The 72089-nt window shown below is 44.9% G+C and overlaps 2 long non-coding RNA genes across 2 annotated transcripts; both read right to left on the reverse strand.

Moving 5' to 3' along the window:
- Nucleotides 1-4373: 4373 nt before the first annotated feature.
- On the reverse strand, nucleotides 4374-13498 carry LOC149328290 (uncharacterized). Its single transcript, XR_016285408.1, has 3 exons — nucleotides 13340-13498; nucleotides 6521-6598; nucleotides 4374-4384 (listed from the first exon to the last, which is right to left on the reverse strand). It is a non-coding gene; the product is annotated as an uncharacterized LOC149328290 (long non-coding RNA).
- A 5022-nt stretch (nucleotides 13499-18520) lies between these two features.
- On the reverse strand, nucleotides 18521-23098 carry LOC149328291 (uncharacterized). The gene is made up of 3 exons (XR_016285582.1): nucleotides 22969-23098; nucleotides 19500-19694; nucleotides 18521-18645 (listed from the first exon to the last, which is right to left on the reverse strand). It is a non-coding gene; the product is annotated as an uncharacterized LOC149328291 (long non-coding RNA).
- Nucleotides 23099-72089: the final 48991 nt, after the last annotated feature.

Consider the following 72089-nt stretch of genomic DNA (forward strand, 5'->3'; position numbering starts at 1 on the left):
GGCAGAAAGCGGCCGCTGTGGCAAGCGACAATGCTACTGAGAAATCAGATGATACTAAGGTGTTTTCTACTAATATTTATAGCTCTTCCAAGAGTGATCTTCGGAATACCTTGTAGAAAATACGCAGAATAAAACAGAGCATTAAGTGATGATGTTTATCAGTCGCTACGGCTGAAGAGCAGCCTTGTCAAAGCGGCGCCATGGCACAAGATATCTTTCTCTACACGAGGTAGGGTAAAGGTACATTTCTCGAGCATTTTACCCAGGTGAAATGGAGCACGAGGGAAAGGATAGCTCACACCCCATGTGCGACCAGTCGGTACCCAGCGGCACTGAGGATCCCAGCCCGCACTTCTAGGGTGCGAGACGGGTGCTCGAACCACTCGGTCGTCGTTGTGATAGAGGAGAAAATGTGTCAACTTGTATGAAACCTCCTCATGCTGCCGCTTTTGTAGTTTCCCTTTATGTTGGCTATTGATACTTTGGCGTCCATGTTGAAATTTTCTACCATTGTCAAACCTATCTTATGCGCCCTGTTTACATAATACCAGCCAGACTGCTGATGTTTCGACTGCATAAAATGCTTTCTCCTAATATGGGCAAAATATTAATAAGAAGCTGTTTTTCTCAGGGAAAGGAGCTCTGGTTGCTCTTTTCTCTTGTTCCCCAACAGCACCCCCCCCCCCCCCCCCGCACCGTCCGCGTTAAGGAATTATCCTGTCAGAGGGTGCCGGCTGCTGGCGAAGCACTTCGGTGCTGTCGAGGGAGGCAGTGGCAGAAACGGTAAATTATAGAGAACAGTAGATTGTCTTTATTTATATGTTGAGTTTTGGGAGCACATGAACAAAAAAGCTAACTTCTCTAATCCGTGACCTAGAAATCTATAAATTCGTGAATAATCTGGCTTCGATAAGAGTGGCACGCTGATTGAGGTCCTCGAAAGCGAGCTGCGAGCCCCTTTTTTGAAGTGCGAGCGCAGGACTCTGAATAATGCTTTGCGTGCGGGCCCTCGCTGTTGTTCTTCGCTCATTGTAATGCAGATGCTCTCTTTTCACAGGAGCGTTGCCAGACACATGGACCAAACATATGGAGGTAAACAGAACTTTAGAATTAGCGAGGCCTCGTTGGCTGAAACTCTACCCAGGGTGCGACCACCTGCCCGCATGAAATGAATCAAACATTTCTCATTTAAGTCACTGCTGCGCGCGCTCGCAGTGGTCGGGCCCGACAATTCTTTGGCACCTACAAGCGGCAAAGCGGAAAGTTGGGCAAGTTGGATAACGTTCATGATGTAAAAAATAGCGCACAGGGAACACAAGGGACTTTCCGTCCCTTGTGTTCCCTGTGCGCTATTTTTTACATCATGCACCTACAAGCGTTTGAATTCCCTATTCTAAAATACTCACATATATCCACCGTTCCTACCAGAGCTGCTTTTCCCGCTTTAATATTTTGTTTTTATTTTTGCATACTGCTGAATATTACATATCCTAGCATGGGCGGACACAAGAAGGCTGAGTAGGAATGCAAGAAAGAAGCAACAAAGTTGCACGATGTAGAACATTGCAGTGCCACCGTTAAGTATGTGTTGGCACTGGACAACCTCTCAGCGCGTCTCTCCGAGGCGTCTCTCCGGGCGTCTCTCCGAGGCTGCACAACTGCAGAGTCTGAGGAAGTAGCCGTTGCTCTAGCGGTGGCGGAGGGCTATAGAACAGGGCGGTCGCTAACAATACTCACGGACTCTCAACAGCCTGCCGAAATTACACGAATGGCAGGATAGGTCGTCACGCGCTCCGTATACTCCTCGCAGCGAGCGACAGAATTAAAAACCAGGAAGAACAAAACGATTTTCTGTGGGTACCGGAGCACACGCGGGTGGTAGGGAACCAAGAGGCCGACAAGATTACTCGAGGATACATTACTTTCCGAGCATCCAACGAGACCGCAGAACTCGCGCCAGCACCCAGGGAATACTCGGCCATCCTACAAACCTATAGAGGCAGAAGAATGCGATATCCCCCGCCGCACAAATCTCTCAGCAGAGAGGAAGCTGTCACTTGGAGACAATTACAAACAGGCTCTTTCCCAAACCTACACATACTAAACAAAATGCACCCTACGATATACGCGGACAAATTTCCCTGGTGCGACGAAAAACCTACTCCATGTCAATAAAACATAGACGTGGTCCCCAAAATACAAAGCCCGAGTGCGGAGCAGTGGGAGACTCTGCTGTCTAGCGACCGCTCTGAAGACCAACAAGGTCTGGTACAGCGAGCCCAACGGGCGGCAGTGGCCTGCGGAGCCCTGGACTGACGGCAACCGACCATTGATTAGAGATGGACGACTTCGACAGAGAAGGCTCCTGGGGATAGAACCAAGACGTCTCTGAAGATGCCCCTAAACCGCAGAAAAATCATTAGTGAAAAAAAAGATTTCCCTTCCTTCCTTCCTTCCTTCCTTCCTTCCTTCCTTCCTTCCTTCCTTCCTTCCTTCCTTCCTTCCTTCCTTCCTTCCTTCCTTCCTTCCTTCCTTCCTTCCTTCCTTCCTTCCTTCCTTCCTTCCTTCCTTCCTTCCTTCCTTCCTTCCTTCCTTCCTTCCTTCCTTCCTTCCTTCCTTCCTTCCTTCCTTCCTTCCTTCCTTCCTTCCGCACCTACACTCTAGCCAGCAGTGAAACAATTATTCATGTTACTGCTTATGTAAAGTTCTTCAGATAATCTGCAATTATATCTATAAAGCTATTAATCCGCGCTTGTTCCTCGAGTTACCTCCCCTTTTCTGTCTTAAACGTGGACCGTCTCATCTACTTTGCTTATCTGGCTTTATTGTCCTCATATTCTTTAAAGGGACCGTGAGGAGAGCTCTATTAATATTTTTTTTTATAGCAGAATACGATAGTTCGGCACTTCATGGCTTTGTTGGAACTTGGCCGGCTGCGAAAGATGCATTTATTTGTAAGAAATTTGGATTCGAAGTTGAAAAAGCTTTTCCCATCGCTGATTCAAACTTGGGACTGTCTTATGACGACACAGGACTAAGTCACGTGAAACATGACGTGAAACATGACGTAACGCCGACTCCATGATTTCTGGCGGCTAGCGATGCGGTCTACCAGCAGCCGAAATGAAAGCTACCGCCGGCCACACGTTGAAGGCATCTATCAGTTAATGCGGCCGTCGCTACCGTCGCTTCGTTCACGTTAGCAGCGTCGTTTTGCCCGCGTTACGATGGAGCCCGTTCTTGAAGTCGTCAGTGAAGTTCTCGCAAATAGACATGTTTAGCATACCGTGTACCTTGTTACCGTTAGCGGAGTACCGGGAGCCCGCCTACCGCCAGTGAGCAGGCGCTGATTGGTCCCGATGCTGCCGGCGCGCGCGTAGCTGCCGGGTACGTGGCGCCATCTGGCGACGTCAAAGATATTTGCGCATGCATTGGCTGCGCGCGGGCTCCCGGAACTCAGGTACCGGTAACGGGAACACGGTACACGGTATGCTAAAAGTGTCTAATAACTTCGGCTTGCACTTCAGCGACCTCAGCCCCACAGAGCGACAAGTAGTTGGAAGTTGACCGGCACAACCGGGAACGTTTCGCCGTGCGAGCGTACGAAGACTCAAGGTGATCTCTTTAAACTGCAAACTGTCTTGTACGATCACCGAAAACCGTGCCATCATAGTTTTTCGTCGACCGTGGCGATCATCTGACCAACCTGAACAGGCTCCTTCAAAAGATAAGTAGCATTTGGAGCGGCACGTGGAGTTCCTCTGCTGTTCCGCGCTTGTAAACCGAGGCGCGTCAAAAACGAAACCACGAGGGCATGCAGAGCGCATACACGCGAAGCGCCATGATATACCGAAACTCATCTGGCCGCCTGTGGCGCCGCTAAGTATTGATTTTCTTCGCTTACAACATTCAGGTTGTCTTTTGTCGGTCCTCCTTGTGTGATAAAAGTGCACTATTGGTTTCAAAACAAAACTCACTTCAGTATTCAACCGCGCAACCTTCCTTTGTCAGCCTCAGTGATTCGTGGTTCTCGTGTCCCAGTGTTGCCAGAACCATTGGTTCTAGCAACGCCGTCTTGCTCTATGACGTCCTCACTCTTGTACTTGCGAATTTGGCCTTTGAGTATGTGTGGTGTTTTTGTAATCAGGAGCGGGTAATTTATCGATACAAGCCAACTTCAATTTCTCCTTAGTGTCCCTTTAAAGTTTTTTTCATTGGGCTTCAAGTTTCTGTCCAGAAGGTCAGTACAGGAAGGTTACTACTATATACTAGCGCTCTCAGAAATACTTGTAAGCTTACATTTATGACCTGAGAGTAACTGCAAAATGCGCTCCACTCAATTCTTACTCTTCTAGAATTATCAAAATCATGGTTCAGGTTGATTCTGAAGAGGGCACAAGAGGCACAAGTACATGAAAGACACAAGTAAACAACGGGACAGACGCCTGTCCTGTTGTTTTCTTGTGCCTTCCATGTCCTTGTGCTTCTTGCGCCGTCTTCAGAATCAACCTTAGCGCTGAAACAATTATCCCATACCAAAGTACATATTGAGCACATATTGAGCTTTCAGGTGTGCAGTCTCTAAATCTTATTAGTGTAAAAATCAATACGAATGAAATCACCTGCGCATCGGCGGAACATGTCAAATATTTTTTTGACCAGACACAATCACCTTTTATCCAATAAAAGTGATGATAAATAAACGTATAAGGAACGGACCTTGGCACATTTCATTCTTTTTGTAAAAAAAGAAATAAGCTACGGTCACGCTATTCATCCGATTAGGTAAGTGCTGCTTCATATTAATTCGGACGATGCTTTTATAACAGGCACTACATCGGTGTTTATTATAAATTGCTCCTTCTTTAACTCATTGGAGAAAATATCTTGAGTTTGCATGACAGTACACTCAATTTTATCCTGTGTTTTGCGCGAATACGTCAACAATGATGACCTGGAATTTCGTCCCTGCGGATAATCAGGATTAAGGGTAAGTACGCAGCTTTTCCGATAACATGCAACCGTGATGTACCACTCCTATATATGGACAATAAATTGGAGGGACACTCCTTAAGGGTCTGAGCGGGTTAATTCCCGCACACTCAAAAGGACATTCTCTATTTGACATTCATAAAACTATGGAGTCCTCATACCCCTCCTGGCGCAGTTCTGCAGCGGTTCCGGAATGCTCCATTGCCCTGCTATGGCAGGTGCTCCCATCGGTGGGCCTTCTGAAGATCAGGTTGCTTTTCCCGAGTGACCTATCACTAATTTAATTGTCACCTGCCAAGATGGGCAATTTGCTCGCTATCCGGTGGGCAGGTTGTGACGACGCCGTAAGGTCACGTGATCAAGGTGGACTACCTGCATCCTAGGTTGCTCTCTGGGCACCTCCTGCTAGATTCATGCTTGTGATTTTTCGCTCACAACACCGACAACGGATTTTCGTCTTAATGGTGAGTTTAACGCTATTACTTTGAAAGAATGCCACTCGACGTGAAGCGACAACCTCAGTGGAAATGCCTGAAATCGTCATAGTTGTTCCGAAACTCACAAAACGCCACTTATTTTCACTATGGGACCAAAGTTGTTTGGTGTAACATTGCTAAGGCATGTGTGACGATGCAGCAACGACTGATCCCGAAAGCGTCCGCCCAATGGCACCTTGGTGCACAGGGAAGAAGTCGTTAAGGGAAAATCAATAAAAGGCTCCCCCCACGCTTAGATGACTGAGCAGCAGTCTGTCTTCCACCAATAGTGAGCACGTTCAGTTTCATAGCCGTCCTTCCCGTGCCCTGATTGAGCCATGCCGGTGACCCTCTTTGGGACCCGTGCAAATAAATGCTCAACCTTACCATAAACATTCTGCCGATGGAATGAAGTTTTTCTAGCCCTTCATTCAGTTTTCTACAACGACGAAGAAGTAGCCTACTGAAACGTTCCATAAGAGTCACTCGTATGGAATTGTGTGATTATGGAGTCCATACGATATGGGAATATATATAAACGCCTATACGTACTCTGTGTGGCGTCGCTAGATTTTTATACGATTTCGGTAAATCTTACATAAAGTGTGCGTAACGTCATATGGAGTGCGTAAGTGCTTATACGCGCTTTGCGTAAAGTCCGCACCGACTCCATACTGACTGTATATAATTCATATGGAAATGTACAGAACTATGGGATTCGCATTATGGAAACTTTCAGTAGGGTAGGGCATATTGCACCCTTTCCACGAAGATGGAGCAGCCCGGACGGAAGTTTCGAACAAGGACATACTCGCCGCTGTGTGGCAAAGAGCTTCAGTACACGCACTGTCACTGCGCATGCTTCGGTTCAAGTCCTCGAAGTCCCCAAGCTCAATTATGCCTTGTGCAATCGCTAAATGCGCGCTTCTAGAGGGGAAGCTTCTACTATACGTCAAGAGTGTTTCTGTGATCTCCTGTTTAAACAAATTACCTTGTTAGTAAAAGTGTGTTAATTTATGCGCAGACAGCCTTCTGGCTGCTGTGTCGCTTACCCTCCTCCGGATCTCCTCCTCGCTGTTTGGGTTTGGCCAGCACATCACCTTTTTTGAAGTGGTAGCTCTCGTCGAAACCTGAAAGAAATTACAGAGCACTGTTGGCTTCTAGTTCCACTCAGAGGTGCTTCAGATTTGTGATGATAAAAACAAAACAACTCGAGTGCGAAGCAGCAGGGATTACGCCCGCTTCACATTCCCGGATGAAAAATGGCTGCGCTCTGCGTCACAAAGTGAAAAATCTGAGTGCCGATGGCTGTGAAAAAGAACGAACAAACATTACCCCTTCGGCACGCCATTTGCTTAAATGAGAATGAAATGTTTTGCACGTAAATGGCATTTTCTGGCCTTAGGAAGGCAAGTTGTAAATATTGCAGCGCAAGTTATCACTGGTTCATTTTTTTTTTACAGAGATGTGTAAACTTTCATGCAAAATTATCACTGCCGATGAAGCAGCGACATCGATATGGTGCGAACGACTTATCTAGTAAACATCCGAAATTGGTTTGGTTTGGTATATCGGGTTTAATGTTCCAAAGCGACTCAGGCTATGAAGGACGGCGTAGTGGAGGCGCCGGAAATTTTGAACCCCTGGAGTTCTTTAACGTGCAATGACATCGCACAGTACATGGGCCTCTAGAATTTCGCCTCCATTGAAATTCTACCGCCGCTGCCGGGATCAAACCGGCATCTTTCGGGTCAGCAACCGAGTGCAATAACCACTGAGCCACAGCGGCGGCTGTATCCCTAATTGAAAAACAAAACTATGCTAATACTGGCGGCAAGATATCATTTACTATGTTCGCTACATTGCAGAAAAACTAGCTTATTTTCGAGATGATGGTGGCAATTGTTCTTGTGATATCAAAAAAAAAAATACTGCTAGGTGCAGCCCACTTTAGAAAAAGCTGTGAGTTGGTTTTTTTGCATAACCGTGTACACCCTCCCAATGTTTAATAAAAACACGTATTATATCACATAAATGCAGCGGGTAAAATGCTTGTCTCGGCTACATCGCTTGCATTTTTGTGCTGTAACTTAAGTGAAGCTCAAATGATTTTTTTAGAATTTTAGGTTATTCAGGAAGTCGAATCTGTGAAGCTTCTCGGTTAAACATGCAAAGTGTTTTAGCATTTAAAATGGTGACGTAATCGTCGAATAGAACAGCGACGATGCTCATGCTTCTCTTCACTGCATTGAAGAATGCGAGGAAACTAGTAGTGCCGTAATTTTCGACGAAATTTCTGATGTCCGTTCTCTTCGCCTCCATGCTGCTGCGCGTCGTCCGATGTTGCCAAAGAATGCTTAGTGAGCTTTACCTTCGATGGCGTTTTTTTTTTCATGAAACAACTGTTTCTTCGCTGCAAACGTAGCGTCGTCATACGTGAGGTCAATATGGAGGCCTCTGCCCGTCGCTGGGCACTGCAGAGAAGCCTGAACGCTGACGCCGTTTTGTTCGGAGATTACGCCATCATTTCAAATGGTAGCTCAAAACGATTTCGCAGGCTTTACCACCATATTTTACACGTCAGGCCCGTTTAAACTCATTCAATTATAAAACCTCTTCCATTGCCTTATAGCGCGTGACGGTGCATTTTATTCTCCCTTTGCTGTAATAACTTGTGAGTTAACTGATTCACTGAGGAATAATTGAGAATTCCGCTAAATCCGAATCTTCTGCTGCGACGAAAATCCAAACAAGCATCATATACTGCAATGATTCTGCAGCGCATCTAGACTAAACGAGGGTCACCGCTGCTTCCACTCCATAGTGGTCGCTTGCTCACAGCTAACGAGGTGGACCACAACCACTGCTGTGAAAGTTGCTTGATATGGCTCTCTGTCAGTGCACAGGACGCATATCATTAATTCTTACTGAATCAAGGAAGTACTGCATCCTCACTTGCTATTAGAGAAAAAAGATCATTAAGGAACTGCTGCGATCTGCGCCGTCAGGGATACGTGTGCCTCCTATCACTCAGCTATCGCTTGTGCCGAACACCACGCCCGCCAGTCGACAAACCCCTTTCTTTCCTCCTTCTTTTCCTTGGCTGTAAAAACGCAAGCCGTTGAATAAACGCCGACCATTTGCACCGACTGCTTGCCTGGTTTTGTTCGGCCAGGCATTGTCGTCTGTCGGTTGCTACAGGACCTTACTGGTTCAATAGAATCACTATCAATATCAAACTAATTGAGCAGATCAAATTACAAACATCCCGGCCGACAGTTCACGTACACTCTAGTTTATGAGAAGGTCAGTTCATTCCTCACCTTCTAAATCCGAAAATTGGCGCATGAAACAATTGCAAGCAGCAAGCTGATATATGCATCTGCTATTTGGAGTCCTCATCAGTCTCAATTAATTATCATGCTTGAAACCGTTCACAACTCTGCAGCAAAGTTTAAAACATAAACGTACGATGTTCACTGCAGCGTACGCCCAGCGTAAGCTCACCACCTTAGCATCAGAACCAAAATTGCGCACCTTTCTTTATTACAATTTCCCCTACTTGTGCCGCTCTCTTAAAACTCCTCGAATTCGTACATCACGCTGCCTGTTCAATTCCGATAGTCTCCAAGAACTTCAAGGCTGCACTAACGCTCTTATTACCGCCGCGGTGGGTCAGTGGTTATGGTGCTCGGCTGCCGACCCGAAAGACGCGGGTTCGATCCAGGCCGCGGCGGTTGAATTTCTTTGGGGGAGAAATTCTAGAGGCCCGTGTTCTGTGCGGTGTCAGTGCACGTTAAAGAACCCCAGGTGGTCGAAATTTCCGGAGCCCTCCACTACGGCGTCTCTCATAGCCTTAGTCGCTTTGGGACGTTAAACCCCATAAACCAAACCAAACCAAACCACTAACGCTCTTATTAAATCGTTTTTTTCACATGTACGATTGAGAAGTGGAACCTGCTGCCTGTGTCACTCGCTAAGAAGTGTGACGCTTTTAGATTTAGGGCGATGCTGATGAGCCCTCTTTTTGAATGATATGTTCTTTGCTTCATGTTTGTGTTGGTTTATTCTTTTTATACTGTCCTTTTACTTTCTACCCCTTTGCATTCGCCATGACAGAATATTTGCTTCGTTTTATGTTGATATAAATTTATTCTTTTATAGTCACCTGATGTTCTGTATTTATGTTGTATTCGTCCCCCTTACGTAATACGACGACAGTGGCCGTTAAGGGCCGCCGCTTTGGCTGAGTGGTTATGGCGCTCGGCTGCTGACCTGAAAACGCGGGTTCGATCCCGGTTGCAGCGGACGAATTTTGTTTGAGGCGATATTCTAGAGGCCCATGTACTGTGAGATGTCAGTGCACGTCAAGGAACCACAGCAGGTCGAGATTTTAAGGAGCCCTTCACTACGGCGTACCTCATAGCCTGAGTCACTTTGGGACGTTAAACCACCAGCCAGTGGCCATTAAATCAAGCCTTAATCAAGCCAAGCATAAATCAAGCCAGTGGCTATTAGGAATTCATAAATAAATAAATAAATGATCATGAGATCATTAATTCGCATGTCATGCGTTCAACTGCTGTATGAACAAGCAAGCTGCGTAGCCGAGCGAAGCATTTTACACGTTGCATTTAGAGATGCACGGCGTGCATAGCGTACACTGCGTAGAGAACCTTGTGTGTGCATAGCGTACACAGGGTTAATTGGAGAGATATCGGAGAGGCCTCTGTCCTGCAGGGGACGTAGTCAGGCTGATGATGATGATGAAAGCGTGTGAAAGCATGTGAAAGCGTTGTTTTGCTTCGCGTCAATATCCTGATTTCATCTTTAACTCGGTACGCATGACATTGGCCGATAGGGTTAAATGCGTCCTAAGGACTAGCGGGCGAGCTTCTCTGGCGCGTAAAACAAAGAAAAGCAGAGGGGAACACTGAGCACGCAGTGCATCACGAAAAGCAGAAGCGGATGAACTTGGCAGCGCGTAAACCGAGAAACAGTGAACAGGCTGAAAACGTACTCCTCCAAAGAAACCAGGCTTATGGCGGAGTCTCCTTACGCTGTGAAAGCAGCCAGGGAGACAATGCGAGCTGCCTAACTCGAAGAAAAGAAGCTGACGAAGAAGGGGCAGAGTGATTATAACCAATGACCTTGGGCTATGAGTGTGCGGCCGCCACTTTCTGTGAGGGATACAAGCATATGCTATGCCTGCGCTGCAGTGCATTGCATGTTACTCTAGGCGACGAGGTTCACGAGTAGCATTTTTATGAAGTGCGTGTTTTCTCCTTTTCGAAGGCACGCCCTCTTTCGGACCTTCATGTATTCTTCCGGAAACGAGGAGGAGAGGGGTGAAGTTCTGCTCTGACAGAAAATAAGTACTTCTGGAGCGAGTTGTGTGGACAGTCATGACAGTACTCTAACGAAAAATTGTACATTTTTTAAAGGGTCAGTAAATAGGGTTACGGCAGATTTGCGTTGACGTTAACGTCCTAAACCGACTCAGGCCATGAGAAACGCCGTAGTGAAGGGCTCTAGACAATTTCGACCGCCTGCAGTTCCTTAATGTTCGGTGACATCGCAAACTACGCGAAAGTCGTGGGTTCGATTCCGCCCACGGCGATCGTATTTCGGTGGAAGCAAAATACTGGATGGTCCTGTATTGTGCGGCTTCAGAGCACGTAAGGAGCCCCAGGTGCATGGAATAGTCCGAAGCCCTCCACTACCGGATTCCTCAAAACTTCAACCGCTTTGCGACGTTAATCCTAAAAGGCTAAATAAAATGTGCCCTAATCCTGTTTGCGAACCCATTCAAACCTGTATACATATTTCAGTTGATTAAGGATACGAAAATACTAAGGGAACGAAAGATTCAATTCCAGCGGCGAAATTAGAAGCAATGGCTTCGAAGATAGACGGTCGCGTGAAATGTGGCTTTTTTTTTTGGCGGAGGGGGGGGGGAGACTAGCAAGAGTCACGCCTCATATACCAGACGATACTGACGCGCACATAAGTTTTATTTGGACGATGTGGGTGGTATAAAAGGAAAAAATTGCCGCCGATTACGTTATTTCCTAATGCGAATGTTGAGCGCAGCTCATCAGCTCTTTCAGCTTTTCGATAGATTCAGGCAAATAATGCGAGCAAGACATGTATGTACAACTACAGACAGCTTTTTATTTTTCAGGCATATTCTTTCTTCAAGAAGCGCTCAACTAACAGCAAAATTACACTTGAGAGAGATTACAATACAAAAGAATTATTGCACTTCAAGTGCACTACCACAAGAGAGAGAGACAAACAAACGAAAACACAATTTGTTCACTGAAGCTTAAACGGTGGCTCGGGCAGTCCTTCCTATATAGGCTCGCTCCACGTCTGTCTGTTCTTCGCGTCAAGGCAGGCGCACACATACACACAGTGTCAGCTGTGCAGTCTCCTTCTCGTTCTCGCTCTGGGCGTGCATCCTTATTGATCAAAAGCCGGGAGTGGCTTCGAGGAGCATCTGGAACTTTCCATCGTGGCGCCGCCACCGTCGCGCGAGTGAAGAGGTGGAGGGCATCTCTTAGCGCACGCAAGGCTACACCATCTTTGTCAACATCGCGTAGAAATGACTCGGACTGTCTAGACAATCGACGGCAATCCCCCCGCGCGACGCATTGACGAGCGGCGTGAGACGGGGCAGCCATACACAGAAAGCTAGTCGCTCTTCCCAGGTTCCTTCTCCCCCATTTTACTACTCGCGCCGACGAGAGCCGCCCGCGCGGCGATGTTTTTTTTTGTTTCTTGCTAAGAAGGGGAGGAGGTTTCGCTTTTACCCTCTCCTGCTACAACGGACAACGCCGACGACGATGGCTACGGCGACGGCGCGAAACGCAGAAATGGGCGCCTAAGAGCTGCGCCCTAAAAAGTTTGCCGCAAAATAACAGCATGGAAAGCACTAGCTGAACAAAAAATTCTCTAAAGTGTTGCAAGGCAGAAGCTTTCCTGGCGCACTGTTTGGCATTGACTGCGATACTGTTGGTGCTGTACTAGTGCTTTATTTGACTACACACTTTGACTAGACATTACAACTGCACACTTTGACTGCCGACTTTGACTGTTTCTTTAGCACGACTCTCCTGCTTCGATGAACTCGGTTGTATCCATGGTTCTGTTCGAAGTAATGAGGTTCGTAATGTGATCACCCACGGATGCCTACGCCCCCTGTCGGAGCGGACGACCACTATTTTATTAGTTGTCGTGTGCTCCAAAAGGGGGCGTCAGGCATCCGCGGATGACCTCATTACTTGGAATCCGAGCACTCTGACGTCATAACCATGTCGCCCAACCGAAACGCGTGACACCTCTGCTGGCAACCTTCTGTTGACAACGATGAGGCATTAAAGGCTTTCGCCTTAAACAACGGTTTTCAGATGTGAGGACTCGTGTGAAGGCATGCCAGTGTACATATCCACGTGTGGCTGTCACTTAGCGCTGCTCTCTGGGCATCAATATGGAAGGGTAGCTAATTTTGCTCTTTCCTGTAATACCACTACATTCGCAATGTCTGTCCGGACGACTGTTTGTTCCGTGTAATGCGTGAATAAGTCAAGTGGGAGTTCACAAAATAAAATGAACATGTTACTTCGATTGCCAGTTTTTCTGCTCCAATGTGGTCTCTATATACTAAAAAAATGCAGCCCAATAATTCAGACGGTATCAGCCAATCGGGGCCACTCATAATAAGCGGGAGAAGAATTGTTGTTGGAGGGTGGCTTGAAGAAACAAGGAAGTGCGGTGTAAAAACATACTTTGAAAAATCTTCCGCTTCATTTGAAAAGACGGAAATCTGTAGAAAAGCGGAACGAAGCCGATCACGCATTTGCACTCACATTCATCGTCGATCCGAGCCCTTGGGTGCGCTGCAGTGAAGTAGTCCATCATGGTGCGCATGGCGTTCACGGTTTCGAACTCTCCATTGCCGCAAGTGTTGTTGAAATCTTCGTACTCCATATCGTATATAGCCACTCCTATTTTTATTTTCTCTCCAATGTAGCAGTGTTCTGACCGGCACAGCTATAAAACAGCAAAGTGCACACTTTTCTCTACACTGCTTGCCGCTAGCTGCTACAAAATTATGGTAAGGAACTGAAGGAAGTTCAGGGTTAAGCACTTGATGCACGTGTTCAGAGTGCAGTTCGAAACAGTGAAAGTTAAAATCGTTTATAAGCCGTCCGGCAATGCACAGCTACTGGCTAATATCGATAAATTGGAGTTTTTTAAGCCCGCTCTACAGGAATTGTTTTTGTTTTATTTTGCCTCTACATTAATTCACCACAAACGAACGCTTCAGTTTCGGTAAAAAAGTTACTTGCATCAAATATCTGACCTGTTTTAATCCTTATCCCCTATATCATCAATTAAAATGATTTCATTGCGAATATAGCCTCGTACTTGATTGTTGGTACCTTTTCTCGGGCGCGCGAATGCATAAATTAGTGTTCATTGCTATCGCTACATTTATTCCCTCATTTTTCTTCTCGCATACACTCCGAAACGGAACACTGGCAATTGCGTATAGGGTACCGTCATTATTTGAACTGCAATGTAATTTTTAGGCAGGCTGAGAGGAAAAGACGGCTTCCTTCAGTTATGAAAATGCAAAAAAAAAAACCGCTTTAAAAGTGCCTGTAGGTTGGTCACGACGCACTTGGTAGCTTGTTCCCACCAGTTTTATAGACTTCTTTTTGCGAAAAAAAATCTTTGTAACGGGCAACTGTAGTACTTTTTGAGAATTCTGCGCTATTCAAGGATTCAAGTCTATCCAGGCTGCAGGTAAAACATGTCAAGTGTTTTTGCGCTAGCATTTAAAATAGAGACCTAATCGACTATTAAATTTTAAGCGCCTCCTCCCAGCAACAGAGGAGTGCGGAATAGTTCGGTGTGACGTCACGGAAGGTAACATGTCTGTAAGGTATCGGTAGCGTTCGCGGGGTCATCAGAACGCGGCTGGGGGTGCTCAAAGCGAAGCGTCTCCTTTCTTGGAACGCGGCCGCTCGCGAACGCGCCGGCAAGTACGGGTGTCCCCCCACCCGCGGTACCGATTCGCACACGTGCTGGCACGGAAGTGTATTTGTGTTTGTTTTTATTTTGTGGTGGAGAGGGTTCTTCACCTTACGGGAGCTGGAGGGCTGGTCACGCTCTCCCTAAACCAATCATGTGAACATTGTAACGTGATTGGAAGCCACGAAATGTGGGCCGGGCCTTTAGGGCTTTAAAACCGGGCCCCGGAGCTGGAAGCGGGGTTCTGGGCTAAGGTGAGATGCAACGCATCTTCGGCAACGCCGAGTAGGGGCCTCCCCTAGTATTAGCCAGATCCACCTTTTTGTTGTTTGGTTTGTCCTTTTGCTGCTTAATGTCTCGAGTGCCTAAACTTGTATATGCAATGCAAATAGCTGTATATAAATCTTCAAGTATTCCTTTTTGTTATCCCTGTGTCTTCAAGTCTTCGAGTTAAACCAACCGTCTCTGGCGGGGCACCGCTGGTGCAATAAGGAAGACGAAAGAACCTGTGAAACTTTACTGGCGCAGCCGACAGGATCCTGCGGCCATCGGAAGACGGCGCAGGAAGAAGACTGAACGCAAGGAGAAAGGCGACGACAAGGCAACAGGGCAGCGTTCGAGAAAGGACCTGCGGAGAGACGGCGGCAAGGACGCAAGGACCACGGCAGTAGTCCAGCGACGCGAGACTGCGTCCGGTCAAGAAGCGCAGCGCGTCTAGAACTCGACGGTCATCGGCGGCGGACCAGCGGCGTGCGACAGCTCATCGCAGCGTCCGGGGAAAGTGGCGGTGGACTCCGACGCCAAGGAGCTGGCAATGCGGATCGACGCATCGAAACCGTGAGTTTCCTTGGTCGCATTGTTCACGTCCCTGTGTTCGAGCCGGTAGGACAGCTGAGGGGTACGGAAGGCGGTACGGAAAGCTATCCAAGCCGGCCCTCACTTGATGTGAAGTACCGATTAGAATTGGCGAAGGCGCGCTTAGCTTATTATCAGGCAGAGCTTGCAAAAGTGAATGGAGGAAAGGCGCCGCTATGCGAGGAAAAACCTCCGGATTTGCAGGCGTTGGAAGCAAGGCGCCAGCAGCTAGAGCTCGAGCTGGCTAAGCTCAAAGAATCTAGAAGAGCCAGTGAATCAGCCAGGGAGAACTGCTCCGATTCCCGAGTGGTGAGGCCGCCTGTGCTGGAAGACAAAGAATTATGCTTGTCATGCACAGATCAGGGAAACAGCAGTCAGGACGCTGAAAGCAATCAGCCGGTTTGCGGGAACGCATCTTTGTTGGGAAATGCCGCAGAGAGCGAAAACGAGATTTCTGAAGGAATCACAGCTTCGCCACTGCGGGCGGCTAGCAAAGAAAAAGAGCAGCCCAAATCTGATGGTCTAGGGCCAGTCGAGACCAAATTGTCCGAAACCAAGCAGGAGAGTAATCTAATTCCTGCAGGCTCTATGACTAAGATTGTGACCTCCGACACGGAGCTAGTAACCGGTGAAAATCTGGCGTTGCTGCAAACACACACTGTGTCGGCCATAGGGCATGAAGTGCCCCGTAGCGTTCCTGGTGACAACAGCTCTACATCCGAGGCAGAGAGCGGAGGTGGGCCCGCCGGGCCGACCGGGCAGAGCGCCGCGCAGTTGTCGAACGCACCCGGTGTGTGCCCAGCCAGGTCAGTCGAGGACCCGGAAATGAGTGGCGACTTGCCGCAAGGCAAGCTCGGGTCAAGTGACTGTCAGGGAGCTCATGGAGCCTCGGAGTTAGACGATGCCACGAAGCCGGCAAATGCCTATCAAGCAGGGAACGGCAACATCAGTGTTTGCTCGTGGAGGAACGGGGCAGATGGTTCCAAGCGAGGCGAAGTAGCAGGAGGCAAGGGCGTGGCTTTCAAATTGAAAGTCGCTGCGTGGAGAAGTACGTTCCGTGCTGCAGTATGCCAGATCAAGAGTAGCAAAACCGGCGTCAGTGGTACGGTTAGACAGGGCAGGGGCTATGCTCCTTATGCAGCGCGCGGCTCGTACCGGCGCGCCAGAGAGAGCGGGCCCTCAGGTGCGTCGTGGGGTCAAAGATTTGGACTTATCGAGGATCAGGACGTTGTTTTCGATCCTGGAGGGCAGCAATTTTTGAATTCTTGCCCCGCTGTGGCACCAGCCTAATGAGCCGAGTGGCAGTTAGGCGTTAATTGTGTTGAGACGCGAAGTGGCTCGCACGCACACAAGGACGCTCGGTGCGACTAAGGAGGCTCACGTGGCCACTTACGGACGTCGTGCGAGTGCTACTGAACGCTCTAGTTGCGAGTGTCGGTGTGTGTGTCGAGCAGGACGCGGGTGTGCATGCTAGTGAACTGGGTGCAACGCACCAACTTGGACGCGTGTTACGGCGCACGGCAGGCATGCCACCGTGTGAATTTGTGGAATTTGCTGATGTTGTGTGTGCATTTTGTATTTTGTTTTTGGTTTTGTTGGTGCCAGCGCTGGTGTAGCTGCGGTATGTCACCCACAGGGTGGTTTTGTGACCCGTACCGATCCCTTCTCGTTATAATTCTAAAAGTGGCATTTGAGCCCTTTGTAGAATCTTGGGGAGGGCGTGTAAGGTATCGGTAGCGTTCGCGGGGTCATCAGAACGCGGCTGGGGGTGCTCAAAGCGAAGCGTCTCCTTTCTTGGAACGCGGCCGCTCGCGAACGCGCCGGCAAGTACGGGTGTCCCCCCACCCGCGGTACCGATTCGCACACGTGCTGGCACGGAAGTGTATTTGTGTTTGTTTTTATTTTGTGGTGGAGAGGGTTCTTCACCTTACGGGAGCTGGAGGGCTGGTCAGGCTCTCCCTAAACCAATCATGTGAACATTGTAACATGATTGGAAGCCACGAAATGTGGGCCGGGCCTTTAGGGCTTTAAAACCGGGCCCCGGAGCTGGAAGCGGGGTTCTGCGCTAAGGTGAGATGCAACGCATCTTCGGCAACGCCGAGTAGGGGCCTCCCCTAGTATTAGCCAGTTCCGCCCTTTTTGTTGTTTGTCCTTTTGCTGCTTAATGTCTCGAGTGCCTAAACTTGTATATGCAATGTAAATAGCTGTATATAAATCTTCAAGTATTCCTTTTTGTTATCCCTGTGTCTTCAAGTCTTCGAGTTAAACCAACCGTCTCTGGCGGGGCACCGCTGGTGCAATAAGGAAGACGAAAGAACCTGTGAAACTTTACTGTCAAATCTTGGCTGCTGCCAACCATACCTGCCATGCCTAGTTGGATACTGCCAAACAACGCTCGGAGGCCTTTCCTTCGATGACATTCCCCCCCCCCCCCCCCCCCTTTGAAGGCAAGCATTTATGAGTTGAAATGTACTGGTAACTTTGATGACGTCAAGATGCGCCCCTCACATGGATCTGTGCACTACGGCGAACCTTGATGTCTGTCTGGCTTTCAATCGGCGATTACGTCACCATTTGAAATGCTGGCCCGAAAGGACATCGCATGATTTACCTGCAAGTTTCACAGATTCGACCCCTTTAAGCTCGTCGATTTCTAAAACCTATGAAGTTGCCCTTTAAGCTCCGGGTATTTTACACAGTAGCGTCAATGGGCCCCTTCAGCGGTAGCACATCCTCGTACTTATCCTGGGGTCCTACTGGGATCCTTTCAATATCGCTGGGGAGACCTCATTCTCCTACTGGCGCATTGGTGCAGCGGTCGAGCGCTGCGCCACTATATCGGCCGGTGAAATTTTCAAACACAGCCGCCGTTGGGTTGCAAGACCTAGGTTACCTATCCTGACCGCCAGCAAGGATCAAGTACAGTGACAGGGTGGGCAGTTCGGAAGTGCATTGAATTGTATTTAATTAATTTCAGTTCCACTGGTCACAGGGGAAAGCGGCTCATAACACGTTGGGTGGGTTTCCACCTGCCCATCCTGGCTGGTGGGTAACCCGGTTTTCTCGACAGGCGAACTCCAGGCTTTCCATTTGAACAGACTGTTCACGTAGCTGTATTAATAACCGTGCATTGCCAAACCGCAGTGATGTCGCGGCGTCTCACCTTGTCTCGGATAGAGTCCCCTGTGTCGTAAACAAAAAGATAGTTGCTTCCATTAAAGTAGGCTATCGTCACGTTGAAGTTAGTCCGGTAGTGCGGGTAGTGGGGATTGTCGCAGATCTGCATTTGGATGGACACCAGAAAATGTGTGAAGGAAAATGCACTGGTCAAGTTACAAGGTGATTCACTCAGCTTGCTGCCTCCTGTGCGGATGTTTGATAGCTTTCTACCACCTTGCGGGTAATTCAGACGCCGATATCACCGATACCTAAAAGGTGTGGAGACACTAATATGCGTGGTTTTCTGGCGCCTTTATGACTAGTGTCGAGTCCTTGCCAGACAATGAAACGCGCAATAATTCTCCCGCGACTCCTGAATCTTCCCTTCTCGAGCACCTTTGCTAAGCACGCGAGCTGGATTCGTCGCCTCTCCAAGGGTCTCTGCGAATCTCTTTCATGTGACTTAGATGGACTGTTTTTGTTGCTTGTTCATTTTAAAAGCCCCTAGTGCGCATGCGCGATGTTACGAGGCTCTAGGATTTCTTAACCAGAAACTTTATTTTGTGAAAGATGAGTTATTTGAAGCGTTGCTTAAGATATTGCCCTGGATAACTTAATGCAGCGCTTAACGGCATGTGAAAAGGGTCTGGAGCGACAACATTTAGGAATTCCTGCTAAAACCACGAAACGCAGCATAAATAGGCTATAACAGCACGACGTGGCCCATTTAACGATTTCACAAGTGGCACTTTGGCATTTGTGCTGTTAGCACGCAAAGGTTGGGAAAGAGATATAGCGACGCTGCGAGAGAGAATACTTAAATGCTGTCAAACTTTGTAGGCTCTTCGGTGCAAGTGAAAGTGAAGTGAAAGGTTTTTCTAGCTTTGTAAGACTTGAAAAGATATTCGATTCGGCCGGAATTCTAGACAGCAAAAATACTCTATGCAATAAAGACTGCGTGAGGAGTAGGCTTACTTCTAGAGGACTCCCAAGTTGGTAGTGGTCGTCCCACACACACTGTTCATAGAGTGAATGACGGCCTTGTTTGTCCGGGTTTTGTGGCTTCTTATACTTAGGCTGGTACCATCGGCCAAACTTTGCCACGGAGATAGCGAAGACGGCGTCGATTTGTTCTTCGGAAAGGGTCACCAAGCTCAGCTTGCCACCACACTGCATGTAAACACCAACCAAATAGTTGAACAGGGCGTCGCATAAAATGGCGTACCTTCAGAAAAGAGCGGAAATATGGTCCCGGATGTATGTACGCCTGACTGTTAAAGGTGCAGTGAACAGGAATCTGAACTCGTCTTTTTGCCGCGGGAACTGTCTACACGTTCCGAGCATTCTTAGAAACTTCGATTTATTGCTCTCTGTGGTCGATGTCACTAATTAAATCCAATTAACATCCGTTTCCCACCTTTATTTTTTTTAATTCTCCCCGTGCGGTGGGCGGAGTCGACCAACGCGTAGAGTGCCTTTCAGCCAGCTCCGTGGAGGCTTGCCGCTCTGCCATCGGCGTAGTAATATGTAGTAGTTCGTAGTAGCAAATAGGTCAGCGTGTATTTTTATTTATGCGGGCTTGTTTTTCGGCTATATTATGTGCGAATGCAACTATTTATTGACAAAAACCTAAGAAACAAAATAAAGCGAAATCAAAGCCTCCACGGAGCTGGCCGAAAGGCACTCCAGCCTTGGTATACTCCGCCCACCGTACAGGGAGAATGAAAAAAAAAGCCGGGAGCCAGACGTTAATCCGATTTAATTAGAGAAATCGGCCACACAGGGCAATAATAGTTTCTAAGAATGCTCAGAACCTGTAGATCTAGTTGCCGCGGCAAAAAGACGAGAGCAGATTCCTATTCACTGCACCTTTAATGAGTGTGGAAGGGTTGTAAAGAAAAAAATTGTATTGCGGAGTTTAAGCTCCCGAAGCGACACATCTGCTATGAGGGGCGCCGTAGCGGAGGGCTCCGGTATAATTTCGACGACATAGGGCTCTTTACATGTGTTTAAATCGCACAGGACGCAGGCGTACGCGTATATGGCCTCTACTGAAACATGGACACCGCAGCCTTATCGAACCCGTTATCTTCAAGAAAGCAACCGAACGTCAAAGCCAATGATACACTCTGGCAAGAAGGTGAAAAACAGTTTCGTTTGCTAGATGACAGACATTCCTACTGGTCTTTTATGCCCTTAAGCCAGTTCTGCTGCTTTGTGTTAGACATCAAATGCCTTTTGATTTAACACTCCTAAGGGGATCATGTAGCGAGTAATTTTGATTGCTCATTACAACACTACTGCAGATATTGGGTAAGAAGAATCAAGCCTTCAGGTGGCATTAAACCACCCTGATTTAACTTCTATCTCAAGAGAATCATTGCATTCGTTAAAGGAAGAGTAGATTTAAAATCAGTTTAGATGTATGGATGATTACATTATACAGCAAAAAATTTGCTACCTGAGTTGTAGACAGAACTTTGAAAAACTGAAACGAGCGACTATTGAAGCACAAGTATCACCGCCTGAAGCTGTTGCCGTAACAAAGCTGGGATAAAGTTAAGGAAGATATTTGCAGCATAGGGCACAACCCTAATATTGGAAATGTGTTAGTAAAGGCCGGTCGTACAATGGATCAGCGTCGCCACGATTCTCCTAATATAGGCAATGCCACCTTGTGACAGTTACAATGATTGGCCCTGGCTGTCTTTTATCCCCAGTATTGGCAGCGTGGCTGTCTAAATGTGCTAATAAAGACCCTACTTGTCTTTTCTTCTAATAATATTGGGCGCGTCGTTCCATCACATCGACACAAATAGCCATAGTTGGCCGTTATTCATTCATACTGGCAATGCCACTTCGTTGCATTTACAATAATGGCCCTCGTTGTACATTGTTCTACTCATTATGGCAGCGCAGCCAAGAATAACCCTCATTGTGTAATGCTGCCGCAGGTTAGCCAGCGCCCTTTTAACAGCCTTGACGAAATGGGCCAAAATTTTCCACTGATTCGACATATACACGGTGTTTCACATAATTTAAACGAAAGATTAAAAAATATAGCCTGCCAGAGCTGAATGAAACCAATGACATATTGTTTCCCGTCGTATGGCGTTCGTCAGTGTATTTTTAATTCCATTTGATTAGCTAATAAGCTAAGAGTATTTCTACAATGTTTCTAATATTCACTTAAGCTCTCATGCTTTTCGTTAAGTTGCAGAAGGTTTCAGAAAGAACCGATGCATCTTTTTAGCATCGTATGGCTCCTACATGGTTCTTTTTTTCCCGACATTTAAAGAAAGCCTACCAAATATGAAAACAAAACCATGGGTGTTCAAAGGAGTTTAACTCTGCTTACACCCAAGATGACATCCTAGTCGAAATCAAGAGGAATAAATGGTCTTGGGCACGGCATGTAATGCGAATGCAAGAGCACCGCTTTTCATTAAGGATGACGGTGTGGATTCCAGGATAAGGCAAACGTAGCAGGGGACGGCAGAAAGTTAGGTGGGCGGATGATATTGTTCTCTGCCTAAATGGAGCCCTCACCGCTCTTTGCCGGAGCGTCTCAGTCACACCTGACGAAAAGACTTGGCTGCAGTGGTGCTTCCGGGTGCCACATGAGTATAAAAAGTGTAATTCCATGTTTATAACTCATATTGCTGACTCCTGAGTTACAGCTTGAGCTTAGTGGGGGCGCTTGAAGTAAATGTATACCTAGCTCTATCTCGGCCTGCTGAAGCGAAAATACGTTTAGGAGCCCTCCACCACCACCTCTTTATTCTCTGAAACCACAAGCAATACTGCCAACTACACCCCACAGAAATAGGGATGATGTGACTAGATTGGAAACACTACTCAAAAGGGACGTTCGGACCACCTCCTCCAAATTTTGTTCTAACAAAACTTGAATATGTGGATCAATTGGGCTGTGTTATATTCAGTGATGAGCAAAATGCGCATCTATTGATGACAAAATCCAGTTTGAGATTACTTTTTTTTCCGAGCGCTGTATTAAAATTCGTGAAGAGAATGCCGAAAAAAGAAATATGGGTGCAGGCAAGAATCAGGACACCGTGCGTATAAGAAAAGTATGACGTCACCACAGTTGAACCGCGAAAGTAGCGGTATGAATCGATACCTATATCGGCACCTAACGTTTATTGCCTTTCAATTGCTAATTATCTTTTTGCCATCGCAGCATGATGAGCTGCGTGGCCCATTAAGAGCGCGTGCTCATAAGCTCACGCCTATAAGATAGCTGTTGAAACCAAGATATATGATTGTCCGAATTCTCGCTTTCGATGTACTACGATGCAGAAATTCCTTCTAAGGGGCAACGCAAAAGCCGGCCATGCTCAGCGAAATACATATAGCAGCGGGCACAGAACTTACTGCGCACGGAACTTTTGCCGTCCGGAGGTTTTTATTACAACTTACTTACCAGACCATTGTCGTAGTCCTTGCTTGGTGAACTGTAGACATCGACAATAGGTCTTACTTGGCACTCCGGTGAAAATCTGTCTTCGAACTCGTAATGAGTGATTGCCACAATTATGTCAGGCGTGAAAGTGGCTCTGCAGGAAAAAACAAGAAGTAGGAAGTGTTTTGGAAAGAATGCAGGAAAGCTTTCGGTACGGAAACCCGGAAGATTAGAATGTCACTGTAATTTGGGAGAATAATTAGAGACGTTCATAAGGGTATAAAGCAGTCTTTATTGAGAACTTAAAGGAAAAAAAAAGAGGTTTGTGAGACCATGATCGAAGAGCGGCGATAAACGAAACTGGCAAAATAACAAAATTTATTGTTGGGTTTTATTCATTTTTTTCTTTTCTTCCCTCAGGCATAATATAAGACACAATGATTTCCGTGTGCGATTGTCACCAAGCACTGGTGCTCATTATTTCTACCTGGCTCTTCACTTTGTAAGATTCTTCCTTAGTTCTAAATTTAATTTCTTGTTCACTCCGACGCTTTAATACTGCTTCTATAGAGCGGTTATTAATGCAATGAATATGTGAAGCTATAAATATCTGTGGCAACAAGAAGCACGCTCAATTAAAGCCATTCCGATGTCTGTTCATTGCCGCAGTAACGAAATCTGAGCGTATATGCTGCGCAGTTTTACAGAGAGATGACCAAAGCAGGACAGGAATTGGACCCCAAGAATAAGCAAGCGAAGAGGTCAATATTAATCCACTCTTTTTAAGGGATGCTTGAAGGAGTGAGCTAAGGGGGGGAACTATCTGTTTCAGAGTAATCGATAACACTATTTACGCGTATTCGCTGGCTGCGAGTGCAGCCCAGCTTTCATCGCGATGGTACGTCCTCTCAGAAAACCCTATCAATGGGAAACATTTTTGTGTTCTAGAATCATGAAAAAAGCACATAAAACCATTGTACAGTGAAATAGGCGCATAGGAGATTGCCTGCTTTAACTGGCTGATGCATAGTTTGAGAGATAGGAATGGCACGAAAAACACAGGTCGTTGATAGATGGGAGAACGCATGTGTTGTGTTCTTTCATTGTCCAGTTCTTGTTTGAGCCATTCCTTCCTGTGAAGCCTAAGAGTCATGATTGGTCAATTTTTCATTCAGAAATCTCTCCGTCTGAACTACACAGGTGAGTTATGCGAAAAATACAACCTTTAAATACAAATAAATTCAATCATTAGAAATGAAAATTCATTGTAATAGCACTAAATATAAATACAGTTTAATCTAACAAAGCTCTGTAAACACTCCTTAGAGACGGCTGCATCTGTAAGGATTTCTTTTCCTCAATCTTCGCATTCACTTTGCTCTAAGATATCAAGAGCACAGTGCAGAAAACTCACTGCAACAAGTAACAATTGAGAAGAGGTTCCGGGTGCTACCTTTCGAATAAGTTACTTTCTTAAGTGTGGAGATATCAATGAATTGGACAATAGAGGGCGGCTGTAGCTGTCATAAGGCTACGTGACAGGCGTATTCAGAAAAACTGGTGTATGGGCCGAACATCTAATGAGGAAAGGAACGTCACTCGTAAGCAGCAAAGACAGAGGCGCAGAGCGCAGCATTTCTAACGAACAAAGAGAATGAGATATACTTGTTTGTCCTTTACGAGCAACATTTACACATTTTAGGAGCACTTGGGAAACTCCGCCTGCAATACCCAGGATTGTTGAGTCGAAAATCAAATGTCGCTAACAGCAACAAGAGCACAGACACAGTAGGCGGTTAGTGCTTGCATGAAGCAAACAAGTATCACAGGGAGCCTACTTCCTAGATCCCAAAGCTAACATATCTTGCTAGCCTCTTACTTGATAGTCGCAGCACAGTCTTGTGGCCAGTTGTCGATGTCTCTCTCTATTGGGGCAGCTAGAATGGTGTACAGGGCACGGTCAGGAGTTCTAAACTGTTCCAAAACACTATCGAATACCTGCGGCGAAAAATAGAACAGAAAGAAAAAAAATGTCAGTCGATTTGGGTAATTAGGCCAAATGCGGATATGTACGCAAGCATGATGTGTTTCGGTGCTGCCATGCTTTGTAGGTTAAGGTGGTACGCCACCCGGTGCGCAGCTTAGCAGCGCAGTGGCACAAGGCAGGTGCTGTGGCAGTTGTTGCCATCGGTGGAACTTGGGCTGTTTGAGTTGGGTTGCGACCTAAGTTGCTTTTCTCGAGCAGCCTCTGACGACTGAATGGGCTGCCGCCTTTCACGGTGGGCAGGTGAGCAGCTTGCCTCAGAACAGGTCTCAGACAGACAGACAGACGACAGACAGACAGACAGACAAGCAGACAGACAGACGGACGACAGACTGAGAGACGACAGACAGACAGACAGACAGACAGACAGGCAGACAGACAGACAGACAGACAGACAGACAGACAGACAGGCAGACAGACAGAGAGACAGACAGACAGACAGACACAGACAGACAGACAGACAGACAGATAGACAGATAGACAGACGACAGACAGACAGACAGACAAGCAGACAGACAGACGGACGACAGACTGACAGACGACAGACAGACAGACAGACAGACAGACAGACAGACAGACAGACAGACAGACAGACAGACAGACAGACAGACAGACAGACAGACAGACAGACAGACAGACAGACAGACAGACAGACAGACAGACAGACAGACAGACAGACAGACAGACAGACAGACAGACAGACAGACAGACAGACAGACAGACAGACAGGCAGACAGACAGACGGACGGACGGACGGACAGAGAGACAGACAGACAGACAGACAGACAGACAGAAAGACAGACAGACAGACAGACAGACAGACAGACAGACAGACAGACAGACAGACAGACAGACAGACAGACAGACAGACAGACAGACAGACAGACAGACAGACAGACAGAACGACAACGCCCAAATACGGGGAATTGCCTCTAGACACACTAAACACGAATACGCCTAAGGTGTTCTCTAGCCCACTCCCTTTCATAAAAAGGTGTGTGCTAGAGAACACCTTAACTATTTCTCATTTCTGTTTAGAGAGTAAGCGCTAGCGCAGTAAAATTCGGCACAGACATTTAAGGCTGCTTACGTGTCGGTGCACTCACATCCACCCACCCACCCACACGCAACCAAGCGACACAAGCGTATGGCATCACCTGGTACGCTTTCGACGAACGCTTGAATCACAATTTCGAACCCGCCGCGGTGGCTCAGAGGTTAAGGCGCTCGTCTACTGAGCCAGAGTAACCGGGGTAGAACCCGACCGCGGCGGCGGCGTTTCGATGGAGGCAACACGCAAAAGGTACCCGTATTCTGTGCGATGTCAGAGCACGTTAAAGATCCCCAGGTAGTCTAAATTATTCCGAAGCGCTCCACTATGGCACACCATTCTTCCTTTCTTCTTTCACTCCTTCCTTTACCCCTTCTCCTACGGCGCATCTTCCGAGATATGCGAGACAGTTACGGCCTCATTTCCTTTTCTCAAAAAACAATTTTCGATTTGACAATTTTGCAATGAAAGTTTGTTTTTAAGAAAATAAATGAGCAGTCACTGTCTCACATCTCGGTAGACACCTCAACTGTGCCTTAAGGGAAGAGGTAAACAGTCTGGGAAGGCATACAACTTAGGGTGCATATGTCGTCGGTTCGAATCCCTGTCCAAAGTTAGCCTCCAACTTGCCTACCTCATGCAAGCTATGTGCGACAAGAAATCGTACGACATCACCCGGAATGCTGTACGAAACGGGTGCATCACAATTTTGGTACAAGTTGCGTGGAAAACTGGGGTGACATTTTTGTGAACCAGTGTGGAATATCTATAGAAGAATGACACATATTTAATCATCACAAAAGGTGATGCTCGGCTTGATGAGTGCCTTATACGGCCGCTTGATGACGTCACACTATTTTTCTTGCCCCCGCTGGCATTTCTGTACCATCTCCGAGTACACACATTAACACATACCGCCTGCATTTCTCGTAATAGTAGTAGTAACGATTACAAATTAAACTTACACCCCGCTAAAACGAATGCCAAACGCTTATTAAAACAAAGAAACAAGCTAAAAATCGACCTTCAGAAAGCTGTCGAGTGATGACAGTGACGCTACGACTTTTTCTATGATTTCTCTGAAATTTGTGCGATCATTATTGCCTACGAATGGCCTTCATTTCACGAGGTAATAGATGAATAATCAGAGCTGACGTAGATTACAGCCAGAAAAAAACAGTTTTTTCATTGTGCAGTGCCTCATCCTTATTTATCTAACGCCCATTTCTGTGGTATAAATGAATACTTGGCAATAATTTACAAGGAGAGGGGTGTTAAGATGTGTGGACATACAACCTGGAACGCTGCTCTTTTCAAGTCCGCGCCGTGTCGTAAAGAAAGAATTTAACCTAATATACGCCTCTCTTCTAGTTAGTTCCATCTCATGATCTGGATCAATGGCCATTACCTGCCCTAAGTAGATGTACGCTTTATCGTTTCCAGCATCTCGCTTCCAGTTGTGAACTGCTGTTCCCTAGCTAGCTTGATGAAGATTACTTTGGTTTTCTGCATGTTAATTTTTAGCCCCACAGTACTGATGTGCCTGTCTAACTCATTGATCATGCTATGTAGCTCATCTCCTGAGTGACTTAGCGAGGCAATATCATCAGCGAATCGCAAATTACTCAGGTGTTCGCCATTACCTCTTATCCCCAACTGTTCCCAATCCAGGCCTCGGAACACCTGCTGTAAACATACGGTGAATAGCTTAAGCAAAATCGTGTCTCCCTGCCTAGGACCCTTCCTTATTGCAGTTTTATTGCTGACTTTATGGAGGACTATGGTAGCTGTGCAGATGTTATAGATATCTTCCAGTACTTTCACATAATAATACGAACGATGTAGAGCGCATATCTAAGGTTCTCTCAGATCGTGAATGGCAGTTCGCCAATATCCTTCAAGCGAAAAGTAGGCAACAACTATACCTTACCGGTACACACCTATGGGGCAGAAACGTAGCCGTTAACGAAAAGGGTTCGCGTAAATTAAGGGCAACAAAGCGAGCTATGGAAAGAAAAACGATAGGTGTAAGCTTAAGAGACCGGAAGCGGGCGGAGTGGGTGAGGGAACAAACGCGGGTTAATGACATCCAAGTCCAAATCAAGAGGAAGAAGTGGGCTTGGGCAGGGCATGTGATGCGAAATCGAGATAACCGCTGGTCCTTAAGGGTAACGGAGTTGATGCCAAGAGAACTCAAGCGTAGCAGGCGGTGGCAGAAGATCGGGTGGGCGGATGAGATTAAGAATTTTGCGGGGATACGGTGGCCGTAGATGGCAAAGAACCGGGTTAATTGAAGAAACATAGCAGAGGCCTTTGCCCAGCAGTGGTTGTACTGAGGCTGATGATGATGATGCCTCTATAGGTCATTGTCAGCTTTATCAAAGTGAGAATGAATTCTAAGAAAAAACATAAGAAAATCAGTGCTATCGTATGATATTGTGTAAAGTAGCCTCTATTTCTAACCTTTACCGAAGGTTGAAAAAGAGCGGCAGGTGAATGGTGTAACACGCGCATATTGGGGGTCGTCCGAACAGCGCATTGTCATATAGCACATTGCAAGCAGCACTTAGACTCGCGTCACCCATGTTCTTGCACATTCACGACTCCCGAGCGCCTCATTGGCTGACGTGTGCAGGCACTGTACGCGCGTATCGAAGAGTTTTAGCGTAAAGCATAACACTCTGATTAAAGAACGTCACAGAATGAAAACCCAAAGGACCTTCTTCACGTTATAACATTACGTGTACAGTTGAAGAGCAAGATGAATGCGAGCATTTGGCGTGCAATAGCGTTTTATACACTTTTAACAAGATCGACGCTGCAACCTTGTCCACTAGATGCACGAGAAAGAAGTGCAATCTCATTTCAACTGTGCGTGTTGATTTTGGTAACGGTCGTTTTGGCGCTTTCGTAAAACGCTTGGCATTGAATCTTCAAAACAAGAAAGGACAGACAAATAGTTCAGTTGACTCTATCGTTTCTAATAATATTCGGTTAGAAAAGAACAGAATACAAAGAGTAAATGTGCGGACGTGACGAAGTTATAAGCAGCTCGCTATTTTAGTGCGGAAGCCCTACTTAACGAGGTCTAACCAGCTTACGGAGTTTGTGTGAAGATTGACCTTGAAGGCGACCTTGGTGAAACCTAGCATAGCAACAGCCTATGCAGAAGTAACATAAATAGTGCCGCGGCTGGGTTTCGAACCCATGGCGGTGAGACGAGATTAGCTTCGGTGGCTACTGCACGAGGGAACTATGCTATTGCTGCAGCCGATCACGCCTCGTATTAAACTGCAACACGTTCTCGCGCTACCTAAATCCACCTAAATCTACCTTAATCTAGGAATCTACCTAAATTGCATACTATATACGGACCCCGTACACCGTTACCTTATATGGGCCCTGCTCATCAGAGGCTGGCAGGAAACGAGGCAGCAGACGCAGCCGCCCGCGCGCACTCTCACCGGGCTGTTTTCTCCTACCCACCCGATCAGGTATCCGATTTTAATCCGGTCTATACGTTCAAAGATATTAAAACCCAATATGAAATAGTGATCGCCTTTACCCTCGCCCATGTAAAGGGCTGAAAAAGGCGGATGAGCGGCCCCATCTTAGCCTTCCCACCAATATACTGCTGTGTCCGGCAGCACTAAAACATTTTAACCCCTCTTTTAGCGGCAGCTCCCGCACTGCAGAGCGGTGTCTTCGGACACCTATCACATGGTGTGGGCCTGCCCCTCCAACCCCGCTATTCCCCCCATCCCCAACCCAACCCGGGAGAACTGGGAGGCGATCCTGCTCGGCTTCCACGACTTACAGGCCCAACAAGCCTTAGTCGGGCGCACCCGGGGCGGCCACCGCCACTGGGGTTCCATACTAGGGACTTCCACCTAGTGCTTGTAAGGATCGGTCCCTTACGGGCTGACCTAAGTATACCTCCTGTCCTTCCCTAACTATACCTCCAGACCCTTCCTCCTGTCCTTTCCTTCCTCTTATACGAGAGTGACAAAGGCATAGGTATTTTTTCTTGTTCTTTTTTTGTAAGCCTCACCATAATATATGTCCCTTCCTAATAAATGTTTTCACCACCACCCCACCGTCCTCTTCATCACTTACCATCTACAGCACGAACACATGAGATCGGATCAGCTTAACCTCGATGAGGGCTTAACCTGATCTGATGTCGCCGCCAGACGCGCCGATGAACCAGCAAAGCAAACCATGAGCCAACCAGGCTGAAGACAGGCTTTCGCACGTCTACTCGGTTTAGCTACGTTAAACCCGGCGCCTTTTATAGCAACTGCAAAAGTTTGTCCCCAGATGATCAGTAGCAGTAGCTAGGTCAAGAATCTGCTCCAAACAGATATTTTGAGAGCTACACTTACCTTGAGTGTTTCCAAGAGCTCTTTTATGTTTTGCTGAGCAATGTCCTTGGTGGGTGTGTTCAGGAAGCCAAAGTGAAAAATATTCCTGCTTATGGTGTCACGGAGGTTCTTCACTACTTCATCTGTGGACAGAAGCTTTCTAATTTCGTTCCGTTCCCTACAGAAGACCAAATAAGATGTGAAGTGAGAGGCTGCTTACATAATGCGTTGCAGAAAGTGAGGTATACGCTCAGTGAGCGTATTTCATGAAGAAAAAGCATATTCCGCACTAAACAAAAGGCGTAAAAGAAATTACCAACAAAAAAGAAATAGAACTACACTGAGTAAGCACACTTTACACCCCTTTATGGACGCTGCGACTTCCTAATTGCTCTGATGTGTACATAATGGCTCCAATATTGGTCCCTAACACAAATTATGTCGGATGAAGATCGGTCACCAAGGCTGTATACGCCGGGAATACCTAATTATAAGTGCCTGTCGCAGCTAGGGAAGATGAATGCATTTCTATACACCTACTGATGTATACTAATAAGAAAAAAATGTTTTCAGTGGAAATGGCGAGCAGTTTCCGAAAACCCAAAAATAGATTGCTGTAGGCGTAGTGCCGAATCAAGCAGTTCTCACCAAAAAACCCGCATTTATGATTTGATTGTTCGCTCCCATGTTTTAATGTCACAAAATATTTTGGTATCTTTCCAATCTAGTGCTTTATGATGAAATAAAATGCGGCAATGAAAATATAGGAAGGCAGTAGATCTGGATTGACTGCAGCTACGTAGGCCGTTGTGAAAAAAACTACGGCCTCCTCTATTGCCAAAAACGGGGTACAGCCACCACTTCGGTCATGTCAACGTCAAACCAACGCGTTTCTCCATAAACTCCACGGGAGCTGAACCATGTGAAATGTCTAAGATAAATTATTTTCACCTTTTTAAGGTCCTCAGAAACTATTCTTATGGGCTGTCTGCGGTTGCATAGGCGAGCAGGGTCATTTGCATGCTTTTAGTGCCGGTCAAGGACGTACAGTGAACAGGAAAAGGCATTGCCGGAAGCGAAACACCGGTAGTACGAGAAGAGAGCGACTCAATGCGCTGCGATTGCGCAGGTGAAGCGGCGAGCTGTCAGGCCTTTCCCATTAATGTAGCACAGGGGAGGTCAGTAGAAAACAAAAGCTCGCTACCGTGCATCTTATCGCTGCTGTTCTGCCATGGTTGTTGATCAGCCATGCGTGATAGCGCACATATGTTCACTTCTTTGACGACCCGGATTAACGGTTGTTACTTTGGTTGGTGAAGTTGGTGAAGTTTGGCGCGCGTTTGGCCTTGAGCTGGCGGATCGGAGGTGTGGCAGGTGACGTCATACCAGTTGACTAGCTGCGGAGACGAGGCGCCGCTGCTGTACCCTGTGACTAGTTTTGGTACAACAGCTGCTTCCCTTCCACTGGGTCGTTCAGTCCCTCCATAGATGAGGCTTACACTGGACCGACGTAACCACGCTTGACAGAGCTTTCGCTCGTGTTAGTAGTTTTATCAAGCGCTAAACCTCTTCTGGTTCACTGATTTCATTTATGAATACTCTTCGGGTCCTTAAAAAGAGGGCAAATTAAGAAAAAAAGCATATATATACACGAGTGAACAAGCCTCTTCGAGCATACAATACAAGAGAGCATAGAAACGCAACACAATTCGCACCACTGTAGAGCCACCTGCTATACAAAAAGAAATCACTCAGTTGTAAATCTGTTACGCACAATTCTACAGGAATCACATGCCTAGACGGAATCCGCAAGTGCATTCAGGAATGCCGCTACACCCGTGGACTCAACAACGTGAGAGGGCAGTTTATTCCAGTGCTCAATAGCATCCGGAAAGAATGAGCAGCGAAAGACATTAGTTCGGGTCATGTATGGCCGAATCGCTTTGTGGTGTTAAGGCGGGAGCTCAGTCTACCTGGAGGCTGCAGATAATTTTCTTTATTGATGTTAATTTCACAGTGAATTATTTGGTAAAGTATTTTTAATCTCTGGTTCTTACGTTTTTTTCTAATGTTTCTAGGTAATATGACTTTAACATCTCCGTTACCGAATCTGCTTTCCGATATTTTGAACAAATAAATCTCGCCGCACGTCTTTGAACCTTTTCTATTCCCATTGACAGAATGTTCTGGTGAAGAGACCATACTACAGATGCATATTTTAGGGAAGGCCGTATGAGTGATTTGTATGCTATTTGACATCTTTTGTTGCTGTTATTTTATTTTATCGTGGGAGACGACTTCTAAGTTGCTGAAATAGACCTCTAATAAGGGACAGTGTACGTCTACGGCAGCATAAAAATGCAGTTTTATATACATCGCCGCTATAGGAGGCGCTTTCCAACCGTAGCAAAGCGCTGACACGTAACAGACACGTGGCGACAGAGCTGACACGTGGCGGGCCGCATCTCAACACTTTTTCAAGATGTGTGCTATAGCAGCCACACGTGTCGAAATTCCTTCCCGGCGGACGTCGGTCACTTTCGACGATTTACTTCCGCGCCCCCTGTATAGGTCTCGAAGGCGGAGCTCTAGTGCAGTCTAGAGCCAAGCGCCAGCGGCAGCAGTGAGGCTGCGGAAGTGAAGCGGCAAAGTGAAGTGTGTGGAAACACACAAGTACGAAAAACAATTAGAATTTATATTTTGGATTGACAACCGTTTGAAACCCGATTTTAATCATTGGTTTTAGAAACGTCTCAGTTGAGTACATTAGAATCCAATGTAAAACGTTTTTTTTTAATGAAAAGTATTCATTCCCGGCTTTCCTCACCGCTGCTGACAGCTGTTCTTATGCCATCCACTTTGACTATTCTCTAGTTTGCTTGAAGCTAGCTGCCGACCTTGTCTGGCGTGCCTCCTCACCTCATGACCTCATTGCGTGCGGCTGCCCGCCTTTTACCAGGGCAAATCTCAAGGGAGCCTGTATGTTCTAAACGGAGTCTTTATGCCATCGGGGACGTGTGGCGCAATTAGAGCCCTGTTATGAAATTTATGCACGTCACAAAATTGGACCGTTCTCTGCTTGCGCAACTTTCAAACTTGTCTCATGGGTTGGTTTAGCGACCTCCTTTTGCGTCGCTGTTCTGAGTAGTGTGTTTCGCGTTTTTCAACTAACGTATTACGACTTTCGTTAAAAACATTTAACTATTATCTATTTTGTGTGGGGTGAATTCAATCGGCGCAATTGTGTCGCAACATTTTGCTCGCAAAGTCGGGTGCTCAAGAACGCATTTCAAACAAGAAGCTATTACTATTCCTACAACTGTGTCTCTCGGGCATAAAGACAAATATTTCGGCCTGTTGCTACGTTAACACTGAACTTCAGCGCGACACACGAGGCAAATGTGGAGGAAGACACAATAAACATGAACTACTAAAACAACTTCGCTACACTGCACTCGTTGCATTCTCCTTGCCTCGTGTGTAAGCCTGAACCTCGAGACACTCGAGGATTTATTTCTCCCGGCAAAAATCACGGGGCTAGGAAGTCACGTTTTTGTTTTTTAATTACGGATTGATTATTTATTCTTCGGTGCACTTAGAAGAGGGCGCTGGCTCTGCATCATAAGCCGACATGTTTTGAATGTATGGGCTTCCACGGAAGCAACGTTACCTCTTTACATCTGTTTTGGTCCCTGTTCAGGCGCAGACAAAAGTAAGTGGAGCACACTATTAGCTACAGAGATTTTTTGCTTGTTCCCTAATTGACATTGCCAGCCCTGGTTCATGCATGCTGGCAGTGGAGGCTAGTGCAGTTTGTCGTGCAGAAACAATGTTTCTTTCTTTCTGATAGTGACGGCGTGATAGCACTTAAAACAAAAAAGCTTGCTCCATTTAATTATGTCCGCACCGATACGTGCGACTGACTACCCGAATGATGAAGATCAGGTGACGAAAATGTACGTACTGGTATTCGAAGCCGTAGCCGAACTCTGTTTTGCTGTCGTAGTGGGCCTCAGTTTGGAAACGAGTGAGTATGCGACTTCTATGGGGCGTGTTCTGCAGTGTTAGGGGCCGGCATCCGGCCCTCTCGAAACCATCCATGAAAATGTAGTCACACGTTCCGTCTTCGGGGTACTCGTCCAAGAATGTCCGCTCCTTCTGTGTGGTGACACACAAGTCAATGTACGGGCTGTACACGCAGATAAGGGGGTACGGAGTGGGTGGTCCTGCGAGTAAATCGAAAGAAGACATTGCTGTGGGTGTGCACTCCAAAAAGGCATTTGTACCAAAGTGGCAGCTGTACTGGCACATATATGTCGAATAAAGGCGAAGGGCTGAATTTTCGGAGCTGTACACGTGATAGAACAATAGACGGTAGGCCTGAATGTTTCCTCTCTCTTACTACAAACTAGTAGTTTCGGGACGAATACCACCCCGAATTAATTATTAAGGGTTATTTAGAACCAGGTGGATGATGAGTTGCCTCTTGGCTTGCAGGAGCTTCAGATCGATACCTCGACAAAGGAACCCGAGTAGCACACGGTGGAAAGGCATAAAGCTGGGCTGGTGTGTGGTTCATGGTTGATTAAAGAGACTAGAGCAATAGACTGGGACAAAGGTGTCTCGATACGGGGCCCTTGAGACTCTTATGCGGGCATTTTTGGCTGGAGCAACCCCTCTAATACATTCCACGGTTCCCTGCGGGAATTATGTGGGCAAGCTCAAATTGGGCTTGTCCAAGCTAATTCCACGTACATCGTTCCGATATTGGCTCCTCAAGAGGTAAGTCCGAATTCTTATAACTAGCCCACACACATCCCTTGTGGAGTACTTAAGGGCAGGCGATGCGCTTATGCGGGTTTTATGAAGAAAAGACCTGGGCTAGCCCAAATAGGGCTGCCCGTACAAAAGTGCGATGGGACCTGCATGGGCATAGTGATGCTGGAAAGCTGGCTTGCCCATGTGATGCCCACATGGGTCATTTGCGGGATATTTGAGAACAGACGCAACGAAAATGGGGTCTTCATGTGGAATATATCGGGGCTAGCCCAAGCGGTGCTGCCCGTACAAAAGTGCTGTAGGATCGCCATGGGCCTCGGCTGGGCAGGAGAGGAGAGGGTCCGCTTGAGGCCCGTATGGGTCTCCTGCAGCGCACCGAAAGCATATGCACCACAAATGTGGACTTTATGCAGTAAAGAACTGGGTTAGCCGAAATGAGGCTGCCCGTGACAGACCGCTTTAGGTCTCGCATGGGTTGCGGTCGGGCTAAAAAGCGAGCATGCCAACGTGGGTCCTATGTGGAATTCTTGAGGGCAGATGCCACGCAAGTGCGAAGGCGCTATGCATGAAAAGCCTGGGCTAACACTGGTGGCACTCTCCACACTAAACTGGAGTAGGCCCCACAGGGGCCGTGGTGGTGCTGGTGAGCGGGCGTAACCGCCTTATTCACCATTCGGTCTTTTCTTAGGTACTTCAGGGCAGTTGTAACGCTAGTGTGACCTGATGCAGAAAGTATTTGAGGCTGCAACTTTCCTATCACCTGTGAGCTTTTCCACCCCAACCAGCACGGTTTTTCTCACGGCCACTTCTGTGAATTTCAACTGGCTCTTCTAGTTCATGATATTCCCATAAACATTGGCTTTAATATGCTCACTGATGCTCACACTGTCAAGTGCTGCTCAAGCTGTCAGGTCTTATCTTAGACCTCTGTGTACTCATCGGGATCAGCAATTTCCACACCAACAGTTTCAAGCAGCAAGCGCGAAGCAGTTTGTTGTCGCCAACTCCCATCTATATATATTCCATGTCCGATAAGGTGTTTCCCAAGTTACTCTACTAGGCTACCTTCTTTTCCTGATTTATGTTAGCCACCTACCAAACATAACATTGAGCATAGCCGACGATTGTGTGATGAACCTTCCATAAATTACACATCAGATGTTACCGCCCTACAGAGTGATCTCCCCAAAGTGCGAGAGCGGTGCGGCACTTGGCTCTCGAAACTAAATGTCAATAAAATCGTTTGAGTATCTTTCCACCACCGACGTTACTACTCGTCTCCTAACTACCTCCTTTAGAGTTCTCCTATAACTCAAACTGACACCAACAAGCACCTAGGTATTAATATCTCCAGCGACCGATCCTGGTCCAGTCATATTACTCATATAGCTAACTGTGCCACTTGCGTCCTTGGCTACTTACGGCGGAACATTGCCAAAGCACCCCCTTCTATCATGGTAATCGCATATGTATCGCTCGTCAGACCTAAAGTAGAATACGCACTTTCTATACTCTGTCCTCACTAAACTAACCTGTCTAAATTACTTGAGTGTATTAAGAATCATTATTCGCAATTCATTCTTTCGAGATACTCTTGAACGAAACTAAAATCCCAACTTTAACTTCGCACTTTAGCATTCCACCGCAGTCTAGCTCGCCTTTCTCTTTATTATGTTTTTGTTTTCACAGCTTGCAACCCGACAACGTGTTAATCCTTCCAGCTCATCGTTTATCCCGTTGTAGCTATCCCAACGTAGTCCACCCGCAGAGCGTCCATTCCATAACATTCAAAAAAAGTTTTTTTACCCGTACTGTCCTGCACTGGAACGACCTTCCCTTTCAAATCTCTTCCTCAGATCTTCAAGAATCCAATACTGCCTTCGAAAATAATCACAGTGTCTGCAGGCGCCGAACTGGCAAATAATAAACATAGACATCCCGCGAAGACATTTCTTGCGGTGTACCCAAGAAATTACTTGGTCGATTCGTTCGCTGTCAAAGATGAGTGTTTAAAACAACTGTCGAAAGACCTTGGCGGTCCTAATGGGTTTGAAATGGGCCCGATCGAAGTCATCTGTGGGCAGCCCACTGGGGGCGTATCTGGGCACTAGTTGCAGAACCGGGATGTTTCCCACAAGGGCCCTTTAAGGGCTGTCCACAGGGGCTCCACCGGAGGCCCACCTTCATAGCTCACCTTGTGCTACCTGGGAAGCCAGAGAATAACTTTTGCTCCAAACTACTTTTCTATGTGCACATACTGTGACATACTGGACAAAGAACGGAGCGCGCTGCCAACGTTAGGGGTATCCTTTATCCGGCAACACACGATGTATGCAATAAATGACAAAAATATGACTACAATGCGGCGCGCGGTGTCTGGGAAAGATGTAGGAAGGGCGCCTAGTCGAGGGTTCAAAACACATGAAGGACGTAATTTTTAATTTGCGTTTGTAACTCCTTGTTTCTGATCGTTACATTGATGCTATGGTAAAAGCGTGGTAGCAGGATAATGCAGGACGATTTCTAGTATGAAATTATTTTATAAAACACCGGTAAATTTCGAAGTTAGCCTCATCAATGAAAAAAGTGGAATCTCGAGTGCGCACATGATGCCCAAGCCATGATGGGCCCGCAGCTCATGTTTTGTGGTGGGCTTGGACCAGCGACACCATAGTAACGACGGGAATAAGGGTGATGGGGTAAATATTCCAGAATAAAAAGAAAGCTCCACCGCAGAACTTGCAAAATGCTGAAGGAAAACACAGAGGAATGAAGTCCCGATTTCATGAGAGTAGACACAATGATACATTAACCGTAAATTAAAAAAAAAGGAATGATATAACTCTCTCAACAGGAACCAAAATGGGTGCCACTCAGGAACCACAATACGCATTGTACACATCTACCGAGTTCTCACTGGTAGCGCTGCTGTTAGCGGCTATCGTTAACAAGAATGGCAGCGTACGATCTTATCATGTTGACATTAAACAGCCATGAAAGCTAGTCGCTTTGCTCCAGGTTGTTCTGCGGGTATAAATGAAATATTTTTTCTACTCCGAGAAGCGGTAGCAAACCTATTGAAGTTGCGGCAAACGTTGTTTATTACGCTGGAGACTACACGTAAGCGCTCAAGAATATTTGGAAAAGAATGAAACATTTCACATAACCGTTATTTATTTTTAGCTATTGCTATTATTCGTCACACATAATACAGCTCTAACATGTCTCTACGACAGGTGCTGTTCTTCAGAATAAAGGAGAATTGGAGGAGCAGCCTACATCACCTATGTCTCCAATTTATACAACGTTAAAAATTAGTGATTGATGGAAGTTTGTAAAGAATGAGCTTAAGGCAGATCAGTGAATGCTTCTGATAGAAGGGTACTGGCGTTCAGTAGGGAACACTGGCATCGCATATAACATGCAGCTTTACGGTTGTGACCAGACTAGGGCTACCCAGCACTGCTTGCTCGTGGTTCTACCTGTGGTAAATCATCCTTAATGTTTGGTGGTTATTCTAGCGCAGACTTACATAGGACTCACAAAAGCAAGCTTGCAGACACGCAGCAAAAGAACTTTGTCAAAGACACTACTACTTCTAAAATAATTTCTACAGTCACTATAAGTATTTATTGTAAAAATAATGACTACAGTACTCATACTTTGTCGATACATGGAAGCTTGCAATGAGGCGAACCATGGAGAATGTTAGAGCTTTGACATAGAGTGGCGTCTAACAAAAAAATAACTTTTCGTTTTCACAGCGCCGTTCGGTGCATTCAATGACCGACTTGTGTGTGTTCACACGTGTTAATCAGATTGCGAACTGTAGTCATAGGCAGAAAGGAAAAATGGCGCTTCTTTAGAGAATCTTCAGCTTCAGTACTTTACATATGAGAACACTGGATAAGATAGCTGAAAAAGGAAAGTAGAAAGGAGTTGGCGTTATTTAAATACTTACTTTGTTTGCGCCGACCGGCTGAAACAAAAAGAGCATTAAACATTCCGGCCATTTCCGACCTAGTTATGCATTCATAGAGGCGAAGGTCATGAAAGCTGAAAGCGCCAATGCAGCCGAGGTATAATGACCATATTTTATCGCTGTGGATATGAACACAGTGGTTTGTAATCCTCGAAACCACTCTGGTTAAAAACAACGGTAATAGTAACGCGAAAAAAGATGGTAAAACAGTGCGTAACAAGAAGGAGCAAAAACGTACACACAGGAGCCGCCAGAATGAAATGAAAAGGGGCAATCAGGTCAACTGATACATAGTGATATAACTCAGCCCGCGGTTTTAGATGATGGTAACCACCGAAGGGCTTTTTTCCTGACAGTGCCAATAACGACACGCTCACACTCCTGTTGCATACACTTGCAATATATTCATAGCCTCGTTAATCTCCCTAGCTTGCTTGTATTTGTAGCGGTTGATAACTTGACTCCGTTCAATGAAGGGCACGGATATCTGTTGATGGCTCCGTTGCCTAAGTGGCTCCCGCATTAACGACAGTGCACGCTTAGACAGGTCTGCTTTCTGTCGCTAACATTTAGTCATGTTCGTACAACCTGTTGTTTACACACCTGACTGTCTGTCCAATAAACTTATGTCCACAAGGAAACACTACGCGGTAAACAATCTCCACATCAAAAGATCTGTGATTTGTTTTTTGCGACGGATCGACAATTTAATTGACGCTGAAAACATCACTTCGACGCATGCTTGTTTCCCAATTTTCTTTAGGTTTCGGCAGATGTGGTGAATTTAAAGGACGACAGCCACTTTCCAGGGATCCTGTTGTTTCCATGCATCTTCCTGCTTGTCGGGTCGCCATGCTTTTTTCATTTTTTTGAGGAGGCCCTAAGCCACAGAAAACACCAGTGGCTCAGGGTACCCGGAATCAGACAGTCGCCTAATCTATAACACAAATGATCCTTGAATGATGTGCTCGCCTCAGCTTCCTAGCGCATTTGTCAGGCAGCACTTGATAATGCTTCTCTTTACCTGTTTATAATGCGCTGATACCATGGTAGCGGTGATTTTTTTGCACGATGTTCATAATCCTAACAAATGTGCTGTTATGAAATTCAAGTCTGATATTTTAGAGCGTAATAATTAATAGTTGTACTTATTACTCAGAACTCAATACACGTTTTGTCAGGAAGCTTATGCGTCAAAATAATGTGGTAAATGTGGTCTGAATGTGGCAAGTACATTCCCAGCGTCTGTATACAATTCTGCGTTAGCGTTGCCAATGATGACCAAAAAATAATTCACAAATGTAGAAATTATCACTACGTTGTAACAACTTAAGCTTTTCTGCAGGATCCCATCATGCTTTGTGTTCACCGCGGTGGCTCAGTGGTTATGACGTTTCGTAGCTGATCCGAAAGATGCGGGTTAGATCCCGGCCGCGGCGGTCAAATTTTGATGGAGGCAAAATTTTAGAGGCCCGTGTACTGTGCGATGTCAGTGCACGTTAAGGAACTCCAGGCGGTCAAAATTTCCAGAGCCGTACACTACGGCTTCTCTCATAGCCTGAGTCACTTTGGGACGTTAAACCTCATAAACCAACCAATCAACCATTCTTTCCTTTGTTATCAAAGCGAACGCTTACGAAGGAACACGTGAGAGCTTGGAAGTAATCTCACTCGAGGCTTTTGTTATGAAAGGTGCAAAAAGAAAAATGAATAAAAAGGAAAGCTCAGAATATACGTCCCGAGGTATACCGTTGAAACCTTGAGGCTTAGAAAACATTTTGCGTATTTGGAAGCACAGGCAAGAAATCAACTTCCTCTAAACATAATGCTCTCAAAGGACAAAACGAAGGTAGAGCATTACGCTAGCTATAGGTCGCGTTAAGCGTACAAAGAGTAGGGAAAATTACTGGGGCCGAAAGCTGCCGTCATCAACCACAAGAAGCTGATCGGAGTGGGAGCAGACTGAGTGCCTTAAGAACTCTCTCTTGCTTTTGAGTGCGTGGCGAAGACGATCCACTCAGCCGAGTGGGGCTGGGCAGACATAAGGGAGTATGCCGCGGTCAACGAGGGCCACTCACTTGGAGCTCTCTAGCAATGATGGGGGATGTCACTATACATTCGAAAGGTATTAATTGGTTGGTTTATGGGGTTTAACGTCCCAAAGCGACTAAGGCTATGAGAGACGCCGTAGTGGAGGGCTCCGGAAATTTCGACCACCTGGGGTTCTTTAACGTGCACTGACATCGCACAGTACACGGGCCTCGAATTTCTCCTCCAAAGAAATTCAACCGCCGCGGCCGGGATCGAACCCGCGTCTTTCGGGCCAGCAGCCGAGCACCATAGCCACTTAGCCACCGCGGCGGCGAGGTATTAATGTAAAACCTTTTCGTGGAATCAGTCATTAAGGCTCAGTTATAAAAGGATATTGTTTTCATTCCTACAGTCAGCTTCCGATTTTATGCCACATCCGAAAATGATGTTGCTTTTCGCGATGAACGCTTATGTTAAAGGCGGAGGTAGCCAATGATAAATACACAGAAGAGTAAATGATTACATACTAACCCTCCATATTTGATCCTTCACATCGAATCATTGCAGATGTCCCATTGCATGTGGTACTTGACAATGGAACATATACGAGAACTTTTGAGGTAAGAGAGGTTTGAGTGGGTATAAGATAAAAATCAGTGACGACTTGCAGTATCGAAATATTTGGCAGCGACAGAACCGCTACATATTTAAGAAAGAGGCGGTTTGTCGCAGGTGGCAGCGTGCGCAATGTCTGTTGTTTTAATTAAGTGATATGTGAAGCTACAGTAAAAAAATCCGTTAACTTCCGTGCAAAGCCCAAACTAAAGAAATGCAATGAGCGTGATGGCGATGTTATAAATTTGCAAACTGTAGTGTCACAAAACGAGAGAGATACCAAACGCAGATGGCAGGGCATCCCAAACAGATATAACAGTGTCAAGTTTTTTGTCATGCGTAGCCCATTGGGGCAACGAAGGTGCGAATGTTTTTGTCATTAACGTAATTATATGCAGGAGAAATCACTTCGTGAAAAATAGTATACGTACTCGTGCTTGGAGAAGCTGAAAAGAATATCAGAAGGAAGAACAATGTTTATACGTTCGACCGTATTCTGATTTATAACTAAAATATATAAGCGCCATGAACATACGACAACATTGCGCCTCCTGTATACAACTCGACATGCTTGTTCGCAATGCAGCCAACAATGTACAGTGTCATGAATAGTTCTCGAATGAATGTTTCGCAGCACAATAGAGGAACAAGATATATCTATACTTGCGTTTAAGCTCGACCTACCAGTACGTTAGCGGCACTGAACTCTAGGTTGTACTCAGGTTCTTTCGTTACCCTTTTCCGGGCTTTTAATGGTAAATGAGATGATTTTTGTCCCATATGTTGTCTTGCCCCCCCTCCCCCCCCCAAAGTCTCCCCTCTTGGTGTCTACAAGGCGGGAGGCACTCGTTTTGAGCTCAACCAGGCGGGCTAGCGGGCACACACAGCAACGTTCCTAACTCCATCGCATTTCCTAAACCCCTGTTCGTTTAATTACACATATAAGAGTAGGCCAAGATCGATCACCACCCTAGTTTCATGCGCACAAATGAGAGCCCCCCAGTCATCCTCTTAATTGTGGAATGAAGATTCATGGCTTGGTGCAATTTGTGGTATGTGCACCTGTGTCCTCTTCATTGACGTCTATATAACAATAGAATAGGGAAGCTTAAGCTTTTCTCTGATCACTTGTGATGATGTGCCATCGAACATGGGATAAATGTTATAAAAATTTCTTGCCAGTTGCAGGAACGTTATATATAACATTGGAGGGTTAAGTTAGATTGAAAATTAACATACGATTTTAAATGTTATATTGGCGCATTAGTTTGACACTAAACGTAAACATTATTCTAAAGCTGACTGTTAAATATTACAACGTGAAACTTTAACAGATAATGTGGTACGTGGAATCATGAACACGCTTACGCTCTAAGTAAATATTGTGTAATAAAACGTTGTAATTATTACTGTAATGCTTGAATCGTAACTGTAAAACAACGCAACAAATATATTTCGGCCACTGGGGTCCAGAGATTTTACTTCTGTTTTGCACTAGACAACTAAGAATACTTTGGAAATGAACCTCTTATATTGTGCCCAAAATAGATTTCATGCACAGGCCCATTGTATTGTTCGAAAAAAAAAATCATTAGTACCCGTTCACCACTATCACTAATTTAACACCTCTTGTCAATGGGAATATAAGCATGACTCCATGGCGTCCTTTCGGAGTTAAGTGTAAACCTTGTACGAGTTGCATGTTCTGCTATATTGTGGAGCAAGAGTGGGCCTTGTTGCAAGTCTTTGCGATGCGTTCATGAAATTGGCGGGCCTGATTCTTGTGCAGGTTTGCTTGATAATTTTCTAGAATGTTACAAATAGGTTGTTAAATGTTTAATGAATGTTAGAAATAATTTGAGCATCTGTTTGTAACATGACAAAAACTTTAGAAAAAGAACATCATTAACATTCAACCAATATTTCACCAGAATGAAAATGTCCCATTGTTGTAATGTTTCGGCGCTGCCTGGGGTGATGCGTCCTAAATTCACGACGGAACAACTAAACTGAGTGAAGTGAAATTTTCAGGCCTTTTTGGGCTGAATTTCCTGGCGCTGACATAAGAAACACCACTCAGCGCTGGTGCTGGTATAAATTTGAATTATTCATTACTTGCGACTTCTAGCTTCCACACTTACACTACTGTTGTATATAGGAATGCGGAGTCTCATTGCTTACATTCGCTGGAGCCGTTCTGAGCACCCTAATAAAATGATCCCATTCGTAACACTGTGCTTGCGCTGTTCTTGACAATTCACTCTTTAATTTAGCAAGACATTTCAGCTACGCTAATACTGATGTAAAGTCTTTTTTCTTCTTTCGGGGTGCAAAAGAAGATCGATGTGTTAAAAACAAGGACTCGGCCCTGGTTGTGTGATTCCGTGATGAAGCAGATTTGGTCCCCAATAATCATGGAAGGGAGCATACATAGATCATGGTAGACAGTTCCTGCCATAGAGATATTCCTGGGTGATAGTATATTGCAAAACAAAACGTTTAAAAACAGGACCACTTTTGTTTATTAATCACATCAACGAGAGTTTTCTCAGAAGGGTGTAGAAAAATTTTGAACAAAAATTTGTTTTATGCCTAGGAATTTAACTTCGTGGTCGTAGTGGCAGCGGTGAAACTCATGCCCGCAAATTCAGTGCTCTAGAACACTCACCCTACACGTCATCCTTAAGAGTAAGCGCAGAAACTTGAAAAAGCCGATGATTTCATAGATAGGCAAGCTAGAGATACATAGAAAGCATGATGCATAGAAAAAGCGGCAGAAGCGAACGCATCCATCTGTATGACACCTACCGATACACCGCTTAGTTGCCCACGGCTCGATGTATGCCCTGACAGGGACGAGATCTTCATACTTAGAGCTCTTCCGATTAAAATGTATATATTGCTACTGATTCCGCTGCGCAGAAGAGTAGCAAAACACCTCACAAAACACCGCAGCAACAGACGTCAGGAAGAGTGCCACTTCAAAGAGTTGCGAAAGCATCACACCTGTTCATGCACTAACGAAAATGAATTACAGAACGAATGTGCTTAGAATTACTTAGTGTATTCTCTTAAATATTTTACTTGGGCGGAAAAAAGAACAAAAAAAGAACAAAGAAAGCTGGCCAGAAATCGACGCTTCACTCAAGTCTCGACGAGTACCCTGCATCACTAAAAAAACCTTGTGCAATACTTCAGCGCGTCATATCCGAATAAATGTACCTGGTGTTGTACTGCTGGAGACAGACGCTGTGGTTGACTCTGCAAAAGAATAAAAATTGAGGCATTGAAATCGTAGGTAGAAAAACTCACTTAGATATATTTCTGCGCTGAGCAAAGTGGTTTTTACTGTGCTGCGAGCGATAGGGGCCACCGTTAAGTAGGCAAAAAAAGATTGAGCATTCAAATAATCCTCAGTTTTAGCACCGAAGGCACCTTGCAAGAGGAGAAACGTATAACAGCGAGATTGCGGGAGCAAATATTCTTCACGTCAAATTAAAGGGATATCAAGAAGGCTTTCGATTAGTGATCAGCTGCCGCTTCGGTGTCCTTTGAGTCTAAAAATCTACTGACTGTGAATATACAGTTTTGCTTAAGTTTTCAAGATCGCTGCTGGTGTCTTTAACAACTATATTTTTGAACCTACTTTATTAGCACGAAACCAAAGAGAAAGCTTCACAAACCTCGACGTTCTACTTCAGCTTAGATGACAACCATTCTATCTCTTAGATATGACTAAAACCTTAATTCGATATTTCTGTTGAGAGTGTCCGAATGATGTTACACAGTACTGAATTGTTAGCGAAAGCCGTGTCAGTGACGCTGCAAAAAATAAAAGTTTAAGCGTTGAAGCCCTCCTTAGCTTTAGCACCGAGGGCAGGTTTAAAGCCATGAAAAGTATAACAGCACGATTGCGGGAACAAATATTTTTGTCGTGTACTGGAAGGGATTGCAAGAAGGTGTTCTATTTGAGATCAGTCGTAGCAGCAACGTGTTTTCAGCCGAATAATATACTCACGGCGCGAAAAACTCTGTTGCTGTTCTTTTCTAGATCTTTATTGATCCATTTATCAACCGTATTCCTAACCTAGTTAATTTGTATGAATCCAGAGGAAAGCTGGACACAACTCAGCACCCTAGGCTCGTCTGGATGAGTACCCTGCGTCTCTTAGAAAAGTGGAAAAATTATATTTAATATTTCTGTGCAAATTATTCGAGCGAAAGTACATAGCACTGTATACTGCTAGCGACAGGCGCTGTAGTTGACTCTGCAAAAAAAGTTTGGGGGTTGAAATAATTCTCAGTTTTAGCAGCGAGTGCATGTTGCAAAAGGAGGAAAGTATAAAAGCTAGATTGAAGAAGCAATTCTTTTTGACCTCTAATGGAAGGGATAGCGAGAAGCTGTCGCTTCAATGTGTTTCTAGACTATACATAGCATAGTGGCTGTGCCGGAGACTTAATTGCTGGGCATTTCTAAATTGTTATTTCTGTCTTGAGCAACTATGTTCCTACCCACTTCAATAGCACGAAACCAGAGCGAATGCTTGATGCCCCACAGCTAGATTCTATACGTACAGCCGTCCTGATTTTTAATAATATAGCGAGAGCGTCGACCGAACTGTTGGTCAGCGCCTTATAACGGCGATAAGCTTGCAACAAGGCGAGAGTTAGCGCACGCGCACGAAGGCATAGCGTCGTCTGCTACGTTATTCCGAGCACGAGGACACACGCCCTGTCACAATATCAGTTCGCAATAAGATCCCGCCAAGTCGTAGAGCGCATGCGCATGATTGATATGTGAGACTGCATGAGACTTGATTTCCTTATATCTTTTTTTTTTGCCTATTACGGGAGGCCAGCCTGGCGATGCAAAGTTATGGTAAGAAAAAATAAAAGCAAAGAAATATAGCAGCACATTGAAACCATCGCCTGAATCGTGATAAACGGGGTTCCAACCAGCTCTTTAATCAGCCTTGCAGTGTCTGGACGGTATAAAAAGGCATTATTGCTAATCTCCAACATGTCAGACCAACTGGCCCAAAGCTTCCCTTTGTTGAACCAACTTGGAAGGATGCAAGATCTTAAGAAGAGTGGACCTTGTAAAGGCGTGCCAACAAATCCCCGTCGAGCCTGCTGATATAACGAAGACGGCCATCACTACAACTTTTAGCCTGTTTGAGTATCTGCTCATGCCTTTTGGGCTCGCAGCGCACCTCAGACTTTTCATCGATTTATTGCCGAGGTGACGCGCGCCCTCCCGGCTGTATTTGTCTATACTGATGAAATCCTCGTCGCGAGTCATACACCCCAAGACCACGAGCGGCACCTCCGGGGACTCGTTGCTCGCCTTCAACAATTTGGCATGGTAGCCAATGCTCAGAAATGTGTCTTCGGGTTTCTCGAGCTGGATTTTCTGGGCCACCACATCTCAGTGTTGGGAATTCGTCTTTTACCTTCCCAAATCAAAGTTCTGAAAGACTTTCTAGTATCGACTACCCTGAGGAAAGAGCAGAAGTTTCTAGGCCATGCCAATTTCTCACAGAGCTTTATTCCACACTGCGCCGAGCTTCTGCACCCCTTCACCACCTTCTTCGCCCAGCCAAGAGCTCCTCATCAGTGTTTTCGGGATCATCCCAGGCTCAACCTGCTTTCGCGTCTGCTAAGAAAACCGGCTGAATCACGCTACAGCGTTTTTGGCATTGAGCTGGTCGCCACGTACTCCACCACATAGCCTTAGCGAAATTTCTTGCAGTGCCAGCAATTTTACGTTCCGAAAGATCACGATCCCCCACACATGTGCTCCGTACGAGCTCCTCAAAGTACGTTGCCCGAGAACTCCATTTCTTGAACCGGAATTTACAATGGATATACTCCACATCAAAGGCACCGTCAACGAGGCAGCGGACGCTTACGCATCACCTCCGTCGGCAGTTCATCTGCTGTGGACTCGGAGCGACTGGTTCAGGTGCAGCTAGAGGACCCTAAGCTGCAAGCCCTGTTTGACCATCCCAATTTATCCCAATTTCCTCTTGCTGCAAAGGGTGCCTCATCCGTTTGTGCCCGGACCGATCTGGTACGACACCTCAACGGCCCTACCTCGCCCTATATTCCGACTGCCTTTCGTAGAGTGGGTTTCCCCACCATGACAGCGGTCATCCCAGCATCCGAGCCACGTCTGGATGAGTACTGTCTGGCCGAGTATCGTCTGGCCAAGTATCATCCCATGCCCGCCAGTGGGCCCGCTCGTGCCTTGCTTGCCGACCGCAAAAGTAATCCGCCTCACGAAGACTCCAGTATTTCCTGCCAACTGGCTGTCTCTTTGATCACGTCCATTTTGCTTGGCCCGCTCGTGCCTTGCTTGCCGACCGCAAAAGTAATCCGCCTCACGAAGACTCCAGTATTTCCTGCCAACTGGCTGTCTCTTTGATCACGTCCACTTTGACTTGTACCGCTTACTTCCTCGCACGAGTGCCGTCCCACTCTGACAATGATTGACCGCTTCACCCGGTGGCCCGAAGCCGCACAATTCAATCATCACTGCAGAAACGGTTGCCAAATTCTTTGTTGCAAAAGGGTTCCCCGCTTCGACTGCCCTGGATCGTGGCCGACAATTTCAATATACCCTCCTTATCTCTCTCAATCATCTACTTGGCACTTAGCACCGCCATAACACAGCATACCATCCCTGTGCCAACGGTATGGTAGAACGGCTCCATCGCCAGCTCAAGGCTGCCCTCACTGCGCACCTGGACCGAGAGCACTAGGTCGACTACCTGCCTATGGTAGTTCTTGGCCTGCGGGCCGTTCTTCGTCGTGACCTCGGCTTTTCAGCGGGCAAGTATTTTCCACGAGTTTGTTATTTCCTTGTGTTCCATCGGCACCGAATACCTCCAACGCTTACAAGACTGCATTCTACATTTGCGCCCGGCCCCGCCTCGTTCTTCAGATCATTGATCTCCGTGAACCCAGACCTTGTGTCTTCTATGCACGATTTCTGAGGCGAGGCGCTGTCAAGGCGCCTCGTACACCCTCCTATGGCGGGCCGCATAGTCTCCTCCACAAGACCTCCACAAGACATGACCATTCTCCAGAACCGTCGCCGATGAAGTATCTGCCAATTTCGCTGTTGCGAAGACAGCCCTATCTCTCGCTCGTCGGCGCGTCCGTTTGGCGGTTCCATATAGGCGGGGGGCCCTAAGCGTCCATCGACATCATAACGCGGTGGCGCTAAGTTAGGTGCTTCCAGCTGGTGTCTTGGTGCCAGATACGCACAGCTGCAGAATATGAGAATAACCTACAGAGGTGCGTGCCCGGGGTGCAAGCCAGGCACGGACAGCTCGGCCCTAGACGCCTGCTATGTTCCGCCCCCAGTTTTGACTACGATGCATGCTCGTGATTTCACTACACCCTCAATATCTTTGGTACGTGGAAAAGCTTTGTTGAATATTTCAGCGCAGACTATCCGAATTATATCATTATATTAGCTGATACTGTTCTGCTAGTGACAGGTGCTGCAGAAGGTGCGAAAAGACAGACGTTTATGTGTTTAGATGATCCATAGTTTTATAACCGAGGGCAGGTTGCAAGCGGTGAAAAACATAACAGCACGATTGCGGGAGAAAATATTTTTGGCGTGTAATGGAAAGGATTGCATGAAGCCGTTCGATTAAAAAGCAGCCGTCAATACAGTGTCATATAAATCTAAAAATATACTTAGTGTGCCAGAGCTTTCGTTGCTTGGATTTTCTAGATCGTTACTGGTGCATTTAACAACTCTATTCCTAACCTATTTTATATAAAACCACAGGGAAGCCTTGATCGAAATCGACGCTCAACTCCCGCCTGGATGAGCACTTTTCATGTCAGATTTGAGAGAAATCTTTGTTCGATATTTTCGACAGAGCATCTGAACAAATTTACCTGGTAGAGTACGAGGGGGTACCCAAAAGAAACCGGACTTATTTTTGTTTGAACTTATTTGTTCACATTTTAGGCACAGACCTTCAATCTCTTTCAAAGTATTCCCCACTTGCAATGATACGCTTGTCGAATCTTTCATTCCATTTTTCAAACATTGTTTAAATTCATCTTTTGCGATGCTTGACAGCGCCTCCGTCGTTTTTTTCTTCACCTCAGCAACATCAGCGAAACGCTTTCCCTTCCCCTATTTTTTCATTCTAGGAAACAAAGACAGTAGCACGGGGCAAGGTCGGGAGAGTATGAGGGTTGAGGAATACGGGTCATGCCATTTTTGGTCCAAAATTGTCGTAGAGACAGGGCTGTGTGAGCAGGGGCATTGCCATGATGGAAAAACCAGTCACCCGTCCGCCACAAATCTGGCCGCTTCCACAGCACACTGTTGCCCAATCTTTTCAAAACATCCAAGTAGAAAGCCTGGCTAACTGTCTGACCCTGCGGAACAAATTCTCAATGAACGACTCCTCTCACGTTGAAAAAAAAATCAGCATTGTTTTGAGGTTTGGTTTCACCTGACGAGCTTTCTTGAGGCGAGGTGAATTTGGAGTTTTCCATTGGCATGATTGTTGCTTTGATTCAGGATTCGATTCAGGAACACTTGAGTTGTCCCCATAGCATCGGCCTTGTACGTCTTTCTTAATATTTCAAGAGTTTCCATTCAACTTTTTCCGAGCAAAAATCAGAATTTCACCGGCGCACGCTGTTCACGAAAATCAGCCCTTGCAAAAACGACATTCACACAAAACAGTCGTCACTCTAAAACTCTGCCTAAGCTAGTCTGACCTCCTTCAACGACGGCCCTCGGCTTACTGACTCTGGACTGTCCGTTCTATGCGCTCCTAGTGGCAAAACGCGGTACCAAAGAAGCTTTGCCAACCAAAAAATTTAGTCCGGTTTCTTTTGGGTACCCCCTCGTACTGGTAGTGCCAGGCACGGGCGTTGAAACTGCAGAAAAAAAAATAAAGTTTATATGTTGAATTCACTACCATGCAGTTTTAGCGGCGAGGGCACTTTGCAAGGGAGGAAATGTATATTATCATGATTGCGGGAGCAACCAACCTTTTTTACATTTAACTGGCGCGATTGCCAGAAACCGTTCGACAGCGAGCAGTCGTTGCTTTGTTTCAGTGTCGTTAGATAAAAAAAAGTTAGAGGTGGTTGAGCAACTGCAGAACCTGGTTAGACAGCAAAAGGTATGGCGTATAGGGCAACCATACGCGGCTTGGCGTCTGTAACGTTTAGTGCGTTCCGGACCCTGGATAGGCAAAGTGGAGTGTAGCAGAGTGGTTTCTTGGGCGAGTTGGTTTACCATATTGAAATATACCTGCGCTTAAAAGACACGGACCTTTGTGTGTGTGTCTCTTTCTTTCGGTCCGTGTCTTTTAAGCGCAGGTATATTTCAATCAGGATAGGCAAGCACGCCCACCCTGCCATCCTGGCAGATGGCTTTGAATGGTTCATCGCAAGAGTTTGCTCACGCAATCAACACTGCGGCCTATTGCTGCAGTGCCGCATGGCTGCCCCAACGTTGTACGCGCTAAGGCATGCAGCCCACATCTATCTCTCAACAGCCAACATACGTTAAAGCGCGATTCAAGCGTCCACCGACCAAGGGAACCAGTTAAGTGCACCTGCTTTACTTAATATCATCGGTGTCAAAACGTTGTGAGCGCCAACGAACAGAGTGAAAGCCAACGGCCTATTGCTTCAGTGCTGCGTTTCTGGCGTACGTTGTCAATGCCAACCCATGCAGCGCACATCTGTCAGTACTACCATGTAGCTTAAAGCACGACTCGGGCGCCTACTGTTCCAATGGGCAGTTATACGCTCCTTCTTCGCTTTCAAAGCTGCCGCTTTTCATTGGTTTCGTAGCTTAAAGCTGGACTAAGGTGTCCACTGCCCCATCGGGCCATTTACCCGCCGTGGTGGCTCAGTGGTTACGGCGCTCGGCTGCTGACCCGAAAGACGCGGGTTCGATCCCGGCCGCGGCGGCCGAATTTCGATGAAGGCGAAATTCTAGAGGCCCGTGTACAGTGCGATGTAAGTGCGCGTGAAAGAACCCCAGGTGGACAAAATTTCCGGAGCCCTTCCCTACGGCCTCCCTCATAGCCTGAGTTGATTCGGGACGTGAAGCCCCAATAAACCAAACCAAACCAGTGGGCCATTTATGCGCCTTTCTTTTGCTTTTGAAGCTGAAGGTCATTTGAAGGTGAAACTTGAGGTGACCGCGAAACTGGCTTTAAGTAGCATAGTGAAGCTTTTCCGAGACACTCCTGTCTTTTCCGAGACACTCCGGTGCTTGGGTTCCTTAGAATATTACTCTTGTCATTAGCAAGTATAATCCTACCCTACTTTAATGTGCGAAGGCAGAAAGAAAGGTTGATATAACTTGATGCCACGAGGACGCCCGGATGAGTACTTTATACTTCTGAGATTTGAGGAAAATTTCCCTTTAATCTTTCTCAAATTGTATCTTAATGAAGATACCCGGTATGGTGCTGGTAGTGAGAGGTACTGGCGTTGTAGCTGCAAAAAAAAGTTTACATGCGGAAATCATCTCCACTTTTAGCAGCGAGGGGACGTTGCCACGGGAGGAAGTCTATTGTCGAGACTGTAAGAGCAAATCTATTTAACGTGCTGCAGGCGGGACTGCAAGAAACCGTTCGAAACCGACGAGCTGCTGCTGCTTTGCTTCAGTGTCTTTAAATAAAAAAATACTGTCTCTTACCAGATACTTCGGTGCCGGGGTTTCTTACATTGTTATCCGTGTCTTTAGTAACTAGATTCCAACCCTACTTTATTAAGGCGAAAGCTTCCTAGGTTATGTAGGCGTGGTCGTGTCCGCAAAATGTCTGCAAAAAGTGTCCGCTGCAGTTGTAACATTCTCATAAGAGATAGCATAAAACAAATGGTTGTGGGTCGATCGAGGATGAGGTGAGGATGCTGGGCAACAAAAATGTCGATAATATTGTTAGTCAGTTACTTATAACCAACAATGTCAAAAAACTTTGAAATAGCGCGGAAGTCGTTATATTCAGCGGAAGAAAAAAGAGGAGTGTACGGCAAAACGGTAGGAAATTGTAGAAAAAACGAACTAAAGTTCGAAATGGATAGAAAAGTTTTTGATCAATTAAAAGTAATCGATTAGAAAAATGATTGATTTTGGAGTATCGCATTAATTAATAATAACGAAAAACCATTGGGCGGTTGATTAGGCTGGATGGAGATATAATAAGTACACGGGAATGCAACCAAGGCACCAAATTTTAAAAAACGAAAATTTCTGATTGAAATAAAAGGTATAATCAGAGTAAATATCGATCTTTGATTAAAGCATAAGATAAGTATGCTAATTCTGCGGATAAATTTATCCAAAAACAAAAAGAAAATGATAAAGACAGGCAAAGAGAGGTGGCAATGGTGAGGCGGCAGCAATGCTTTAGCATTCTCCCAATGGATGTCGCTTCAGAGATCTCTAATTTCTTGCACAGAGCAGAAACAACGGTTGACACAACTCGATGCTGGGAGCACGCCAGGATGAATAATTTTTTGCTTAAAATTTAAGGAAAAAGTTTCTCCGCAGAGTAAATGAATGAAGTTACTTCCTACAGTACTTGTAGTGACAGGTGCTGGCGTTGAAAATGCAAAAAAGAGTTTAAGCGTTTAAATCATCCTGACTATTAGCAGCAAGGGCAGGTTGCCAAGGGGGAAAGTCTAAGATTGGGATTGTGGGAGGAAATATCTGTTTACAATAACAGCCGGTATACGCAGAAGCCGTTCGAAATCAAGCAGCCGTTCCCTTGCTGTAGTCTGAATAAATAAAAATATACAGTCTATTCCGAGATACTTCGGTGCTGGGGTTTATTATAGCGTTATTCGTGTATTTAGCAACAATAATGCTACCGTACTTTATTTCTACAAAGTCAAGAAAAAAGGTCATAGAGCTCGATTCCGGCAGAGTGCCTGGATGAGTACTTTTATGTCTAAGATTTGAGTGTAATACTTGTTCGATATTCCTCTGCAGAGTATGTGAATGTAGTCACCTGGCACAGTAGTGGTAGTGACATACGCTGGTGCAGGAGGAGCAAAAAAATAAAAGATTAAGTGTTGAAGTCATCCTAACTTTTAGCAGCGAAGGCAGGCTGCCAGTGGGGGAAAGTATAAGATCTAGATAGAAGGAGCAAATTTTTTTTACGCGCATCACGTGGGATAACAAGAAGCCATTCGAAACCAAGCAGCCGTTGCTTTGCTTTACCGTCTTTAAATAAACATACACTGCGTTTTCCGAGATACTTCGGTAAGGGCGTAACTTATATCATTATTTGTATCTTTAGCAACTAAATCCCTGCTCTAATTTATTTTGTGTAAGCCAAAAAGAAAGGTTCACAAAATTCAACACAGGGAGCATGCATGGATGAGTACTTTGATGTTTAGTATTAAAGGAAAATCTTTGTTCGACATTCTTCCACAGGTATCTGAATGTAGTTACCTGACACAGTAGTGGTAGTGACAGGCGCTGGTGAAGGGCCTGAAAAAAATAAAAGTTTAATTGCTGAAATGATCCCTACTTTTTGTAGCGAGGGCAGGTTGCCAGTGGGAGAAATACGATCTAGATAGCGGGAGCAAATAATTTTTACGTGTATCATATGGGGTATCTAGAGGCAATTTGAAACCGAGCAGCGGTTGCTTTTCTTCAGTGTCTTTAAATAAATATATAGTGGGTTTTCCGAGATACGGCGGTGCCGGCGTATCTTATAGTATTATTAGTGTCTTTAGAAACTAAATTCCTGCTCTAATTAATGTTGTCGAAGTCACAAAGAAAGGTTCACACAACTCAACGCCGGGAGCACGCATTGATGAGTACTTTGATGTCTAAGATTTCAGGAAAGTCTTTGTTCGACATTCCTCAGCGGGTCTGTGAATGTAGTTACCTGGCACAGTAGTGGTAGTGACAGGCGCTGGTGAAGGACCTGAAAAAAATAAAAGTTTAAGTGCTGAAATGGTCCCCACTTTTTCAGCGATGGCAGGTTGCCAGTGGAGGAAAGTATAAGATCTAGATTACGGGAGCAAGTATTTTTTACGTGTAACATGTGGGATATATCAAGAGTGCCATTAAAGAAATATATACTCCATTTTCCGAGGTACTTCGGTGTAGGCATATCTTATAGTTTTACTAGTTTTTTTAGAAACTCAGTTCCTGCTCTAATTTATTTGGTCAAAGCCACAAACAAAGGTTCACACAACTCAATGCGGGAGCATGCATGGATGAGTACTTTGATGTGTAAGGTTTCAGGAACATATTTGTTCGATATTCCTCCGCCGGAATCGGAATGTAGTTACCTGGAACAGTAGTGCTTGAGAAAGGCGCTGGCGTAGGACCTAAAAAAAATATGCACTGGCATAGCTCTGGTTAAGTCTGGATATACAAGCGAAAAGCTGCAGTATTGCTTGGTTTCACGTCATGGCTGTCGCTGTTGGCGCACAATGCACTGGGAGCACAACGATAATGGAGGAAGTGTTCGGCCGTCCAGATACTGCCTGTACAGAGGCGCGGGAGGAGACGCGCGTGTAGTGAATACGGAGCTGTAGTTGTTGTTGCGACTGAGAGAATGATGAAAAGGAAATTGCACGGGCCTGCCAACGGGCTCCAGCCGAGCCACCACCGCTGCCGCGTGCAGATAGAGGAGAGTTAAAAGATCAGATTAAAGAGAAAAAGAAGAGGAAAGACGGGCGTCGCAGCAACAACCGCGTCCACTGAAGAGGACGCTGGCTGAAAAAACAGATAAGTGGCCGTAGCCGCGGTTCTTATATAAGGTTGGTTTATATACATGTACTGTGGTGTCCAGTCCTTTCGGGTGTACACCAAGATATGAGAGACAGGCATTTCTTTTCCTTACAACCAATTTTCATTTCATTTCATTTAGGCCCTTACGGCGTGGTTCGGGTATCCACCGATATATGAGAGACAAGCTTCGTTTGCTTTCCTTAAAACCTATTTTCTTTTCATTTTCCTACACTTACGGCGTAGTTCGGGTGTCCACCGAGTATGAGAGTTTCCTGGCGCACTGTTATCCTTTCATTTATTTATTTTTGCCGCGTGTGGCGTCAATCGGTTTCGAGCATGCGCAACTGTGGCAAATCTTGACACTGACAGCTGACACGAAGTTTAAGTGGAGCAATGATCCCAACTTTTTGCAGCGACGCCAGGTCGCCAGTGTGGGAAAGTATATACTCCAGATTACGGGAGCAAATAATTTTTACGGGTATTAAGTGGGATATCAAGCAGCCATTCGAAACCGAGCAGCCGTTGCTTTGCTTCAGCGTCTTTAAATTAATATATACCGGGTTTTCCGAGATACATCGGTGCCGGTTTATCTTATAATATTGTGAGTATTCTTAGCAACTAAAATCGTGCTCTAAATTATTTGGTCGAAGCCACAACGAAAGATTCACACAACTGAATGCCAGGAGTATGCATGGATCAGTTCGTGGATGTCCAAAATTTCAGGAACATCTTTGTTTGGTATTGCTCCACGGGTATCTTGTTGGTTTGGTTGGTTTATGGGGTTTAACGTCCCAAAGCGACTAAGGCTATGAGAGACGCCGTAGTGGAGGGCTCCGGAAATTTCGACCACCTGGGGTTCTTTAACTTGCACTGACATCGCACAGTACACGGGCCTCGAATTTCTCCTCCAAATAAATTCAACCGCCGCGGCCGGGATCGAACCCGCGTCTTTCGGGCCAGCAGCCGAGCACCATAGCCACTGAGCCACCGCGGCGGCCCCCGCTCCACGGGTATCTGAATGTAATTACCTGGCAATGTAGTGGTAGTGACAGGCGCTGTCGTAGGACCTGAAAATAATAAAAGCTTAAGTGCTGAAATGATCCCCACTTTTTGCAGTGATGCCAGGTTGCAATTGGGCGAAAATACAAGATCTCGATGGCGAGAGGAAATAATTTTTGCGTGTATCATGTGGGATATCTAGAAGCCATTCGCAACCGAGCAGCCGTTGCTTTGCTACATCGCCTATAAATTTATATATTTGGTGTTCCGAGATACTTTGCTGCCAGCGTATCTTATAGTATTAAAAGTGTATTTCGCAACTAAACTCCTGCTCTAGTTTATTTGGTCGAAGCCGAAATGAAAGGTTCATACAACTCAATGCCGGGAGCATGCATGGATGAGTACTTTGATGTCAAATATTTCAGGAATATCATTGTTCGATATTCCTACGCGGGTATCTGAATGTAGTTACCTGGCACTGTAGTGGTAGTGACAGGCGCTGGTGTAGGACCTGAAAACATAAAAAGCGTAAGTGGTGAAGTGATTCGCACTTTATGCAGCGAAGGCAGGAATCCAGTGAGGGAAAGTATAAGATCTAGATTGCGGGACCAAGTAATATTTACGTGTATCATGTGGGATATCAAGCAGCCGTTCGAAATCGAGCAGCGGTTGCTTTGCTTGAGTGTCTTTAACTAATTGTATACTGGGTTTTCTGAGATACTTTGGTGCCGGCCAATCTTATAGTGTTATTAGTGTCTTTATAAACTAAATTTCTGCTCTAATTTATTTGGTCGAAGCCACAAAGAAAGGTTCACACAACTGTATGCAGAAAGCATACATGGATGAGTACTTTGATGTCTAAGATTTAAGAAAAATGTTTGTTCGATATTCTTCCGCAGGTATTTGAATCTAGTTACCTGGCACGGAAGTGGTAGTGACAGGCTCTGGTATAGGAGCTGAAAAAAAATAGAAGTTTAAGTGGTGCAATGATCCCCACTTTTTGCAGCGATGAAATGTTGCCATTGGGCAAAAATACAAGATCTCGATGGCGGTAGGAAATAATTTTTACGAGTATCATGTGGGATACTCGCTCCATTTGACTTCTGTGTTTGTACCATAAATATGTTCACACCCGTCCTTCGTTGTTACCTCTGGCATCACCTTTCCGCTCTTCACAACGCTTACACAATCAACTCAGCTTCAACCGGATATATGGGAAGACCCTGTCGTTTAATTCCTCTGCATTACCTAGAGCAATAAAACTCTGGAATGATCTTCCTGACAGCATAATCTCTTTCATTGATCCTGGTGAGTTTAAAAAACATCTCTATATACATTTATTGCCCTAGTGATGTTCGAAATGTACGATAGTTTCATTTGTTCTTAACGTTGTTTTCCCATTTACCACACCACTTCTGTTGCCCCTGGTTGCTTTTTTTTCTCATGTTCGTGTTTCGCTTTTTTCCCTCTATTTTCATGTCTGATGTTATTTTAATTCCGTTTTGTATAAATTTCGTTATTCCTTTTTTGTATTTGACTTGTACCGCGTTCTTGTACCGATATTACGGTTTTTTCCATCTGTATATACCTTTTTTTTCGATTTTCCCCCCTCACCCAATGCTCTTCGGGGCCTGTGAGGTACTAATAAATAATAAATAAAATAATAAAATATTATCTAGAACCCATTCGCAACCGAGCAGTCGTTGCTTTGCTACAGCGTGTTTAAATTAATATTAACCGGGTTTTCCGAAATACATCAGTGGCGGCGTATCTTATAGTATTATGAGTGCCTTTGGGAAATAAATTCCTGCTCTAACTTATTCGGTCGAAGCCACAAAGAAAGGTTGACACAACTCAGAGCCAGGAGCATGCATGGATGAGTATTTTGATGTAGAAGATTACAGGAATATCATTGTTCGATATTTCTACGCGCGTATCTGAATGTAGTTACCTGACACTGAAGTGGTAGTGACAGGCGCTGGGGTAGGACCTGAAAAAAATTAAAAGTTTAAGTGCTGAAATAATCCACACTTTTTGGTCCGAGGGGAGGCTGGCAGAGGGGAAAGTGTAGTATCTAGTTGGCGGGAGCAAATATTTTCTACGTGTATTATGTGAGATATCAAGCAGCCATTCGAAACCGAGCAGATGTTACTTTCCTACAGCGTCTTTGAATTAATATATACCACATTTCCGGAGGTAAATCGGTGCCGGGGTATCTTATAGTATTATGAGTGCCGTTGGCAAATAAATTACTGCTCTAGTTTATTTGGTCAAAGCCCCAAAGCAAGGTACACACAACTCAATGGCGGGAGCATGCATGAATGATTGCTTTGATGTCTAAGATTTCAGGAATATCTTTGGCGGATTTTCCTCCGCGGGTATCTGAATGTAATTAATTACCTGGTGCAGTAGTGGTAGTGACAGGCGCCGGGGTGGGACCTGAAAATAAAAATAAAAGTGTAAGCGCTGAAATGTTTCCCATTTTTTGCAGTGAGGGCAGGTTGCCAGAGGGGGAAAGTGTAAGATCCAGATTGCGGGAGAAAATAATTTTTACATGTATTAATCAAGCAGCCATTCGAAACTGTGCAGCCATTTCGTTGGTTAGTGTGATGAAATTAATTTTATCCTGGGTTTTCCGAGACACTTCGCAGGAGGCGAAGCTTGTAGCGTTATTAGTGTCTTCAAAAACTATATTTGTGCTCTAATTGATATTGTCGAAGCGAAAAATAAGGGTTCACAAAATTCAACGCAGGGAGCATGCATAGACGAGTACTTTGATGTCTAAGATTTAAGGAAAATGTTTGTTCGATATTCTTGTGCGGCTATCTGAATGTAATTACCTGGCCCAGTAGTGGTTGTGACCGGCGCTATCGTAGGACCTGAAAAAGAAAAAACGTTTAAGTGCTGAAATAATCCCCACTTTTTGCAGCGATGCCAGGTTACCAGTGGGGAATGTACAAGATCTAGATTGCTGCAGCAAATAATTTTTACATGTAACATTTGGGATATCAAGCAGCTATTTGAAACCGAGCAGCCTTGTTTTGCTACATCGCCTATAAATTAATATATACCGGCTTTTCCGAGATGCATCGGTGCCGGCGTATCTTAAATATTATTAGTGTCTTTAGCAACTAAATTCCTGCTCTAGTTTATTTGGTTGAAGCCACAAGGCAAGGTTCACTCAACTGAATGCGAGCAGCATGCATGAGTGAGTGCTTTGATGTCTAAAATTTCAGGAAAAACTTTGATTGGTATTGCTCCACGGGTATCTGAATCTAATTACCTGGCCCTGTAGTGGTAGGGACAGCGGCTATCGTAGGACGTGAAAAAAATAGAAATTTAAGTATTGAAATGACCCCCACTTTTTGCATCGATGGCAGGTTGCCATTGGGGGAATGTAAAAGATTTAGATTGCGGGAGTAGGTAATTTTTACGTGTATCATATGGGATAAGAAGCAGCCATTCGAAATCCAGCAGCGGTTGCTTTGCTTCAGTGTCTTTAAATGATTGTATAATGGGTTTTCCGAGATACTACGGTGCCGGCGAATCTTATAGCGTTATTAGTGTCTTTAAAAACTAAATTTCTGCTCTAATATACTTGGTGGAAGTTAGAGAGGTTCGCACAACTGGATGCAGGGAGCATGCATGGATGAGTACTTTGATGTCTAAGATTTAAGGAAAATATTTGTTCAATATTCTTCCTCGGGTATCTGAAAGTAGTTACCTGGCATAGAAGTGGTAGTGACAGGCGCTGGCATAGGACCTGCAAAAAATAAATGTTGAAGTGGTGAAATGATCCACAATTTTTGCAGCGAGCTCAGGTTGTCAGTGGGGGAAAAATGGGATCTAGAATGCGGGAGCAAATATTGTTTGTTCAGTATGTGGGATCTCAAGCAGCCAATCGGAGCCGAGCAAGCGTTGCTTTGCAACAGCGTCTTTAAATTAATATAGACAGAGTTTTCGGACATGCTTCGATGCAGACGAATCTTATAGCGTTATTAGTATCTTTAGCAACTAATTTCCTGCTCTAATTTATTTGGTTTCGGCCAAAATTAAGGTTCACACAACTCGGTGCAGGGAGCATGCACGGATGAGTACATTGAAGTTTAAGGTTTAAGGGAAATATTTGTTCGATATTCTTCCGCGGGTATTTCAATCTACCCTTAGCGAAAGGGAGGATGTGCTAAAAATGCATGTCAAACGTATTGTATTCATTTCTTATTTATTTCGCATTTTTTTATCCCTATGCTTAAAGTCTAATACGAATGCTTTCTAAGTATACTAGGAATGATATTCTGAACGTCCTCAAAAATGCGCGAAAGGTACATTTTTGCCTACTTAGTATATTTATAATGCATTTAAAATGCACCAAAAATATACTTTAAGTACTTTAGAGCGCATTAGAAATAGACTATAAATATACATTGAATACATTAAAAATATATTCACTTGGTCTTAACAAGTTCTGCTGGACGGCTTCACAGAATGAGATGGGTTAATGCTTCAACTGCAGAACAAATTGCACACGCGTAATTATCATCAATCAAGAGGTGTATGTGATTATAAAGTCACGTGATGAAATGGAAATGGCGAGGATACCTACACAGGAAGTCCGGACGAAAGTGACGCAGCAAACAAGAAGTTCTCCGACATGCGTTTGTATTTATCTTGTCGTATATGTACTCACCAAGAGCGACGCACTGTCTTGCCCAGTGAGGCGTTTTTTCCGCAAAGACTGTGGGCACCCAAATTTACGCAAGAGTGTCATATTGGTCGCCTTCGAACTTGGGGGAAATCTAGAACCGAATTGCTAGTTGAAATTTGCGTCAGAAATAGATCAGGAGTCGAACTGTCAACCAACAGATGCATGGGCGTCTAAGGGAGCCGGTCGGCCTTACCAGTAGGGGTCCTTCTCGCTGGCATATTCGGGCCCGTAACTACCCGCCATTGCCGGTATAATGCTATCACGTTCTCCGCACGTAGTGTAAATAAGTGGCGATTACCTTCCTTCTAGAAGTTCCCATAAACGAATGAACGACAGGAAAGAGAGTTTTCAGTGTTCCCTGAAACATCATTTCAAGCCCCAGATTGTTCCACGGTACCTTGAAGTGTAATGCAGATATGTTTACGCGGACTACGCATTGGTTACAATTTAAGTATGCTTTACACGGGTTGATTGCGTATTTACGAAAGTGCGCTTTACATACATTGCCAACACCAAAACGCGATTTCCCAAAAGTCGATTTCGAGCAGTAGATTGTTAAACGGCAGCTTGAAGTGTGTTGCAAATATGCTAATGCGGACTGCGAATTTGCAAGAATTGAAGTATTCTTTGGACGAATTAATTGCAAAACAGCTAAACGGGCATGTTGGTGGTATATATTGAACGGTTAACAGCGCAAAAACGAAAACCGCAGTAGAAGAAACACAGAACGAGCGCCGTAAATACGCAGTTAATGCGTGCAGAAAAATACATTGACAACATGCAAATGCCATTTCCCGAAACGCGATTTTGAGCCCTCGACTGTACAACACCAGCTAGAAGTGTGCTGGAAATACGCTTAAGAGGACTGCCCGTTTGTTAGAATTAGGTTATACTTCGGATGAATTAATTTGATTTTTAAGAAAGTACACTTTTTAAACATTGACAAGCCGCTAAAACTGCGTGCATAATTTTTCACGTATTTGAAAAGAGCTCGAAGTATGCTTTAAGTGAGGTATTTTTGGCATATGTTAAGAACATATTTTGATTACCAAGCATGAATTTTCAGCAACGTATTTCTTTCATATTTTTAGTGAATTCAAGAATAAAAAAAATTTTAAAATACAATTTCAATATCCCACCGTATATTCCAAACGTATTAGTTTTCGCTATGGGTAGTTACCTGGCACAGAAGTGGTTGTGACAGGCGCTTTCGTAGGACCTGAAAAAAATAAAAGTTCAAGCGCTGAAATTATCCCCACTTTTTTCAGCGATGACAGCTTGCCAGGGGCGGAAGGTATAAGGTCCAGAGTGCAGGACAAAATAATTTTTACGTGTATCATGTAAGATATCTAGAAGCCATTCGAAACTGAGCAGCGGTGTCTTTGCTTAGTAACATTAAATAAATGTATACTTAATTTTCCGAGATATTTCGACGCAGGCGCGTCTTATAGCGTTATTAGTGTTTTTACAAACTATATTCCAGGTGTAATTTATTTTCTGGAAGCCACAAAGAAAGGTTCACACAACTCGATGCAGAGAGCATGCATGGATGAGTACTTTGATGTCTAAGATTTCTTGAAAATCTTTGTTTCATATTGCTCCGCGGGTATCTGAAAGTAGTTACCCGGCACAGCAGAGGTAGTGATAGGCGCTGGCGTAGGACCTGAAAAAAAATAAAGTTTAAGTGCTGAAATGATCCCCACTTTTTTGCACCGAGGGCAGGTTGCCAGTGGGGAAAAGTATAAGACCTAGATTGCGGGAGGGAATAATTTATACGTGTATCATATGGGAATAATTTTTACGTGTATCAGCCGTTGCTTTGCTTAGTGTCCTTAAATAAATATATACTGGGTTTTCCGAGATACTTCGGTGCAGGCAAATCTTATTACGTGGTTAGTATCTTTACAAACTAAATTCTTCCTCTAGTTTGTTAAGTTGAAGCCACAAAGAAAGCTCCACACAACTCGATGCTGGGAGCATGCATGGATGAGGACTTTGATGTTTGGTTGGTTGGTTTGGTTCGTTTATGGGGTTTAACGTACCAAAGCGAGTAAAAATATCAGAGATGCCGCAGTGGAGGGCTCCCAAAATATCGACCACCTGGGGTTCTTTAACGTGCACTGATATCGCCGAGCACACGGGCCTCTAGAGTTTCGCCTCCGTCGAAATTCGACTGCCGCGGCCGGCATCGAACCCGCGTCTTTCAAAGATTTAAAGAAAATGTTTATTCGATATTCTTCCGCGGGTAGCTGAATCTAGTCACCTGGCACAGAAGTGGTAGTGACAGGCGCTATCGTAGGACCTGAAAAATTCAAAGCATAAGTGGTGAAATGTTCCCCACTTTTGGCGGCGAGGCCAGCTTTCCAATGAGGGAAAGTACAAGATCTAGATTGCGGGAGCAAAATATTTTTACGTGTATCATGAGGCATGTCTAGAAGCCATTCAAAACCGAGCAGCGGTGTCTTTACTTAGGGTGATTAAATAAATGTATACTGAGTTTTCCGAGATACTTGATGCAGGCGTATCTTCTAGCATTATTCGTATCTTTATCAACTGAATTCCGGCTGTAAATAATTTGGTCTAAGCCACAAGGAAAAGTTCACACAACACGATGGAGGGAGCATGCATGGATAAATGCATTGATGTCTAAGATTTAAGGAAAATATTGGTTCGGTATTCTTCCACGGTTATCTGAATCTAGTTACCTGACACAGAAGTGGTAGCAGTTGCTGGCGAAAAACATTAAAAAAAAATATAAGTGGTGAAATTATCCCCACGTTTTGCAACGATGGCAGGTTGCCAGTGGGGGAAATTATAAAATTTACATTGCAGGATCAAATAATTTTTGCGTGTATCATGTGGTATATCAAGCAGCCATTCGAAACCGAGCAGCCATTGCCTTGCTTCTATGTCTTTAAATGAATATATTATGGGTTTTCAGAGATACTTCGATGCAGCCGCATCTTTTAGCGTTATTGGTGTCTGTATAAAGTACATTTCTGCTCTAGCTTATTCGGTCGAATCCACAAAGAAAAATTCACATAACTAAATGCCGGGAGCATGCATGGATGATTGTTTTGATGTCTAAGATTACAGGAATATCATTGTTCGATATTCCAACGCGGGTATCTGAATGCAGCTACCTGGCACTGTAGTGGTACTGACTGGCGCCGGTGTAGGACCTGAAAACATAAAAAGCGTAAGTGGTGAAATGATTCGCACTTTATACAGCGAGGGCAGGAAACCAGTGAGGGAAAGTATAAGATCTAGATTGCGGGAGCAAATAATTTTTACGTGTATCATGTGGTATATCAAGCAGCCATTCGAAACCAAGCAGCCGTTGCTCTGCTTCATTGTCTTTAAATAAATATATTATGGGTTTTCCGAGATACTGCGATGCAGGCGTATCTTTTAGTGTTATTAGAGTCTGTATAAAGTACATTTCTGCTCTAACTTATTTGGTCCAAGCCACAAAGAAAGATTCACATAACTAAATGCCGGCGGCATGCATGGACGAGTGTTTTGATCTAGAAGATTGCAGGAATATTATTGTTCGATATTCCTACGCGGGTATCTGAATGTAGTTAACTGGCACTGTAGTGATAGTGACAGGCGCTGGTGTAGGACCTGAAAACATAAAAAGCAAAAGTGGTGAAATGATCTCCGCTTTTTGCAGCGAGGGCAGGAAGCCAATGAAGGAACGCATCATATATAGAATGCGGGAGTAAATATTTTTACGTGTATTATGTGAGATATCTAGAAGCCATTCGAAACTGAGCAGCGGTGTCTTTGCTTAGTGTCATTAAATAAATGTATACTTAATTTTCCGAGATATTTCGACGCAGGCGCGTCTTATAGCGTTATTAGTGTTTTTACAAACTATATTCCAGGTGTAATTTATTTTCTGGAAGCCACAAAGAAAGGTTCACACAACTCGATGCAGAGAGCATGCATGGATGAGTACTTTGATGTCTTAGATTTCTTGAAAATCTTTGTTTCATATTGCTCCGCGGGTATATGAAAGTAGCTACCCGGCACAGCAGAGGTAGTGATAGGCGCTGGCGTAGGACCTGAAAAAAATAAAGTTTAAGTGCTGAAATGATCCTCACTTTTTTGCACCGAGGGCAGGTTGCCAGTGGGGAAAAGTATAAGACCTAGATTGCGGGAGGAAATAATTTTTACGTGTATCATATGGGATAACAAGAAGCCTTTCGAAATCGAGCAGCCGTTTCTTTGCTTAGTGTCTTTATATGACTCTATGCTGGGTTTTCCGAGATACTTTGGTGCAGGCGTATCTTATAGCGTTATAAGTATCTTGATAAACTATATTTATGCTTTAATTTATTTGGTCTAAGCCAAAAATAAAGGTTCACACAACTCGATGCAGGGAGCATGCATGGAAGACTACCTTGATGTCTAAGATTTAAGGAAAATGTTTTTTCTATATTCTTCCGCGGATATCTGAATCTAGTTACCTGGCACAGAAGTGGTAGTGACAGGCTCTGGTGTAGGACCTGAAAACAAAATTGAAGTTTAAGTGGTGAATTGATCCCCAGTTTTTGCATCGATGGCAGGTGTCCAGTGGGGGAATGTATACGATGTAGATTGCTGGAGCAAATATTTTTTGCGGGTATTCGTGGGATAGCAAGAAGCCATTCGAAACTGAGCAGTCGTTGCTTTGCTTAGTGTCTTTCAATGAATATATACTGGGTTTTCCGAGATTCTTCGGTGCAGGCAAATCTGATAGTGTTTGTTAGTGTCTTTGTAAGCTATATTTCTGCTTTAACTTATTTGGTCTAAGCCAAAAAGGAAGGTACACGCAACTCGATGCAGGGTGCATGCATTGGATGAGGACCTTGGTGTCTCAAATATAAGGAAAATGTTTGATCGCTATTCTTCCGCGGGTATCTGAATATAGTTACCTGGCACTGTGGTGGTAGTGACAGGCGCCTGTGTAGGACCTGAAAAAATAGAAGTTTAAATGGCCACGTGATCCCCAGCTTTTGCTTCGATGGCAGGTGTCCAGTAGGGGAAAGTATAAGATCTAGATTGCCGGAACAAATAATTTTTACCTGTATCCTGTGGCATATCAAGAAGCCATTCGAAACCAAGCAGCCATTGCCTTGCTTCAATGTCTTGAAAAAAGTATATTATGGGTTTTCCGAGATACTTCGATGCAGGCGTATGTTTTACCATTATTAGTGTCTGTATAAGGTACATTTCTGATCTAACTTGTTCGGTCGAAACCACAAAAAAAGATTCACATAATTAAATGCCGGGGGCATGCATGGATGAGTGTGTTGATGTATAAGATTACAGGAATATCTTTGTTCGATATTCCTACGCGGGTATCTGAATGTAGTTACCTGGCACTGTGGTGGTAGTGACTGGCGCCTGCGTAGGACCTCAAAACATAAAAAGCGTAAGTGGTGAAATGATTTGCACTTTTTGCAGCGAGGGCAGGAAGCCAGTGAGGGAAAGTATAAGTTCTAGATTGCGGGAGCAAATAATTTTAACGTGTATCATGTGGTATATCAAGCAGCCATTCGGAACCAAGCAGCCATTGCTTTGCTTCAATGCCTTTAAATAAATGTATTAGGGGTTTTCCGATATACTTCGATGCAGGCGTATGTTTTACCGTTATTAGTGTCTGTATAAAGTACATTTCTGCTGTAACTTATTCGGTCGAAGCCACAAAGAAAGATTCACACAGCTAAATGCCGGGGGCATGCATGGATGATTGTTTTGATGTCTAAGATCAGAGGAATATCATTGTTCGATATTCCTACGCGGGTATCTGAATGTAGTTACCTGGCACTGTAGTGGTAGTGACAGGCGCTGGTGTAGGACCTGAAAACATAAAAAGCGTAAGTGAAGAAGTGATTCGCACTTTATTCAGCGAAGGCAGGAAGCCAGTGAGGGAATGTATAAGATCTATATGGCGGGAGCAAATAATTTTAACGGGTATCATGTGGTATATCGATCAGCCATTCGAAGCGAAGCAGCCATTGCTGTGCTTCAATGTCTTTAAATAAATATATTAGGGGTTTTCCGATATACTTCGATGCAGGCGTATGTTTTACCGTTATTAGTGTCTGTATAAAGTACATTTCTGCTGTAACTTATTCGGTCGAAGCCACAAAGAAAGATTCACACAGCTAAATGCCGGGGGCATGCATGGATGATTGTTTTGATGTCTAAGATCAGAGGAATATCATTGTTCGATATTCCTACGCGGGTATCTGAATGTAGTTACCTGGCACTGTAGTGGTAGTGACAGGCGCTGGTGTAGGACCTGAAAGCATAAAAATCGTAAGTGGTGAAATGATTCGCACTTTATGCAGCGAAGGCAGGAAGCCAGTGAGGGAAAGTATAAGACATAGAATGCGGGAGTAACTATTTTTTACGTGTGTTGTGTGGGATATCTAGCAGCCATTAGAAACCGAGCAGCCGTTGCGGTGTTACAGCGTATTTAAATTAATATAACTATGTTGTCTGAGATACTTCGACGCAGGCGTATCTTGAGGCGTTATTAGTATCTTTAACAACTAAATTCTTGCTCTGATTTTTTGTTCGAAGCCAAAAATAAAGGTTCACACGACTCGATGCAGGGAGCATGCATGGAAGACTACTTTGATGTCTAAGATTTACTGAAAATGAATTTTCGATATGCTCCAGGTGTATCTGAAACTAGTTACCTGGAACAGAAGTGGTAGTGACAAGCTCTGGTGTAGGACCTGAAAAAAAAAATAGAAGTTGAAGTGTTGAAATGAACCCACACTTTGCATCGATGGCAGGTTGTCAGTGGGGGAAAGTATAGGATGTAGATTGCGGGAGCAAATACTTTTTACGTGTATCAAGTGGGATAACAAGAAGCCATTCGAAACCGAGCAGACGTTGCTTTGCTTAGTGTCTTTAAATAAATATATAATGTGTTTTCCGAGATACTTCGGTGCAGGTGTATCTTATAGCGTTGTTATGTCTTTGTAAACTATATTTGCGCTTTAATTTATTTCGTCTAAGCGAAAAAGAAAGGTTCACACAACTCGGTGCAGGGAGCATGCATGGATGAGTACCTAGATGTCTAAGATTTAAGGAAAATGTTTTTTCGATATTCTTCCTCGGGAATATGAATCTAGTTACCTGGCACAGAAGTGGTAGTGACAGGCTGTGGTGTAGGACCTGAAAAAACAGAAGTTTAAGTGGTCAAGTGATCCCCAGCTTTTGCTTCGATGGCAGGTGTCCAGTGAGGGAATGTATAAGATCTAGACTGTGGGAGCAAATATTTTTAAGTGTATCCTGTGGCATATCAAGCAGCCATTCGAAACCAAGCAGCCATTGCTTTGCTTCAATGTCTTCAAATAAATATATAATGGGTTTCCCGAGATACTTCGGTGCAGGCGTATCTTTTAGCGTTATTAGTGTCTGTATAATGTACATTTCTGCTGTAACTTATTCGGTCGAAGCCACAAAGAAAGATTCACATAACTAAATGCCGGGTTCACGCATGGACGAGTGTTTTGATGCACAAGATTACATGAATATCATTGTTCGATATTTCTACGCGCGTATCTGAATGTAGTTACCTGGCACTGTAGTGGTAGTGACAGGCGCTGGTGTAGGACCTGAAAACATAAAAAGCATAAGTGGTGAAATGATTCGCGCTTTTTGCAGCGAGGGCATAAAGGCAGTGGGGGAAAGTATAAGATCTAGATTGCGGGAGCATATAATTTTTACGTGTATATGCGGTATATCAAGCAGCCATTCGAAACCAAGCAGCCATTGCTTTGCTTCAATGTCTTTAAATAAATATATAACGGGTTTTCCGAGATACTTTGACGCAGGCGTATCTTTTAGCGTTATTAGTGTTTGTATAAAGTATATTTCTGCTCTAACTTATTCGGTCGATGCGACAAAGAAATATTAACATATCTAAATGTCGGGAGCATGCATGGATGAGTGTGTTGATGTATAAGATTACAGGAATATCATTGTTCGGTATTTCTACGCGGGTATCTGAATGTATTTACCTGGCACTGTAGTGGTAGTCACAGGCGCTGGTGTAGGACCTGAAAACATAAAAAGCATGAGTGGTGAAATGATTCGCGCTTTTTACAGCGAGGGCATAAAGGCAGTGAGGGAAAGTATAAGATCTAGATTGCGGGAGCGAATAATTTTTACATGTATATGCGGTATATCAAGCAGCCATTCGAAACGAAGCCGCCATTTCTGTGCTTCAATGTCTTTAAATAAATATATAACGGGTTTTCCGAGATACTTTGACGCAGGCGTATCTTTTAGCGTTATTAGTGTCTGCATAAAGTACATTTCTGCTCTAACTTATTCAGTCGAAGCGACAAAGAAATATTCACATATCTAAATGTCGGGAGCATGCATGGATGAGTGTGTTGATGTATAAGATTACAGGAATATCATTGTTCGATATTTCTACGCGGGTATCAGAATGTAGTTACCTGGCACTGTAGCGGTAGTGACAGGCGCTGGTGTAGGACCTAAAAAAATAAAAAGCATAAGTGGTGAAATGAATCGCACGTTTTGCAGCGACGGAATAAATTCAGTGAGGGAATGTATTAGATCTAGATTTCGGGAGCATATAATTTTTACATGTATATGCGCCATATCAAGCAGCCATTCGAAACCAAGCAGCCATTGCTTTGCTTCAATGTCTTTAAATAAATATATAACGGGTTTTCCGAGATACTTTGACGCAGGCGTATCTTTTAGCGTTATTAGTGTTTGTATAAAGTACATTTCTGCTGTAACTTATTCGGTCGAAGCCACAAAGAAAGATTCACATAGTTGAATGCCGGGGGCATGCATGGTTGAGTGTGTTGATGTATAAGATTAGAGGAATATCATTGTTCGATATTCCTACGCGGGTATCTGAATGTAGTTACCTGGCAATGTAGTGGTAGTGACTGGCGCCTGTGTAGGACCTCAAAACATAAAAAGCGTAAGTGGTGAAGAGATTCGCACTTTTTGCAGCGAGGGCAGGAAGCCAGTGAGGGAAAGTAGAAGTTCTAGATTGCGGGAGCAAATAATTTTAACGTGTATCATGTGGTATATCAAGCAGCCATTCGAAACCAAGCAGCCATTGCTTTGTTCAATGTCTTTAAATAAATATATTAGGGGTTTTCCGAGATACTCCGATGCAGGCGTATCGTTTACCGTTATCAGTGTCTGTATAAAGTACATTTCTGCTGTAACTTATTCGGTCGAAGCCACAAAGAAAGATTCACATAATTGAATGCCGGGGGCATGCATGGATGAGTGTGTTGATGTATAAGATTAGAGGAATATCATTGTTCGATATTCCTACGCGGGTATCTGAATGTAGTTACCTGGCACTGCAGTGGTAGTGACTGGCGCCTGTGTAGGACCTCAAAACATAAAAAGCGTAAGTGGTGAAGTGATTGGCACTTTATGCAGCGAGGGAAGGAAACCAGTGAGGGAAAGTAGAAGTTCTAGATTGCGGGAGCAAATAATTTTAACGTGTATCATGTGGTATATCAAGCAGCCATTCGAAACCAAGCAGCCATTGCTTTGCTTCAATGTCTTTAAATAAATATATTAGGGGTTTTCCGAGATACTTCGATGCAGGCGTATCGTTTACCGTTATCAGTGTCTGTATAAAGTACATTTCTGCTGTAACTTATTCGGTCGAAGCCACAAAGAAAGATTCACATAATTGAATGCCGGGGGCATGCATGGATGAGTGTGTTGATGTATAAGATTAGAGGAATATCATTGTTCGATATTCCTACGCGGGTATCTGAATGTAGTTACCTGGCACTGTAGTGGTAGTGACTGGCGCCTGTGTAGGACCTCAAACCATAAAAAGCGTAAGTGGTGAAGTGATTCGCACTTTATGCAGCGAGGGCAGGAAGACAGTGAGGGAAAGTATAAGATCTAGATTGCGGGAGCGAATAATTTTTACATGTATATGCGGTATATCAAGCAGCCATTCGTAACGAAGCCGCCATTTCTTTGCTTCAATGTCTTTAAATAAATATATAACGGGTTTTCCGAGATACTTTGACGCAGGCGTATCTTTTAGCGTTATTAGTGTCGGCATAAAGTACATTTCTGCTGTAACTTATTCGGTCGAAGCCACAAAGAAAGATTCACATAATTGAATGCCGGGGGCATGCATGGATGAGTGTGTTGATGTATAAGATTAGAGGAATATCATTGTTCGATATTCCTACGCGGGTATCTGAATGTAGTTACCTGTCACTGTAGTGGTAGTGACTGGCGCCTGTGTAGGACCTCAAAATATAAAAAGTGTAAGTGGTGAAGTGATTCGCACTTTATGCAGCGAGGGCAGGAAGACAGTGAGGGAAAGTGGAAGTTCTAGATTGCGGGAGCAAATAATTTTAACGTGTATCATGTGGTATATCAAGCAGCCATTCGAAACCAAGCAGCCATTGCTTTGCTTCAATGTCTTTAAATAAATATATTAGGGGTTTTCCGAGATACTTCAATGCAGGCGTATGTTTTACCGTTATTAGTGTGTGTATAAAGTACATTTCTGCTCTAACGTATTCGGTCGAAGCCACAAAGAAAGATTCACACAACTAAATGCCGGGGGCATGCATGGATGAGTGTTTTGATGTATAAGATTAGAGGAATATCATTGTTCGATATTCCTACGCGGCTATCTGAATGTAGTTACCTGGCACTGTAGTGGTAGTGACAGGCGCTGGTGTAGGACCTGAAAGCATAAAAATCGTAAGTGGTGAAATGATTCGCACTTTATGCAGCGAAGGCAGGAAGCCAGTGAGGGAAA

The sequence above is a fragment of the Amblyomma mixtum genome, chromosome 9 (genome assembly GCF_055824585.1).
Source record: "Amblyomma mixtum isolate Tamu chromosome 9, ASM5582458v1, whole genome shotgun sequence".
In the NCBI taxonomy this organism is placed as follows: domain Eukaryota; kingdom Metazoa; phylum Arthropoda; class Arachnida; order Ixodida; family Ixodidae; genus Amblyomma; species Amblyomma mixtum.